This window comes from Amborella trichopoda, chromosome 3, assembly GCF_054954075.1.
Source record: "Amborella trichopoda isolate Santa Cruz 75 chromosome 3, AtrichopodaSantaCruz75HAP2 v2.0, whole genome shotgun sequence".
Lineage (NCBI taxonomy): Eukaryota > Viridiplantae > Streptophyta > Magnoliopsida > Amborellales > Amborellaceae > Amborella > Amborella trichopoda.
Genome location: NC_142338.1, coordinates 55,092,329 through 55,164,417, shown reverse-complemented (window position 1 = coordinate 55,164,417; position 72,089 = coordinate 55,092,329). Strand labels below are relative to the sequence as shown.

Here is a 72,089-nt window from a genome sequence, read left to right as displayed (position 1 = left end):
ATTTCATAATAGGGTTAAAAATATAATTTAAGATCATAAAAATTTTGGCACCTCAAATACATCTTATAATGAGATTTTAGAGTGCACCTTACCGTGATTGTTTAGGGTTGACACCATATACAAACCTTACCCTTAAAACAATATCCTACATTTTATATTTTATTTGTAGGTTTTCTTTTTAAAATTCCAAAGCACCTCACGCTTGACACTCGAAGTGCCAAACAAATTTTTTTTATTTAAGTCAAAACTAGGCTTGGCACTTCAAGCTAGCTCTTAGTTCAAGTGACATTTCACCATCGACCACAACTCAGTTGTTGATCCTTCAACGTATGTTGATTCAGACCTCCACTTAGTTTCATTCAGGCTTTATCTTGTTCATAGATAGATCACTTATGTTCGGGTCCATAAGCAATGACAATTACCTTATGAAGATTCGCTTTCGTGGCTCCAATAATTCCCAAACCCACTACCTATGAGTTGCCGACTCATTCTTCAACAGGCGCAACTTGAGACATGCGATCCATGCGAACCACAATGACAACGGCTATTTTTTAACAAAAATGAATGGATGCTCCCGCAAGAGCATATGGTGCATTTGCTCCTTGAGGACCCTAGAGGAAATTTTGGATACCCATACTTTGTGGATGTATCGTGACTACCAACTTCAAAAAAGAAAACAATTTAATGGACTCCCCGTGAAATGTCAAAAAAATAATGTCCTAAAATTAAACTCGTCCTAAAATTAAACTCAGATAGTCCAAATTTTGGACAAGTATAACTAAGTATAAAAGAAATAAAAAAATATGATATATATATAAAATAACATCATTTAGTGGATCATAAAATTCATATCTAAAAATTCTAGGTTGTGTTCTCACATGAGGGAGCAAATAGGTAGTATGGTCTTGCTAGAGCAATAGTACATTTTTATAACATTTGAAGAAGCGTCGTATGGATTAAACACTTCAAGTGCCGAATCTATATAATACTAATTCGTGTCAGTAAACTACGGATTTGCAATTCGAGTGTTGAACTCATCTTTAATTCAAAACAATGGGTTTGATACTTGAAATGTAGGACCTCTTCTTAAGTTAAAAAAAGGGAATTTCGTTTGGCACTTCAAGCACCAACTGGGGCATTTTGAGAAATATTCCAACAAAAATTGAACTTGGGCATCACAAATATGGGACCATTTTTTGTTTATGAAGAAAATATATTTTTACATTAATTTCTCATTAAAAAGTTTGAAAAATTTTCATAGATAATTGAGTTGAATTATTGTTTTGGATTTTTTTTTTTCTCTTTACAAACCCATTCAAGTTGAACTTTTGTGCAACCACAATTCCTACAAAGGCACACTTGCTTAAATGTGAAAACAAAAATCCAATAAAACACAATGATTAAGGGGTAATTGACTTATTTATTTTATTGAAAATATTTTCTGCATTTTAAATAGGTAAACCCTCACTAAAAGTGTGGATGCTCAAAACTTTAGTTTAATCCGATACTCCAAAGTATTTTGAACCGGACAAACTAACAATCCACAACTCAAATCAAGGATCTAATTTTAATCAAAGGGAGGGTTCGGGAGCTAGCTTCGGGCCTTTTACAAGCGGGAGCTTACTTCTTTCCTTGATCACTTGTCTCACCCCCTTATGTTTAGGTCCTCACCCTCAATGATGGCAATAAACTGTCATCTCCTTCTTGGGGTGAAGCTCTCCGAGATAATTCTTAGCATGCACTCTAGGGTTCTGTTTCGGGCACCGTCCATATCTGATTTGACCCTGTGCGCTTTACACAATGCCGGTCTTAAAAAAGGATGTCGAAGAGTTAGCGATCACTTGCACCAGCTGACTCATAGATCACTTCTCCAAAAAAAAAAAAACAATAGCTTAAGAGTCACTCAAATGGCCAAGGCATAAGGTATTTATAGCCTTGGGGTTGAAGTAAAGGTTTTGGATTTTGGGGGGCAAGTTGGTTGCATATTGTGTATGGAAATATCAAAGTTTAGGCCAACTTGGGGCTCAACTTCCACCATCAGTTTGCCCTTGGGCCAAAATTTGTCTTGGGTTAAAAATCTTATGGCTCAAATTTTTATTAAAAAACTCCTCAACTCCTCTTCCACCAGTCGTTTGACAATTGAGTGTATGATCCAAAACCTTTAATGTTTGATGGAGAGTCCCCTCTTTGCATATATCTTGAGGATTCTCTCAATTCAACCCATCTCTATACCGTTAAAGGGCTTTACTGCCGGTGTTTTCATATGGCTGCAATTAGGCTTGTATCGGATGTTAACTGCCTGTTTGGTTGGTGATTTGGTTTTTGCAGATGGAGGACCACCAATGCTTTATCTTCCCTGTAGTTTTTGCCTCTTGAAGCGTTGTTAGGGAATAGAAGGGCTCTGATGCCTATGCCTAATTGTGCACCTGTTGAAAATATGCCAAAGCATGTAGGCGGTCCTATATAGCCAGGAATGTCCCTCAAGGGTCCAAGCATGGGGTTTATAAAGCCCTAAGAATGACATGACTATTAAGGCCTAAACAGTCATTATTATCCATGACCTAGTGTGTCACAAGCTCAGCCCCACCATCAATGGCATGCCCATGCTCATTGGGGGATGTATTACTAATGTGGTCAGCCCACTCCATGAGTCGTTACCGCACCATGCCCATTCAAACATACATTGGCATTATAAAGTCCTCATTGTCACCCATGCACATTACTTTTCCCATTATCCACTCTCACATGACCTTTGACGATTACGAAAATCAATGTCCAAGACAACTACAATTTAACACATACAGGATCATAGCTAGACAACATACCTGCCAAACGAAGGTCTCTTCAAGCCATCTGCATGAACCATCTTGCACAAAGTCTCTTACCGGGGGTCTTTGCAGCTGGTCAATTTCACTCCATTTAGTGCTCGTCTTAAGGCCTCAAGCACACGAAGACGAGATGTCTTGAGAACAACCAACATCCATCATACTAAAAAAAACTTTTCTGCCTGAAGAGGTTGCTCAATAGCCTAAAACTAACAGGATTTATGGATCATTCCCAATTTGTTTACTAACTACAATAGAAATGTTCACACACCCAACTTGTGTACGACACTAAAAAGGTATCACACAACTTTCAGCTTATTATTTTTGGAATAGACTAAGCACAATGCACAAAATGTTTTCCAGTTCTCTAACTCATGAACATATAGACTCTTTCACAATGTTCAGTTTGATTGAAAGGGCAAAAGAAAGAGACCAGGCCAACTATTGGGGATTTTCCACCAAACAGAGGCAGAAAGCTACCGCAACAACCAACGGAATGAGCGCCTCGCATGGCACGTTAGCCCCAGCAAACTGCAGCTCGAAAGCTGTTTTCTTCGTTGGCTCGAAAGCCTACATACGCACTAGCACACTTTTTTAATTGAATTTATTTATTTATCTTCTTTTTTTTTTTTATCATGTTAATTTCTACTCTAACCTTCTCAAAGATAATCTTCGGGAGATTATGTTGAAATCATTCCATTTCAATTCCGACAGATGGATTCCTCCTAATCCCTTTATTTGATGATTTCATTGAAAATCATATATTATAAGTACACAACCATGGAATACATCCTCAATTTTCAAAAAATATGATTAACATGATGAACCAAGAAGAAAAAAATGGTAGGCATATAGGATAAGTATTTAAATATCAACCAATGTCTTGAAAGGCAAAGCGGTTTGGTGAATCACCCACTTTGAGGAAGCAAATAAAGCTTGATCAACTCATTTCCCCACCCTACTCCTCATGTTATATGAAATTGTTTGATGGAGATAAGGGAGTTGTGTGACAGTATAACGTTCAATATTCGTCAACCCTTGTGTCTCCCTTAATGTCCCATAAGGCCCTCTCTCTCTCTCTCTCTCATCGTTTTCTTTTTTTTTTTTTGGACAAAGGTTCAAATTTTATTGCTAACTATGGAAAGAGATTACATCATTTAAAACAACAAGAGTAGGCAAAGAAGCACCACCATTAGCCAAGGAATCCGCCAAGGAATTAGCTTCCCTATACACATGGACAAATGAAACTGAGAAGGTTTCACCGAAATCCATAACTTGTAACCAAAGGCCACGAAGTTCCCTGGGGACTTTTTGCTCCTTACTACACCGTTTGACCACATTTAAGGAATCCCCTTCAATAAGGCAGGATCTACCAAGATATCTATCAGCCAAAATTTTCACCCCACGCAATAACGCACTTAACTCTATAAAATTGGCTATTTGAACTCCAATCGGACCAGCAAATGAAAAAATGATGTTGGCCGAGGAGTCACGCAGCAACCCACCAATTCCAGCAACACCCGGGTTCTCCAAAAAGCTTCCATCAAAATTTAACTTAAAATATTCACCTAGAGGTGCCATCGAAATACTTCACGGACCAGTGCTAGGCCTTCTAAGCAAAAAAAGACTGCTAAGGTTAGCCATCACATCAACCTTGCTAATATTCCTACCCTCTTTATTAGCATATATCCAAGCCCAAATTGACATTTTGATATTGTTTAACAATACCTCCAAAGGCAGTGACTTCCCCTCAAATATCCTTGTGTTCCTTTCTTTCCAAACTTCTCAAAGAATAACTCCTTTTACCATCTACCAAATCACTTTCCCCATCTTTGGCAAATGAGGAAGAGATAATTGTGATACTATGCTCGCTACAGATGAAGGAAGTACCATAAGAATCCCAACCATTTCAAAAAGCTAGAACCAACTTCTTATTGTGAAGGGACAGTGAATAAACAAATGTGTACTCGTTTCTTCATCCGTTTTACAAAGAAGACATACGTTTGATAAGATTTTTCCCCTTTTGATCAGATTATCGACAGCAAGAACCTTATTCAAAGCTGCCAACCAAATAAAAACCTGAATCTTCTGAGGAACATGCCACTTCCATATCTTAGTAATCTATGGGCAAGATCTTCTCCAACGATCATGAAATAAGAGACTGTAGCATGATTTGACCGAGAAGACCCCATCATGCTCAATCTCCCATATCATCTCATCCACTGCATTAGAAGAAATATATACCCCATTTAATCTCTCCATCAATGCACACCACTGGGAGAAGACTATATCGCGCAATCGACTGTACACAAGTGATACATTCCAAGAAATCAGATTACCCCTACGATCTACGGCCTTGCAAACAGTCCAATCAGGTTGGGCAACTCTTGTAAATAATTCGGGATATGCCAACTTTAAAGGGTAGTCTCCCAACCATTTATGATCCCAAAAAGATATTTTCCTCCCATCACCTAAAATCCATCGAAAGTAGTATGACACTATTGATCTGCAGTTATAAATCGCCTTCCACAAATGCGACACCCCACTACATCTACCACCCCCAATCCACATATTATTTCTCTTTACCCCACATTTGGACACAAGAACTTTATACTACAGATGATCTTTGAGAAGAAGACTACGCCACCACCACTTACACAATAAGGCCTAATTTACCAAACAAATCTTTCTAATACCCAAACCACTTTCTTTCTTCCGAGAATAAACTTTGTCCCATCTTAATAAATGAAACTTTCTTCTCTCAGTAATAGAGCCCCAACGAAAATCACGCATCATTTTCTCCAATTTCTTGGCAACTGAAGCAAGCATTTGAATCAAAGACATTTGGTAAACCAGGAGGTTAGCTAAACAAGTTCTCAGTAAAGTAACCCTTCCTCCTATAAATAAGTATTTGTGTTTCCATAGTGCAAGTTTACCTAGCATTCTTTCAAGCTCAATATCCCAAACAACAATGGTGAGCCTCGAACAAGAAATCGGAAGACCCAAATACGTAATAGGAAAGGATCCAACCTTACAACCCAACAAAATGGCCAGCTCTAATGTCATATCCTCTTCAACATTTATTCCAACTAAAGACGATTTGTGGAAATTAACCTTAAGACCCAAAGTAACTTCACAAATCTCTAAAAATCTAGCAATATTAGACACTTGAGCAGACTCCGCATCGCAAAAAATCAAAAATATCATCCGCATATTGAAGATGGAAAATAACGATTTCAGAGTTAGGAATCATGAAACCCAAAAAATAACTCAGACTTTCCACCCTGCTAAGCATAAGACTGAAGCACTCAATATAGATTGTAAACAGGAAATGGGATAAAGGGTCACCTTGTCGCAAGCCTCTCGACGCACTGAAAAAGCCAATAGGACGACCATTGAATAAAACAGAGAAATGCGCTGAAAACAGACAAATTTTGCCATTTATCGCCAAAGCCCATGGCTCTCAGAATTTCTAGTAAAATAGCCCATTCAACACAATCATAGGCTTTCTCTATATCCAATTTGAGCAACATCCCCGGCTTCTTACTCAAAGCTCTGGAATGAATACATTCTTACGTAACCAACACACTATCCGTAATTTGGGATGCTGAATAAATGCGGACTGAGCACTAGAAATAAGGGATGAGAGTATAGCTTTTAGTCTTTTCGCTAACACGTTGGCAATGATTTTATAAAGACTAGTTAACAAGCTTATTGGTCTGATATCAGAGAGGCAAAAAATGATGTCCTTTTTTGGAATCAAGCCTAAAAAAGTGGAATTATTTCTTTTAAAAATTTGGCCCATGAGCATGAAACTTTTCACAAACTTCAGTAACTCCCCTTTAAACATATTCTAGAAACGATGGAAGAAAACAAGAGGAAAGCTATCAGGTCCCGGAGCCTTATCTCCAAGTAATGCAAAAACTGCCTTGTGTAATTCCTCCATTATAATCTCCCTTTCCAATTGTGCTTTCATCTTCAACGACAAGACTTTGAAGGGTACTCTACTCAAGGAAGATGAAACTGTAACCTCTTTAGCCAAGGCATTTCTAAAATGACTTATCACTGCATCTTCCAATACGATTGCATTATCAGAATCCACCCCATGTATAGAAAGAGCAGAAAGGTCATTCTGTCTTCTACGCGCACTGGCAATTGTATGAAAAATTTTGGTGCTCAAGTCACATTCTTTTAGCCATTTAGATCTAAAACTTACCTCCAATAAATTTCTTCTAATCTTCGTAACTTATCTAGTTCATTACATTTCAGTGTACGCTCAGAAATCACCTGTTCAGAGATAGCTCCATTTTCGTGAATACTAAGAACTATCACTTCAATATCTGACAACACCCTATCAATTTTAGCCTTAAGGTCAAACTGATTCTCCCGCTTCCATGCAATCATTTTATGTTTGATATTAACCAACTTTCTATGCAATTGGAAATCCAACGAACCTTCCACAACAATGTTAACCCAGGTGGTTTTAATTATTTTCAAAACATCCTTCTCCTCCAACCATCCTACTTCAAACCTAAAAGGTTTTGGTCCCCCTTTAGCCAATCAAGTATTAAGCATTATAGGACAATGGTCTTATGACAACTTGGTCAAGGCCCTCAATGTAGAAAGGGAAAAAGATTCCAGCCAATCCATAGAAATAAGAAATCTATCTATTTTAGACATAGACAGATTAATCAAGCTGTTGTTTGACCATGTAAATTTAACACCAGCAATTGGTGGGTCCATCAAGGAATTACCCTCAATAAACCTATTAAATAACCTCATAGAGGTATTAATAGGGATCCCAGCCAAACATTCACTAGACCAACGAATTAAGTTAAAGTCCCCACCAATCACAACAAGAAGAGCAAAAGAGAGAATGACAGAATGTAAATCATATAAGAAAGCTTCTTTCATCGTCAACACAGATGGCCCATACACAATCACAAAGCCCCATTTAAAACCATCTTTTGGTTCCGCTGAACCAAAATAACAAAAAGTGATCTCTTATAATAACTTCAAAATTCTGGAGAACCGTAGGATCCCAAAGGACCCACAATCCTCCAGAAGCACCATTCGCATCGATATCATGAAAAGCAACTGAACCAGAACCCCAAATCTCCCGAACCCCTGAAACATTGGGGCTTGGGAGTTTTGTTTCTTGCAAAGCTAAAACCACAGGTTTAAACTTAGCCACCAAGAACAAAACGTCTCTTTTCCTACTGTGGTGTCCTAAACCCCTAACATTTCGGAAAGCAACCAATAGGTATCCACCTCTTCATGAATTTGGGGGTTACAATTTTTTTGAATTTCAAATTCCCTGCACCATTGTAATTTTTTCGGTTTGAATTCTGGCCAAAATTACCGAAGGAGACATTGTCGATACGTTTTCCAAGCTCCATCATCTCTTGACCAGTATGCTCAGCCTCCTTCTTTGAAATACCAGACGTATTCTCCTTCTCCATCTTGTTACTCCCCATAGGAATAATACTCTCAAATAGTTTCGAAGGCCGCAGACCATCATCATCCGAGATTTAAACTTCAAAAAACTCCTCATTGATACACAACTGAATAGAACCAAGGAGGGATAAACCTGAACACAAACCTACCGTATCTTGAAAAAATTGATAGGTTGGACTAAGAAAAGAATCCCAGTCTATGTCGCTATAGACCCCACATCGTCTTGTAATCTTTTTTATAATAGCTAAGTTCCCTGCCAATAAAGGAATACCCTAGATTTTAACCCAAATAGATTTCAAATGTTTAAAAGGTGCATGATCCGAGGCTTTCTACAAATCCATTGGAAGAAGACTACCTCGAACTCTGCAAAATCTATTCAATAAAGCCCTATCCACTTCCTTCTTCGAAAGAAGCTTAAAAACAATCTTGTTGAAACCAATGATCTTAACATCATGACGATAAGACAGGTTCCAGCCTCTCTGAACCCAGTCCGCCAAGCCAAATAAGTCCTTTACAGGAGGAGAAAAGGAACTTGATACAAAAAACTTCATTTTGATATCAAGTTGTTCCCAATCCATTCGATCAAAATCACAACTAGAGGGGCACAAGAAACAACCCTATCATCTATGTCGTCATCTACTTTCCCTACCAAAACTTCCTTCCACTCCATCCGTCCTTAGATACTTTTTAGCTTGGCTAAAACTCGACCCAACAGGCCAAGTTACTTGAACTCCAGCCGAGTTTATTGACTTGAGCCTCCCTCATCGTTCTCTTTCTCTATTGGAACATCCTGCAAGCCGTGTAAGATAAAGAGCGACTTGGGCCGACAAATCGGTCATGGCCCGAGCAGATTAGTCATACCAAGTCGGACTTACTCGGCCCAATTAGTGTCGAGTTGTGTAATGTTCAAAAAATGGGAGTAAAAAGCACCAAAAAAATTGTAAGAAAATTGTAAAAAACAGTAAAATTTTATATGTATTGTTTATTATATTTTCACATAAAATAAGTAAAATAAAAAATACTACGGGCATAATTGGATTTTGGACTAAATTTTTACGTACATGAGACAATATCTTTTTAATGAACAAGTAATTGAAAGAAATTACATATTACACAATAGTAAAAAAACACTACTAAAAATTAGTAAGATTGGCGATGTTCGGGAATTTTTTAAGTTTTGCAATCAGGGTTGTCTTAGGCAAAATCGTTGTGAAGCCCACTGTTGTCTGTAGGGTAACAGGAATACCTTCTTGTCAAGTAGGAATACTACCCTGTAAAGTATTGGATTTGGTGCTATCCAAAATCACTCACATTATAAAATCTCATATTATGTGGGATTGAGATATTTCTTTATTATATGAGATTGATATTGTTAAGTTTTTTAAAAGAAATATAACTCCAAAAAGGATTAGGACTCTTGGATATATCTCTTTGGTTTGAGATATATATAACATCTATTGGAAGTTTCTTATTTTGTGCGGATTCTTAAACTTATATATATGGGGTGAAAGTGCATAGAATTGTTGTGCCCAATTTGGGTCACCATATGGGAATGGTGGTTACTCTAGAGAGAGAGGGAGGCAAAGCCACATGTGCATAAGATACAATTTTTTTTTAGAGAAGAGAGCTTCATATGAAGAGAAACATTGATAGTGAGTGAGATGTTGGTTTCTTGTAGAGAAGTGGTTCCCATGGAGATTTTGGATTGTTTCTCTTTTAGTTAGAGATAGAGAGAAAATTAGTTTTTCGTTGCTCTCGCGTCTCTATCTGGTGTTGTTGGTAATGGTTGTCGGAAGTAAAGAGAACGAAGGGAGAGTGGTTTAAAAGAGTTTGCTCGATTATATTTTTGTCGAGATTTGTTCCAAAATCTTTGATGTAACTTTCATTTTTATAATAGATTTATGTTTGTTGTGCCTATGGATGTAGCCCTTTTGGGGTAAACCACGTTAATCTTTGTGTTCTTGCTGCATATGTTTCATATTTTATTTCTCATACTTTATTTGTCAAATATTAACCCATACAGTCTAGAGCTTATATGCACAACAAGTGATATCAGAGCACTGATTTGGGGTTTTCGATATGCTAGTAAAAATTTTAAATGCAAAGTTCGAGGTAGAGAAATTTGATGACAAACATTATTTTTCAGCAACAATTAGGAAGAAATTTATTAGGCAAAAGATGAACAATCTATGAAGCTATCCAATGGATGTTGGCATGGTAAGCGGGTGATTTTGATATCAAGGTGGAGATTGTTAGATTTGGTGCTATCCAAAATCACCCACATTAGAAAATCCTATTTTATGTAGGATTGAAATATCCTCATATTATGTGGGATTGTGATATTTTCTTATTATGTGAGATTGATGTTGTTAAGTTTTCTAAAGGAAATACAAATCCAAAAAAGATTAGAACTCTTTGATATATCTCTTTGGTTTGAGATATATGTAACATCTATAAAAAGTTTCCTATTTTATATGGATTCCTAACCTTATATATATGGGATAAAAGTGCAGAGAATTGGTGTGCCCAATTTGGGTCACCATATGGGAATGGTGATTCTTCTAGAGAGAGAGAGGGAGACAGAGTCTCTTATGTATAAGATGTAATTTCCTCTTAGAGAAGAGAGCTTCCTATGAAGAGGAACATTAATGGTGCATTCTGAAGACTCCTACAGAGTGAGAGGTTGGTTTCTTATAGCATGCAAATTTTGAATTGTTTCCCATTTAGTTAGAGACAATTTCTCATTACTCTCGCATCTCTATCTGGTGTTGTGGGTAATAGTTGCCAACAGTAAAGATCATGAAGGGAGAGTGGTTTAAAAGGGTTTGCTCGACTGTGTTTTTGTCGAGATTTGTTTCAAAATCTTTGATGTAACTTTCATTGGTATATTGGATTTATGTTTGCTTTGCCCATAGATGTAGCCTTTTAGGGATGAACCACATAAATTTTTGTGTTCTTATTGTATGTGTTTCATGCTTTTATTTCTCATACTTTATTTACCAAATATTAAGCCATCGAGTTTAGAGCTTCCACACACAACATGAAATTCCTAGGCCATAGTCACGTGGACTTTGAAATTATCCATACTCCTCGCCTCCTTGGCATTTGTTTCGCCCTCTATCGGCATTGTCATTATCCTGAATAATTAGTCTATGGTGCCCGCCACCGGTGCGTCTCTGTCCAGTGGTGTAGCTGCTATACCTAGTTTTCTAGACTTCTTCTTTTTAACATTACTTCTTGAACCAATCTAAGCCCATTTTCTTCACCAGTCGAGGTCTTAGTACCTTGCGACACCTCGCACTCTATGACTATTGACTAATGCCAATCATCTCGTATTACCCCATCATCATTGTCGTCGTCTTTGTTGTTGCCATCATTGAAGTAGTCATCGTCTTCCTCCATGTCCACACCGGCTTCCATCACATTCCCTCGTCGGTAACCAGAGTGTCATCGTTGTCGGTGATGTCTGCAACCAATTCTTCTAGGAAGTCCTGATTTAGCATTGGTACCTTCTGTGATACCCATTCATCAACAAAATCTCTATAGAAAATGTAATACAGGTCAATCAAGGTTTGATGGAGATTCTCTTATCTCTTCCCAGTATTGGTAGGAGAAAAGCCCCAATAATGAAACCCAAAGCACTTGAAAAAAAACTTGTTTGTCTACAAAGTCCATTATTGGACTTGCAAAAAGCTTTCAACAAGTTTTTTGCTTTGTCTATAACATTGCAGAAATCACTCGATTTTTTAATAAATTGCCAATAAGTCCGGCAAATCAGCCGGTTGGTGTATAAATTAGTTGATTTGTTCAACAAATTGGCCAATTAGTGCAGTAGGGGTATCCCCCAAAGGGTGCCCTATGAAATCAGAACTATCCGGGCTTAACTAGTGCCAGAGTCCGAGTTAATCGGCCGACTTGAGAAAGGTCGGCTGACTTTTCCTACACCCCCCACAAGATCCATAAACCTCTCTGTATAAAGTTGAATTTCAGTCGTTGCTCCTGGGTCTATTAAATCTCTCTCTCTCTCTCTCTCTCTCTCGTGTTGCTCCTGTGTCTAGTAAGTCGCTGTCTCTCTATTGTTCCACAAGACCCATAAGTATCCCAACTTAAACTCTTGAATTCCGATTATTGTTCGTATGGGCCAAGTCTTGTAAAACTCTCTCTCTCTCTCTATCCACTTATTGTAGCTATATGTCAAGTAAGGCATCTTCCTCCACTAATTGTTACTATATCAATCTTTCTCCACTTAATGTTGCTATGTCAAGTAAATCTTATATCTGTTTCTCCTCTTTAATGTTCCTACGTCAAGTCTCTCTCTCTCTCTCCACACTTATTGTTCCTATGTCAAACGAGTCTCTCTCTCCCCACTTATAGTTCCTATGTCAAATGACTCACTCTCTCTCTCTTTAATTTAAATTTTATTAGGGTCGTTTCCTTGTAAGTTCCGCTTCCAACCAAAGAGAACAGACAAATGAACCGAGCACGGCCCTAACGTGTCGCCCACTCCTAAAGTCCTGTCACTTGCACACATGAGGGAGACACAGAACAAATAGTGGAACCCAACCTAGCGTCTACTCGTGAATGGTAAACATATGCGTGCAGTGATGTATGCCCATTCTCACAATCATATTCCAAGAATAACACTAAGGTACAATGGCTACATCCTAAAATCTTTTGGAAATATATTCACACCACTCAACACAAATTTTCATGTCCCTTTTCTCTTTTAACCTACTTTTTTATTTTATTTTATTTTATTTATGAACAAGTAAATTCCAAGTCTCCACTAAAGCTCGATATTTACAAGATGCGTATCTATCATTGCTAAAACTTTCAAAATTAGCTATAGAGAGAAAATCCTCTCTCCACAACTCCCGTTTTTTTTTTTTTTTGTTTGTTAGTTTGTTTTTGGAAGCATGTTGTATGAGCTTCTAAGTGGAGGTACACGTTGAAGATGTCTTATCAGCTTTCTTCTTGTGAATTTGGTTGAGTGGTATGGCAATTTTCCCTCTACGGACCTGAAAGAAAGAGAGTCGTAAAAGGGCTGCTTGCTTATTTTTTACGTGCTAACAAACAAACATCCACAATACATTGGGACGCCTTGCAATGTGCCGACTACCAAATGCGTGCAATGGTCCCATTGTCTCTCATCAATTTCACTTAAATAGTTCACACCTCTCACTCTTATATATATATATATATATATATAGGAGAAATGATGAGATTAGCTCACTAACTCATATGAACATATAAGCCTAACGTTTCAGATTGATTCTAGGTCGATCTAATAATCACAGATGTCTAGTAGCGTTTGAATTTTAGTTTTTTTTTCTACAAATCCAAATCACTTGAAATTTTAGGCGTGTTTTCATAAAAACTAGGTGAATCTTTGAAAAATATCAAAAAAATATTTTACATGAAATAAATTGACTAAAATACCCCTGAAATGATTCAAGAGGTATTTTGGTCATTATATTTTCTACGAATAATTTTTTTTATATTTTTATCAAGTGCGCCTTGATGAGAAGAACATACCCATACATATATATGAAAAATCTTGTACGCCCATGTGCATATCGCTACAGTAAATACCTAATGGCCCAGATTGAATCTAGGCCGATCTGACGGTCACAGTTGTCCGAGAGTGTTTTAATTTTAATTTATTTTTCTAGAATTCCGAATGATCTGAAATTTGGAGCGTACGTACATCTTAGTGAGGCGCACCTAATAAAAATATAAAAACAAGAATTTAGAAAAATGACCAAAATACCCTTGAAATTTTTCAGGGGTATTTTGGTCAATTTATTTCAAGTAAACTATTTTTTTTATATTTTACGTAGATTCGTCTATTTTTATGAATACATGCTCCAAATTTCAGATCATTCTGATTTGCAGAAAAAATGAAAGATAAAACACTACCGGACATCTGTGATCGTCAGATCGACCCATATTCGATCTGGGCCGTTTGGCATTTATTGAAGCTTTACATGAATCGATGTACCATAGCATATTATATATATATATATATATATATATATGTTTCTATAAGGTTGCAACCTTAAATAATCCAATTACGGCGCACCTCCAAAGTTTATCATAACATGTAATTTTGGTGTAAATCCTTTTTAGGATTATTTGAAACTCTATTTTTATACCTAATTATAAAATTTTAAACTCAAAAAATGGTTAAAATCAAGTAGATCTATAAACATATGAAAATCTTGAAAATAGACAGCCTAGATAATGTGCTGAAAATCTTGAAAATGGACGGTCTAGATAATGTGCTGAAAATCTTGAAAATGGATGGTCTAGATAATGTGCTGAAAATCTTGAAAATGGACGGTCTAGATAATATGCTGCAAGATGCACTATTTATGGGACTCAAAATCTTTTTTTATTATGCATTCATATATCTAAATGTTGAGATGATCAATTAGAGGGCTTTCTAACACTAAAACAACTTTTCCCGATGGATTTTTTAGGTGCATCTATAATTCTACATTTTAAGGTTACAACCTTATATAAACTTTTTCCATATATATATATATATATATATATATATATATATATATATAAAGTATAAAATGAGACCATTTATCTTTTATACAAGGTGGTCACATTAATCTTGACTATTGGATGTGAAATTAGGTGGCAATTATTCCGTTGACCAAACTCAAATTTCAAAATAAATTTTCTCAAACTCTGTGATACATCCAAGCTATCAATTTCACATCAAATGATTGTAAAGAATTGTAACCACCTTGTATCAAAGGTAAATGGTCTCATTGTATACAATCTCATATACATATATAGTGATCTAAAGCAATAGTTGTATCATAGTATAATGTAACCACACGTCTAGAAAAGCATGTTTGTGATATTTGTATGATCCAAAATTTTGCATACACACTCTCTTCATCTAAAAATCAATCTAAAAATAATAATAATAATTTACACCCTATATACGGTGAAAATGAGTCACCTCCAACAATGAATCTCGACCTTCCATTTGATGAATTTCAAGATCTAGACCTTTCTGAATTCAAAATCATTTTTTTTTTTAATATTGTTAATCTAATGATAATAAAGTTATTTAAAAAAAAATTGAAAAGGAAAAAAAAAAATCTAATGCCTAGATTTAATCATCTCACCAAAATAGACAGCCTACATTAATTGGGCTAAAAAATGCTTTCGAGGATACATTTTCAATTTTTTTTTTATTTATAATTGTTCACTAGAATGAAAAGAGTGTATATTTTAAAATTTGGATCAAACAAATAGCCTAACATGGTTTTTAAAGATTGTTTTATTAAGTAGATACTCATATTATAGAAATATCTATCATACGGCTCCTAATTACAAAAAATGTCTTTACAAAAAAAATTAATTGCAGAACAAAGATATATAAGTGTTAAAAAAATTGATTACATTAAGTAAAGACTCATGAATACCCTAACTTAACCCTATATAGATGTACATTGTATGGTGGTCCCGATAGCATCATTCTATTGAGATTCCGTGTCTCTTTTTCTTTGTCTACTTATAGTAGTCCAATTTCCACCTTCAGTAGTGCCTCTCTCTCTCATTTTGCATATAGAATTTTTCAAACACAATATTTTCCAGCCTGATCATCCAGTTTCCGAGGAATATCTAACTTCTGGTTGTCAAATAAGCACTCAATATCTCTATCTACATTTTATTTTTTCTTAAAAAAAATCTCTCTCTCTCTCCATCTTCACTAGAACTTTATTGAAGGTTCGTCACACTTCTAACTCTCCTATGTCCATAAAGTGGTCCATTATTTAAAATATAGTGGTCGATCATTTAAAAGATGTTGATTTGGTGTGTCTCTAGGAGGATGTATTTGGAATTTAGTTAGAATGACATCTCGTAGGTATGAAGCAGGATGGGCATGATGAATCCACATTCTCGATAGGAATGCATGAGAGGCATAGAAGGTCGCGCACAACATTCGTACCGTGTTTGCCTTTGGTTTAACTTGCTACTAATAAGTTGGTTGATTAAATAAAATAAAACATAGGGGGAGGAAAGGCCATCTATTTATTGTGCCTTCATTTTTTTGTTCCACTCGATTATGCCGCTCAGGGTGGATGCCATAAAAAGAGAGAGAGAGAGAAAGTAGCTGTGATAGCCCTCAGAGAGAGACCTGTCCATATCACGAAATGCCTGCCCTAGAGAGAGAGAGAGAGAGAGAGAGAGAGTGTGTCGTTATTACCCGAAATGTAGGGCTTATGGCCAAATGAACGAGGTCTGGCGTCTGGTCAAAACGTAAGCGTAGGCCTTTAAGAAGCTGTAGAGGCCAACTGTGAGAGAGAGAGAGAGAGAGGTTTCCTTGTAGTTAATTGCCTGAGTGCCAGGGATCCAGCTGAGTGCCTATTTAAACTGCATCCAATAACTCAGAGAGAGAGAGAGAGAGAGAGAGATGGAGAAGAATAGGGTTTTGTGTTGGATGTATAGCCCGAAATGCTTTCGCAACCCCTCTACAAAACCCCACAAAGAAAATGGCGACTTTGAGGAGAAAGAAACCTCTCAGAGAAAGCCTGGAGGATGGAAAACCATGCCGTACATCATAGGTAAAGCCAGAAGCAAAGCCTAGGCTCTTTAATTTTCTAATTTATAATACTTTATACTCAAAGTGACGTGAGATGTCTTGTTAATTATCGTGTGAGTGTGGTGGTGCAGGAAATGAGACGTTTGAGAAGTTAGCAACGCTTGGTTTGCTCGCGAATTTCATCGTATATTTGCAGACCAAGTATCATTTAGACCAGGTGTTTGCCGCAAATATCATCTATATATGGTCCGGAGTCTGTAACTTCCTCCCACTTGCAGGGGCATTTTTGTCCGATGCTTATTTGGGACGTTTCGGAACCTTGGCTTTCACGTCTGTGGCCTCCTTCATGGTAAAACACATACTCTCTCTCTCTCTCTCTCTCTATCATTTTCTCTCTCATGAAGGCAGTGAGAAGTAAGCGTAAAGGCCGTGTGTATAAGCATGGGTGCATGAGAGAGAATGGAAAAAGGCGATAGTGGCTTGAGTGGATGCTCTAAAAAAAATAAAAAAGTGGTGCTCAAAAGGCCCGATGGGCTCTGCAGAGCCGCCTTGTCCCTCCCTGGTGTGGTGTGTGAGCCAGAGAGTGGGGCCGGGCCTGTTTTGTCGCCTTTTCATAATGGAAGTGTTTTTTTACCACTGCCCAGCCTCTCAAAGAGTACTTCTATTCATTATTTGTAAACCAAACGATATTCTCGACTCTTCCTTTACTCCCTCAGGTAAAATCCCCACAAACCATTGGTTTTAAGCACCAAATTTTGAGGATATAACCTATTTTAATAGGTAAACTAACTTCAACAATTTTTTCTTTTCTTAATTGCACCTCTATGTACTTCGAAATGAATTATGGCTCAAGATAGAATAGAAACCACGAAAAAATCTAAATATTTGACAACTCAAATTGAAATTGTTTTTATTATTTTTTTGAGAATAATCATCTAATCATTCTATGAAATCTACCGAACTTTGAGATTAAAAAAAAACAAATTTCTCTCAAGTGGGTCATCTGACCTCTCTTTGAGCGTTTCACTTTTCTTTTCGTTTGGTAAAACTCACTCTAAACTTTTCTCTGTCAAGCATCAAAACCTTCGTCTTTATTTGCTCGACTTCCGTCAGCGTTATTTTGTTGTTTTCATTTATGGGCAAGAAATAGAAATATGTGATGAAATTAGACAAGGCAGTTTTTTTAGCATCACTCCTATAATGCATTCTGGTTGTCAGCTTTTTCCAGTGCTACACACCTTTGTGTTGGGGGCATCCTAAAATTGCCTGGAATGTAAATTAGTAGATAAAAAATTCCCATAAAAGAGAAAAGAGAACACTCAATAAAAAGGAAATAAGAATCCCATTTCGTAACCGGAATAAAGTCGAGCCATTTTTTTTTGCAAGTTCTACAATATGGGTAAGTAATAGTAACTAAAAGGGTTACTTATATCTCGTCAATTATTTACCGTTGTAGCTATTTTTTTTACTATTGAAAGCCATGATTATATGTATTTTTATGAGATTATTAAAGAAATAAAAAAATAAAAAATGTGGTTGCAACAATAAACAATAGCATATCTATCATAAGATGTAATTTTGGTATAAAAAATTCTTAAGATGGCCTGAGAATCCATTTTTATCTCTAATTATAATATTTTAAATTCTAAAAATAGTTCAAATCAAATAGATCTATAAAAACATGAAAATCTTAAAAATGGATAGTCTTGATAATGTGTTGCAAGAAACAATTTGCTTAAGAAAGGAGCTGGGGTTGTTGACACCACCCACTGATACCTTCGAAAAATCAAAACTCCCTAAATCTATATGAAAAAACGGGTAGAGCTTGTCTTCCCCACTTAATTAACCAACAAAAAGATGCATTATTTTTTAGACTAGATATCTTTTTTTTTTTTTTTCATTTACGTACTTGGATGATAAAGTAGTGGGTTTTCCAATGTTAAAACAGTCTTTTCCGAAGGGTTTGCCCTAAATCCTATTTAACAAAGTTGTAAATCTCCTAGCTTACTGTTTCAAACCCAAACACTACCGAGTTACACATTGTGAAAATAAAAACAAGGGAAATGCATAAAGGGAGATTGTTTAATGAATCAGGGGACCCATTTCTACATTTGTGTCCCATAAGGTATGAAGCATCCATCTTAAAGATGGATGTAAATTGGTGGTTCATCTAAACGCAGTTAGAAACTAACGGTCTAAATGTTTTCATCATAAAATTATTATTTTAAAATTTTAAAATTTATTTATTTATTCATATTCATGACCTCCATGTTAGAGTTTATATATCCTTAAAAATTGGGCCCTAAACTCCGTCTCAAAAATAATTTTTTTACGAGGGGACTCATTTCTACATTGACTCGTAAAAATTGTGTCCATATATAAAAATGCACCGAACTTCTAAACAATTCATAAGATTGCTCTTTTTCAGCTAATCCGACTTATGGTCACTAATCCAAGTTATAGTCATTTGTATTTTGAAGGATATTTTAAAATTAAATCAAAAGACTTTGGTAAAATTAAAATATTAAATAGTTGATGTTTTATGTATATTTTGATAAGAGTTCCTTGGAGATAAATCACATGAACACCTCACAGTGCACCACAATTAATACAGCACTGGTTCATTATGAGAAAAGATTGCGCTTCTTCATGGAAACTTCCATAACACCTCGCTCACTGTGTCGGCAGGGAATGGTGGTCATGACCCTAACCGCCGCGCTCCCTGGCCTCCGCCCACGACCTTGCTCCCGCGGAAGCACCTGTGAGCATCCAACAGCAGGGCAATTCTCCGTACTCTACGCTTCTCTCTTTCTCCTCGCAGTCGGGGCCGCCGGCATAAGGCCCTGCAGTCTCCCTTTCGGAGTCGACCAATTCGATCCCTCGACCCCAAAAGGAAGACAAGGAATAAACAGTTTCTTTAACTGGTATTACTTCTCCTTCACCTTCGCCATGATGATTGCCCTCACTCTGGTTGTGTACATACAGAGCAGTGTTAGTTGGGCTCTGGGGCTTGGGATACCTGCTTTTCTTATGTTTGGTGCGGTTGTGATGTTCTTTTTCGGGATGAAGGTTTATGTTTATGTGGAGCCAGAGGGCAGTGTTTTCAGCAGTGTTTGCCGTGTTTTTGTTGCGGCTTTCAGAAAGAGAAAGTTGAAGATGGAGGAAATGGTGGGATGTGTGATGTATGAACCGGAGCCCGTTGGAACCAAGCTGAAGCTTACCGATCAGTTCAGGTGCACTTTCTCTCTCTACAATCTCAGTTTTCTCTCTCTTATTTGGATTTTTGTCTCTCTTTACCCTTTATTTTATATTTAGCTCCCTTTAGCGAAAAGATTTTATACTCCTCAGGTAAAAATCTAATATAGGAGTAATTTTTAAGATCCTGGAGATGTAACCTCCTTGACTCATACACTAGTAAAAAAAAACTTTTTTGAATTCAACTCTTTATGCAATTATAATGTCTCAAGATTGAATGGAGACAGTCCAAGGGAAGATGTCAGAAACCCAAAATAAAATATGAAAAATAATCGTTTAGTGATTTTAGGTGGTTCCACAAAATTCCAGACTGCAAAAATGTTCCAAATAGGCATTTTGGTTGAGGGAGAGGGAGTAAACAGGAGCATAGTATATGTGCTCTTTGGTTTATTTGCTTTGGAAGGACAGACAGTAGGTATGGCAAGGGAAAATGTGTCTTTGGTTGGCAACATATACAGCTTTCCTTAGTATCCGTGGCCGTGGCTTCAACTTGAGGACAATGGCATGAATAGGCTTCGCACATTCTCCCTTTAACTTACCGTGTTGCCTTTCCACAAGTTATGACTCACACCCTTTTTGGCCCTCTTTTTACCCATAAATAGGGTTGACAATAGGCCGGGAGCCCGGCCAAGCTTGGCCCGGCCCTAAAATATGTACGGTATGGGCCACATACTGTGGCCTGAGGGCCGGGCTACGGCCAGTGTCATCTTAACCCTATTCTTTTTCCCCTGTTTTATCTTTAATTTTTTTTATTTTTTTTTTGCATGGCGTGATCCTGTAGGGACAAGGACATAGGGCTGGACCAGGGCAAGGGCCAAGACTGGCCCAGCCTGTTACCACCCTTGCTCATAAATGCATGTTTGTCTTTTGAGATTCATAAATTTCTCTCTTCCCCTCTATATCCTCAAGCTCCATGGCAGCGTGTCATTTTTGGGTTCCGTAAGAAGAATTGAGAAATTTTGGAAATTTTATAGGAAACTTCTATTTTATTTTGGCAAAAATAGTTTTATACATTTTATGTTTTACACTCAAGTTATATATTTTGAAATTCGCCGTCGTCATCATCATCATAGCATTTTTTCAACTAATTGGGTTCGGCTACAAGAATTTTGGTCTGCCATTTTGCTCTATTATGGGTCATACCTTCAGTGAGACCATAAATATAATTAAAATTTAATTTCGAATAAAAAATTATTAAAATACTCCCAAACAAAATGTGAATATGAAGGTTGGTTGTGTATTAGAAAGAAAGAGAGAGTGAGAGAAAGGTCATTTTCTTAAGGGAAAAGTTTATGTAGAGCTAAGCCTCTAAACAATCAAATTTGAGCGTACCTCCAAAATTTCATTAGAGGAGGTTGTTTTGATGCCTAAATATCTTCAAATCGATCATCTCGACATCGAGATGCATGGACATGAGAAAAAAATAGATTTCAAGTTTTAAAATAGTATATTTTGTAACACATTTTTGGGCTATCAATCTTTAAGATTTTCAAATTTTTATTGATATGTCGATCTACACTATTTTTGAAGCTTTAAATTTTATAAATAAATATAAAAATATATTTTAAGGCTATTATAAAGATTTTCAATATTGAAACCATATTTCTCGACGCTATTTGAAGGTAGGATCTAATTTGATTGTTTAGAGCCTAGGATCTATACAAACCAGACCCTTTTCTTAATGATATGGTGATTATTTTTTTGGGAAAAGTTTATATAGAGCCGAAGGCTCTAAACAATCAAATTTGAGCCTACCTCAAAAATTTTACTAGAAAAAGCTGTTTTGATGCCCAAATATCTTCAAATTGGTCATCTCAACATCAAGATGCATGGACATAGAAAAAAAAATAGATTTCAAGTTTTGAAAATAGTGTATTTGGTAACGCATTTTTCGACCATTGATCAAGAGAGTCACTCACCGTTTGATCTTAAATCTGACGTCTCAAAGTATTTTATTTTTAGTTTTTTTATACAAATTGTATGAATATGAAATTTGGTATGTGCCAGCTTCTCATTGGGGCACACCTAAAAAAAATATTAAAAATAAATTTTTGATAAAATATAATAATCAAAATACCTTTTAAAACTTTTAAAGGTATTTTTGTCATTCTATTTTATTGTAAATATTGTTTTTATATTTTTCACTAGTGCAAGTTCAATAGAGGATTGGACGTACAAAATTTGGTATCAAAATAATTTAAAAAAAAAATTAAAAATAAAATGATATAGAGATGTGACATTGTAATTGGGGTAATCTTAACCTTCTATTTAGAATGGACGGTTGGTTAAGGGGAAGTATATAAGTTATATGTTGTGGGAAAAACGTAGAAAGCTTGTCCTTCGATGATTGAATTCAAGTTTGATAGCTCGTTGAATTTTGTCGTTTTGAACTTTAGCAGTTGATCATTGAATTGAAGTTTGATGGTTTGTTGATTTTTGTCTTTTTGAACCCTAGCAGTTGAGGCCTTGAAAAATTAGCGACCAATCAAAGTGACCAAAAGTCTCTCTAAACATTTTTGTCCCGTTGCTAGACAAGACATATTAATTGTTTATTTGATATTGCAGGAAGAGATTTCCAGAGGACCGTTGACCTAGCGTTATAATCGGTCGATATTTTGGAACCTAGTATCTTTATATTCTATCTTTTTGAGATCTTTCTAATGCATTCACTATGTTTCAAAAGTTTAAATTTTGAATAGCTCAAAATATTAAAAAATTGATAAATTTTGGTGAAAGGCTAACTTACAAACTGCCCAATGGTTAATTGTTTTTATTTTTTTAATAATTTTTGTTTGTCGTAATCTAGAAATTGAATTTTCGAATTGTCGAAATACAATAACTTTTATGTGTTTTGGTCAGTTTGAAAGTCAGACTTTCAAATTGTCTGAATATATTACTTTTTTATTTCTTTTGTATTTTGGGATGACAACTTTCAAAAGCCCAGTTAAAACATGAAATAGCAAAGAGAATTTTATCACAATACATATGAGAGATTAACTATTTAACATTTTATCCATATAGTTTAACTAATTTAAAATACCTATCAAGATATAAATTACTATAAGTTAGAAATATACGAAATAATAAAATGGGATTGACTCTTATGAGACCATTTATCTTTATTAGAAGGTAAGCCACAATTACTCATAGTCATTAGAAGTCAGATTGGATGGTTTGGGGTATGCCGTGAAATTCAAATAAATTTTTTTTTGGAGTTTAAGTCTGGTCAAAAGGGGTTGTTACTTGGTATGACGGTAAAAGACTCGGGTAACCAGCACAAGAGTGCGCGTTCGAGTCCTGAGAGTGGCCACTTTGAGCATAAAAAGCGTAAGCTTAGGACCGTCTCCATCTCACCCCTCCCAGGACCCTGTGTATGTGGGACCAGCACCGGATTACGATCCTTTACTTTAAGTCTAATCAAAGTGATTGTGACATCATTATACAAAAGTAAATAGGTTTTTTATATCATTATCATCAGAGCCTTTTCCCAACTATTTGGGATCGGTTACACAAATCCTAGTCTGTCATTCTGCTCTATCAAGGTCCCAATATCTTTTCTCACTACTTCCAACTATATCCTTTTGAGTCTACACCTTGCCGTTTTTTAGGTTTCTTATTGAACCAACTCGCATCTCCTAATAATTGTTGCGTTAGGTCTATACTGCACATGTCTAACCCACCTAAGTCTACATTATCATATCTCATCACTTATGTCGTCCGCAAACAACATACACCATGGTACCTCATCTTGTAGTTGCATAGCTAAGTTGTCTATAACTAAAACAAAAAGGTATAGACTCATTGCTGACCCCTGATGGAGACCTATTGTCACTGAAAACTCATCCGTCTATCCATTACTTCTTCGCACACTGGTTAGTGCTCTGTGGTACATATCTCTCACCAAGTCGTTATCGTATCTAGAGACTTCTTTATTTTCCAATACCCACGATATTAAATATCGAGGTACTCTATTATAGGCTTTTTTAGGTCATGTGGAATTCTTTTCTTTTTACCCTCAATTTCTCAATTAATTGCCTAAGTAAGAAGGGTGCAGTTGGCATACGGAAGCATCAGTAACTATAGAGGTAAGGTGCACCTTCAAATTTTATCATGATATATAATTTTGATGTAAAATGTTCTTAGGATTATATCAAAATCTATTTTTATATCTAATTATAAAATTTTAAATTTCAAAAATAGTTAAAATCAAGTAGATCTATAAACATATGGAATATTGAAAATGGACGGTGTAGATAATATGTTGTAAAATGCACTATTTTTGAGCCGTAATTTTTTTTTTTTTTTTTCATGGTCATACATCTCGATGTCGAGATGATCAATCAAAGCGTTTTTCAACATTAAAACTACCTTTTCCGATGGATTATTGAGGTGCATCCGTAGTTCTACATTATGAAGTTGCATCCTCATATGAACTATTTCCAAGTAAGAAATAGCGTCAATTGTTGACCTCCCTTGCATAAAACTAAATTGGTTTTTTTATATGCTCGTTTCATGCCTTAGTCATTACTCAATTACTCTCTCTCATAACTTCATATCATAGCTCATAAGTTTGATCCATTGATAGTTCGCACATTTTTGTGTGTCTCTTTTATTCTTGTAAATAGCTACCACAATATTTTTTCTCCATTCATCGGGAATTTTCTTTGTTATCAGCACCTTGTTAAATAGCTTGGTCAGCCAAGCCCAAGTAAGCAGGGTGAAGACCTTAAACTTTTTCTTAACTCGTCCCATGCGTGGGTAATGGAAAAGGGTTGTGTTAGATAGGAAGCCAACATAAAATTTTGCCAAAACTTTCTAAACTACATCTTTGTATACTTTTTCATAATAAACTGCCCACCTTTCATAAGTAGTTTGAAAAAAATAAAAATAAAAAAGTAAAATCTCAATCTTATATGTCTCAAAATATAGACCATAACATAATATTACATTTTTCTTGGCACGAAAATTTCTTGACTTCATGGTCAATGGATAAAATACAATAAGATTGCAAAATCCATGCTGCCGTTTGAACATTAGGCCACATTGAATTCTAAGCTAATATACAAAATTTGTATAAATCCACATAATTTTTTGTTATCTTTGGTAGTGATCAATTGAAGTGTTCCCGCTAAATTGATATAAAATAAATTCAAGTTTAACAACCCTATAAATTAAAATTGAAATAAAAATGTTGTCATTTGAATATCAATAACCCAATTACAGTATCCCCCAATTCTAATTAACTTTTGGTTTTGGGAGCCAAATTTGTTATTAGATTTTCATCGAATCCTCATTTTCTGTCACTTTTATATGAAGTTCTAGTTGCATAACTGGTTTTCTTGCATTTGTCTAGATTCCTCTCGAAGGCCGCAATAATTACAGATGCCGATGAACTGAACCCGGACGGCTCACCTGTCGATCCATGGCGCCTCTGTCCGGTTCAACAAGTAGAGGAGGCCAAGTGCTTACTGCGAGTTGCCCCTGTATGGGCCTCTGGTGTAATATGCTTCACTGCAGTGGTCCAAATGGGCACTTTCTCAATCAACCAGGCAACGAAGATGGACCGGCACATTGGTCCCAATTTTAAAATTCCACCCGGTTCACTTACTGTGTTTGCTATGCTGACCCTCACCTTCTGGATCCCGATTTATGACAGAGTAATTGTTCCCGCCCTCCGGCCCATCACAATGAAAGAAACCGGCATTACTCTTCTCCAGCGTATGGGAATTGGCCTCTTCATATCAATCATATCTATGCTGGCAGCTGCTATTGTTGAGTCTCATCGCCGTAGCTCGGCCTTGACACATCCCTTGCCTGACGGACTTGCTGCCATGTCGGCTCTGTGGCTCGTGCCTCAGTTTGTTCTGAGTGGCCTTGCAGAGGCCTTCAATGCGATCGGTCAGATAGAGTTCTACTACAGGGAGTTTCCTGAGAACATGAGGAGCTTAGCAGGTTCCCTGTTCTTTTGCACCATGGCTTTTGCCAACTTCTTGAGCAGTTTTATAGTGAACATTATTCACAGGTACACAGGAAAGAATGGCCATCCGAACTGGTTGGAAAACAACCTAAACCTCGGTAGGCTCGACCTCTTCTACTATTTTATCGCGGGAATGGGTGTGGTGAACTTGGTGTATTTCATGGTATGCGCGAAGTGGTACCGGTACAAAGATACGGTCACGAATTGGGACGAGGAGGTGAAATCAAAGGCTGATATTGAATCCAAACCATATCAGCTTGAAGCACTCGACTCCAAGGCTTAGTTTGGTGAAAGTCTAGATTTCACCATACCTAATCACAGCAAATTTGAAAAGGAGGTGGATCCTCACCTATCTACCCTTGGGGTATAGTAGATAAAAGGATTTTGAACGGTGTTTCAAGGCAAATATAAATTAGTGTAAGATAATTGGAAGGCTTTCTTCAGTAATTCATGTGCCTACGTAAGAACATCTTTTTCTCACCATAATGACAAACACAAGAAAAGAAGTAAGAAAAATGCACAATAACCAACAAAGACCATTTACTTTTCGTTGAACTAGAACAAAATTATTTCTATTATTCGAAGAGAAATCGGCCGATGAAGATCCGCCATTGATGGGCTCAGTGGCCAAATAAAAATTCGTGAACTATATGGCACACCCCACTGTTAGATTTCACAACTAACCAATAGAGTTACCAAAAGTAAATGGTCCAATCTAGTATCTTATTGTGCATTAATTATTCCAGTTGAGCACAAATTAGTGGAGGAAACTTAAAAGACCTGATTAATTACTTTGAGTCTCTTCACATAGCTTGTGAAAACAAGTGAAAGAGCATTGAACTTGAGTTGGGCTCCATCTGCGGGTCTCAGACGATGAAAGCACATACCTGAATGATAGTCTCTATGTAATGTCATCTGCAAGCTCTTCTTTAAGAAAATGCATTTCAATTCTCTTGACCACGTAGCATATGCGGCCACCGGGTTCATCAAGATCCACCAAAACATCAGACGCCTTGAACGGTGAAATCTCATTATTTGTATGGTGATAACCATATACGTGAGGAATTATATATGCCTCTTTTCCTTATGGAAGGCTTTATATATGTCCTCCATAGGAACATCATGTAGGGCTCTCTTTCTAGTTGTTTGATCTTGATAGATAATTAGGATAGGTTTAATGTCGCGCCTGACATTGTTTTATTTTTACTCTTACATACCATCTTTGAAATGAAATTTTGGGCATGCCTATTCCTTACAAAGTTACACCTAACGAAAAAGTTCATAAATAAATGGACCAAAATAGCCTAACAAGTTAAAAAGGCATTTTGGTCATTTTATTTTATAATGATGTACTCTTGCCCCAAATTTCATGTGAAGCTGATTTATAATAATACAAAGAATAAAATACTCAAAGTCATCCGATTATGATCAGACGGTCAGAAATTGAAGCTAATCCCATTCATGCATTAGATCAAATAGTTAGGAGAGGAAGGGTATCTATAATCTTTCTAGAGGCAGAGGCACATAGGAAGCTTTCCCTCTAAACAATCAAAGTAATGCACACGTCTGATAATGTAATGCACTATTTCCAAGGCCTAAAATATTTTTTCTTTGTATTCATAGGTCTCAAGGTTGAGATTATCAATTGAAGAGTTTCCAACATCATAAATAACTTTTTTTAGTAGATTTTCAGAGTGTGCATCACAAGAGTCTATGGAGCATACAACATCAACTACCAGTCTACGACTTAGGATGCGAGGCCGAGTGGATAAGCATCAAGACATGAGGTCCTATGGAAATTGGCTAGAGTCGTGGTGGTAGCACCCCACACCTTAGTTGCCACATTGTGTTTCTATTCTCACCCCTAACACCACCCCACTAATACCTTAAAAAAAATTAACTCCTAATCTACTTGAAAAACCAGATAGGGACTTATCTTCCCTACTGAATTACCCAAAAAATTTAAAAAAAGACATGAGATCCTATAAAAACATGTTAAATGGCACAGAACTTGAGTTGGGCTCCATCGTCGGTTCTTGGATGTGGCATGTAGCTTATCTTAGCGTTTGGATTGACGAGCTCCCACCTAAATCATAAAAAAAAACCTCCATTAGAAACGATAAGAAAACCCTTCATTAGAAAAGATAAGAAAACAAAAAAAAACCTGCAGAGGGAAATATATACTATGGTCAAATGCATTAAAAATGATTCCCCCCCCTCTCTCTCTCTCTCTCTCATATTGTCCGTGTTATCTCCTCTCTCCAGAAAATTTTCATACTCCACGAAATATGTAAAGGTTAACGTTCTTGTCTGAATTCTTTTTGTAAATGTTTCTACTCAATTCCTGGTTAGATGAAAAAAAAAAGAAAAAATAAAAACGAACATAATGCATCATTAAAAGTGCTCTTCTGAATCGAGAATTAAGTAAAAAATTTATAACTAAATAGTAACACCATTGATCTCTAGCACAAGGTTACAATCACCATAGTTGTCAGATATAAGAATATATAAAAAACTTTAAAAAAAAAAATTTAAAACTCTAAACCCAATCAATGACATACAATTAAGACCTCGGTTTTATATATTTTTTTTAGAGATATAAGTACGGATTTTAAAATTTTAGATACAATACGAAATACTCCATTTACATGTAGAAATTACAAAGAAGGTCGGTCGGTCAACACGTTTTCTTAAAAAAAATTCCAAAACTGCCCCTAGGTGAACCATAATTTTGATTTTGATTTTTTTTTAGTTTTTTCATTAGTAAGGCAGTGTCTTAAAGCTTGGGGAACAACCCCATTAACAAAAAAAACTAAAAAAAAAATCAAAATTCAAGTTGATTTAGGGCCAATTTTGAAAAAATAAAAAAAATGTTGGTTGGTCGATGTTTTTTATAATTTCGAGCTATAATACTTAAAATTTTAGGATCCGTACATAAATCATCGTTTTATTTTTGATAATAAAGTTCCCGGTTTCACATCTAATGACTATAGGTGACAGCAGCCTTTGGTGGGTAAAGGCTTTTGCTCTAGATGTATAGGAAGCACGAAAACTTACTTGTAGCTAAGACATAAATGGTGAAGGAATAGTGAGAGCTGTGTCCTGGCCAACATATTCCCAGCACATGTCCTCGCACCCATGCCAAACACCTGGCACGTGTATGGCTTCATAGGTCTCTGTGTGAGGGAAATCAGTTAATGCGGTCAACAGTTAAATGCAAATTCATATTGAAAATTTACAGAAAGCCAAAATACATATTGTAATCCTCACTAGTACGCAGGAAATGTGGTCATGATGATCATCACCATTCACTGGAGATTGCAGGGTGCTAAAAAAAAAAAAAAAGAAGTGGTACTCCTCAGAAGCCTTACATGACTTGATGGCGGGTCCCATTCTTTCTTTCACTGTACATTGATGGTACTAATGACCACTTAAACCATGAGATCACAACATGAGGACCTTTCTTTTTATTTGAAGGAAATGATCATGGGCTCTAGGCACATGTTAGTTTTTAGCCGTTCTTGATTCATCTAGACCCTTCAATACTGTAGAGCGTCCAATCGAGAAAATGGGTCCCAAGTCCCAATCACTACTTAGTTGTCTGTTGCGTATTTCAAGAGTATATATATCTATATATATATATATATATATATATATATATATAGCAATAATTTCATGCAATAGTTGTATCATAGTATAATGCAACTGTACTTCTAAAAAACTATGTTTTTGGCATTTGTATGACTCTAAATTTTACACACACATTCTCTTCATCTTCATAATCAATCTTATGGGAAAAAAAATAAATCAATTTGCACCCTACATATGGTAAAAATTAGTACAGTCCAACAATGACCACTCGATGAATTTCAAGATCTAGGCCTTGACAAATTCAAAATCACGTTTTTCTTCTTTAGCATTGTTAATCTAATGATGATAATACTATTTAAAAATTTTGAGAATAAAAAAATCCTTTTGAGGCCTATATCTAATCTTCTCACTAAAAGGGACGGCTCATATTAATTGGGCTAGAAAAACACCTTTTAAGGCGCCTTTTCTAAATTTTATTTTTTGTGATTATTCTTTAGAATGAAAAGAGTATATATCTGAAAATTTGAGTCAAAAAAATGTCTCTAACATAGTTTTTAATGTGGTTGCATTATATTATGATACAACCGTTGCATAAAATCATTGCTTATATATATATATATATATATATATATATATATATATATATATATATATATATATATATATATATATATATATATATTGCATGAGTTACAGGGTATTGTTATATACTAAAATTGTATAGAAACTGTATTTACACATTTAGCAATTGTTACCTATATATTGAATCTTTGTATAAAGTAGACCATTGTAACATTTTTTTGTATCAATGAAGAGAACATTGTTTCTTCACACAACTCACACATATTTTGCTCTCTCTCGGGTTTGGATTTTAGAACTTACATCCCATCGATCCGGGTTGAAGACTGAGAGCTGGCAACGTGCTGAGTGTGGGCCGATCCAGCCTTGGCCCAACCTCTGCTCTAGTCCCTAAAAGGTGGCCCGGAAGAAGACATTTCGGGTGCCAGGCCAAATACAATAGAAAAGGAAATAAAAAGGCTGGGTAGGCAGTTTGGCTCACCCTGGCACTAGCCAAGCCCTCGTACCACCTTTCTGTGGCTTGGCCTTGGTTTTTTAGGGTCGGGTCACATGTCCCATTGCCACTTTACATTATACTCTTTAGGGAGCACAGTTTATGCTCCCAAACAAAAATACATACGTTGGCGTTGCCCTTCGTTGTAGTTATACGCATGACACTGCATTTACCTTTGAAATCTACATCTTGGCGGGCAACTCTGAAAACCATGGGTGCAATGTTCGCAAGCCTTATTGTTTCCTCCACAACCTGCACCTCATGAGAGTAGAAGCGATGTATCATGAATAAATGAGACATAGAGCTCAAAAACCTTGAAATCATGTAATGCCAAAAGCCCTCAATAGAAGGAAAGAAAACAAATACTTTTGATGTATATTTCATGATCCTCATGTCTTCTATAGTGATGAAATCCCCTTTCCTCTTCATGAGAAATCCCCTTTCCTCTTCTTGCTTATGTCGATGTGCTCTTCCTGCAAATAAATAACCATCAAGATAAATTACATAACAGAGCATATCTCCCGGGACAACCAACGAAAAGTTTATGATCTAAGAGAGATGATTCTCAAACCTAATCTTTGAATCTTACCCGGGAATGGGTCAGATAGACCTGCTTGATAGGGGTAGCAATGGGCTGGGTGGCCTGGCCATACCCTAAAAAACAAGCCCAGTTTGGCCCTGCCGGGGCCTTGTTTTCTTAGCTTTTTCCTTCAGTTTTTTTATGTGATTTTATTTGGCCCCGCCCACATAGGGCTAGAGCCAGGGTTGGCCAAGGCCCTGCCCGTTGCTAGAGCTACTGCTCTGGTGTGGATCATGACTACCCGCCTTCTAGACCAGGCGGTTCATGTCCATGTCCATGTCATGTGGGCCCAGTATCCCCCTAAAACTTATTATCCAAGAGGAAAAAAATAATAAAAAATATCAAGTACATACCCTAAGACGTTGCAAGCAGTGAGAAAATTTGGAGAGATAATAGAGGGCCCACATGATTGAGATGGAGGTGGACTCGTAGCCCGCAAGGAGGAGACTGTAAATATTGTCTATCACCTCTTCCTCTTGCAAATGCTTCCCATCTTCATCAACTCATTTAAGAGGTCTTCACTCTCTCTCCCATTCTTTTTCCTCATCTCTAACCCTTTGGCAAATGCCACTGATACTTTCTTCTTGCACTCCATGCACCCAAGTGAGAAACCATGTTAATAACGTGAGCTAATCATCTTTCTTTTGAATAAAGGGTTGAGTATTTTTTGCTTCAAAAATAATTGTTAGTATTTCATAGTAATATATTTCAAAAATTATGTTTCTTAAATTTTTACACGGAGACAAAGGTGTAGATTTTTAGTCCCACGTTGAAAAATAAAGTATGGAAAGAGTGATATTTATATAGAAATACTTCCAAGCATTTTGTTCATAGATTGAAGAAGCAACAACACACTTTGCATCGCTTGCATTGGTACGTATTTCACCGTCGCAAACTCCAGTTAAGTGTGTCATTAAAGTAAGGAAAAAGTTTGTATAGAGCCCACGCGCTAAATGATCAAATTAGATCCCACCTCAAAAATGTGAAAAAGTTTATATAGAGCTGAGGCTCTAAACAATCAAATCAGATCCCACCTCAAAACTTGTTTTGATGTCCAAAAATCTTTAAATTGATCATCTCGACATCATGATGCATGAACATGAGAAAAAATAGATTTCAAATTTTGGAAATAGTGCATCTTCTAACGCATTTTTTGACCGTCAATTTTCAAGATTTTCAAGTTTTCATAGATCTGAGTGATCTACACTATTTTTTAAGCTCTAGATTTTTATAATTAAATATTAAAATATATTTTAAAGATGTCACAAAGATTTCTAGTATTGAAACCACATTTCTCGACACTATTTAAAGGTGTGCTTTACTTTGATTGTTTAGAACCTCGGCTCTATACATACCGCACCCTTAAAGTAATAACTCACGCATATCGAAAGTCCAAAGTAATAACTTACGCTATCCAAAGTTTAAAACATTATTGGCCTAAACTTACGCATAACCAAAGTGTAAGAAGAATTGGTCTACATTCAATTTGTATATAGACATTGTTAGGAATGGGCTCAAGGATAGGTGGTCATGCAGTAGGTCGCCACAAGATGATATTTTGAGTTTCAATCTTACCATAGATAGGCGACCCTATCTGCATGAACTGCCGCAAATATATATGTAAGAAAAAAAACTAAACAACATATGACAGTTATAATGAATAGTAATATAGGTATAATCCCAGCTGTGAGATGTTCATCGAGTGGTTCACATAACATATTACTATATGAATTTTAATTTTTTTCTAATTATCAAATCGTGATGAAATTTTGGGTATGTGTACTAAAAAAATAGGGTGTACAAGAAAAATTATGAAACAAATATTTTCCAAAATATAAAATTATCAAAATATCCCTGAAGATCAATGGGGGTAATTTTGTGATTTAAAATTATTAAAAATATTTTTTTTATATTTTTATATGGTGCTCAATACTGTCAAGTATATACGTGCAAATTTTTATCTTAATTTGAATTATAGAACAAAGATTAAAATTAAAATAGTGATATGTATTTTCGACCTCCCGATGAATATCTGAAGGATACCCCTCTCTCTCTCTCTCTTTATATATATATATATATATATATATATATATATATATATATATATATATATATATATATATATATATATATATATATATACACGGTTTGTATAGAGCCGAGGCTCTAAACAATCAAAGTAAAGCGCACTTTCAAATAGTGTCGAGAAATGTGGTTTCAATACTGAAAATCTTTATGATGGCCTTAAAATATATTCTAAAATTATAAATTTTAAAGCTTCAAAAATAGTATAAATTGAGCAGATCTATGAAAACTTGACAATCTTGAAAATTGAAGGTCTGAAAATAGGTTACATGATGCATTTGTTTCCAAAACTTGAAATCCATTTTTTTCTTATGTCCATGCATCTCGATGTCGAGAGATCAATTTGAAGATGTTTGGGCATCAAAACAACCTCTTCTAGTGAAAGTTTTGAGGTGGGCTCTAATTTGATTGTTTAGAGCCTCGATTATATATATATATATATATATATATATATATATATATATATATATATATATGGGAAATGATCTAATGCAATGGTTGTATAGTAGTATAATGCAACCATACCTCTAGAAAACCATATTTTTGGCATTTGTATGACCCCAAATTTTGCACACACATTCTCTTCATCCTCATAATCAATCCTATAAAAAATAATTTTAATTTGCACCCTAGATATGGTCAAAATTAGTACCTATCCAACAATGAATCTCAACCATCCATTTGGTGAATTGCAAGATCTAGGCCTTAACAAATTCAAAATCACTTTTTTATTTTTTTAGCATTATTAAACTAATGATGATAACACTATATAAAAATTTTGGGAGTAAAAAAATCCTTCTAAGGCCTATATCTTACCATCCCAATAAAATGGACGGCTTATATTAATTGGGTTAGAATGAAAACTTTCTATAACATTTTTTCAAAATTTCCTTTCTTTGTGATTGTTCTTCGAAATGAAAAGAGTGTACTTTTAAAAATTCGTGTCAAACAAATGTCTCTAACATGGTTTTTGAAGATGGTTGCATTATACTACTATACAACTGTTGCATGTCAGAATGAGTTAATTGAAAAGTCATTATTTTAATTTAAAAACTAATTTTAATAGGCAACTTAATCATTAATTAAGAGAAAATTAAAAAATTTTAGAAAATTACAATGATATTTTAGAAGTTAGTATCTTGAAATTTTATTTGTTAAGTACCTTTATCATTTACTGAGCATTTCAACTTTAACCCTTATGAAAATGACAAAAGTACCTAGTATCTTTTAGTGATATTTACACAAACACCGTCACTTGATGAGTAAGATAATAACTTTTATTAAAAAAAGGCATCTCATATTTAATAAATTAACCATTCACAACTCACTCTAATATTAACCATTTTGATCTTTCTTGTATTTAAAAATGACCACCTTTTTTCATTCCATCATAGGCTCTTAACTAACTCTCCACCAACACTTAGTTCGAAGGGCATCATTCATGTGCTTCAATATGTGAATGCCCAGACCCATCCTCTTTAGGGCGGCATATCATGCCCCATCTAACCAAGCAATACTTCTAGGTGTTAACAAAACCACTCTACAAAAAATTCCTCATCAAGGCCTCTAGTTTTGTTAGAACTGAGATAGGTGCTCAAAACAAAGAGAGAAAATAGACAGGGTGCTGGCCATAGAAGAATTTTTTCTTCCTCCAAACGATACGATAGGTATCTTCCTTTCCGACCATCTTAACTTATACTCGAAGGTTTGAACACACAACCTCATGGTTGCTATTGGCCTTTGGCCTTATATAAAGATGATGTTGAATCAACTTGTTAAAGCCCCATATGGATGCTGGGTAACTTTATTCTTGATTGAGTATAATTCATGAGTAGGGCAAAACTACCTCTTTCTTGTTTTTTGTTATTTTCAAGTAGGTAGACGGCAAAAGTTATCCATTTCTTAAGCGGGGAAGAGAAACATAACTCATGAATAAATGGATAGCACCAAACATTGCTTTTCACTATTCATGAATATGCCATTGTAAAAAATGGGACTTACTTAATGTCTAAAACTGTCCCATAGTCTGTAAAGTACATGTGCTACAAAAGTAAGCTTAATACAATAATAGATGCATAACTTGTTTTAGGTATGCTTAGTGCAATAATTTATGCATAAAAATAACGCACATTAAGGGCATGATGATATGCCGTCCCAGGAATATTGGTAGGTTGTGATCTTATCCCTGCAACCAGCCCCATATACGACCTCTTCAAATCTTCCAAAAAAGAGCCGGGTTCAAAACTTGCAAACATGTGACATATGTTCTCGAACGTTACCTGTAACAGTTGAGCAATATTACCCAAACTACAAGTGCAAAACAAATGTGGCAGGGGGACTTTTTAGAGAAAGGGTTTTTACACTATGGTAGCATGGGTTTCAAACAAAGGGTAAATATCCCTTCAAGGGGTTTCAACCCTTTGGAGAATCATTAAAACGGTCAAATGATTCCAATTCGTTGCTTTTTTAAATTTATTTAACTCAAAATAAATTTTTAAATATTTTTAGATTGTCCTTATTTAGAGTTGGGAAGCTTGAATAATCAAAGACATTTTGGTAATTTAACCCCCAAGAAGACAATTGAATGACAAAAATATATTTCGTTCCTTAGGGTTACAAATAAGAAACATACTTTTTCATATTTCAGAGTTCCAAATAAGGAACAAGGGATATTTATGTCATTTGACACATAGAAAACATTTGGGTGGCAGATGATAAAAATACACGTAGATGTTGGGTATTTTCATGTTGGGGCCTTTTGGGGGTCAATTAATAAAATTCGTTTAGGCTTTCCAATTTTGAACGGGGGTAATTTGGCAAAAAAATTTCAGATTCGGAGGTCATCATAATGAGGAGTTATCCATGCAAAATGAAAATGAAAAACAAAATCTGAGTTATCTATGCGACATGAAAATAAAAAACAAAATCTTCAAACGCAGATGATTTGACCACTTTTAATAATTTTGTAAAAAAATTCTACATCTTAAATAATATTTTCCCTTCAAACAATACGTCATTAAATCCTCAACCATCTGCAGTTGAATTGGATGGTCGAGTAGTTGCTAGCGTGTGGTATTGAACTCGAACTCGAATGCTAGCATAGTGTACTCTTCCTCGAAAACTGATTTTGTTGACATTTTATAAACTCTCTCCCAAGGATTGGAATGGCAAACCTCTTTATGTCACAGAGGTTGGGTGTGGATAGGTATGTCTTACTGTCTTTGTCTTTGCTTCGTGATCGGCTTCAATGATTCCCTTCGAAGCCCAAAGTCGAAGGGCATTGAGAATTCGCGGTTGAACCTTGAGAATGACTTGCCTTAGGGACTGAGGTTGACTGATGGCATCAATGACACAGCGCCTCAGACGTTTGTGGAGCTTACCCTCCACACTTACTAGCGAATTGAGGCCCACTAGCTCTCGATGTGGCCAACGTATTTGAAAGAGATGATCAGATTGAAGAACAAACTTGTTTGTTGTTGGATCAGACACTATGATTATAGGGGAACCGAATAAATGGCACCTATACATCCCAACTTGTGAACCATACCTCTACAATAGATATAAATAGGTACATTTAGTAATGACCAATTTCGTTCTTGGGAAGTTCTCAGTATGGTGAATTTGAAACATGGAAGCAACAATAGTAATAAGAAACAAGGTGACAAACATGAGCAACAAATTAAAGCTGAATGAAACTACCAAATTGGTAAGGGTTTTGGTCTAGTTGAAATTGGTTTGACAACCGGTTAAGCTGGTTGGATTGAGTTTTAGTCGGATAGAAAAGTAAATAATAACTTAAAAATAAAATATAATGATAAAGTTGTCAAACTTTATTTGATCGATCCAAAATGTCAATATGGGTTGATCAGATTGGGCAACTCATACTTTTACCTGTTTTTAACCAAATCCAATTTTCACTGACAAATACACAATCTGACCAACCAATTCAGTCCAGTCTTTATAACTATGACTAAAATTCTAAAATAGTAGGCCGCACATGGCGCACCTCTTTTTTCTTGAGTTGATGAACTCATCCGGCCTTCTTATGATTTTGAAATACCAGAGGAATTTAGGCATCTCTCCGAAAAAGGGCAGCCCTAGGTGCCCAGGGGGTAAGTTAGCACCATCTCTCAACAAGGGCATCATAAGCCACGCCTCATTCCATTGCCATAAAACAAAAGCGAGCAACGCTAATATGACACAAAACAAACCCATGGCTATGAGCTCCATCGCACCACACACATGGCTTGTCCACCCTTTGCCTGCCCTTTAAACCATGGTGCGAGCCCCCTATTAGCCCTTGCAAATGTGCGGAACTCCTTTTGTGTCCAAAGGTCTATAATGCAATCAAAGATGACTGACTGGTGGGCGTGATTGTGTAAACATAATGAAATCAAGTATGATTAGTACGGGCGGTTTTCGGTAAATAGAGCTATCACTTTATTTAATGCAAATACGATTATCACGTTATTCTGGAGAGAAGAATACTGGTGTTTGACTGGTGAAGAAAGATATAATTCCGACGAATAATGAATTTGATGATCATTGATTCATAAGCATGTATTTGTCTGAGTTTTGCGTACCCACGTTCTATCCAACTGAACTAAATTAGTTTTCTCGAGACAGTAACAAAAGAGACGGCAAAAATTCGGATGGATGGCTATGGCACGTTTGGTTTGTGTGAAATTGTTTTTTAGAAAATATTTTTACAGGAAAAAATTATCTCATGTGATCTAGTATAGGAATATTTTCATGCATATTGCTCTTAATGCATTTTTTCTACCAATTAGCTACTAATTGGTGTAAAATATATGAGAATATTTTCATATGAAAATATTTTTTGGAAAATAATTTCATACGAATGAAACATGCAGTGCATGTTATATGAGAATGTTTTGTACAACAATTCTCCTACGGGATATAACATGCTTCTGTAGGAGCATCTTGTAAACTTATTGAGCAAACAGCTATTTGAGAAACTCATCTAAAAAGCACCAGATTACTATTTTTCAAAAAAAAAAAAAAAAAAAAGGAATTTGGGTTCTCAATACCTTGTTGTTGCCCTCTAAAAACTGGATACTCTATGTTCAATCTTGGAGTGTTGATTTTTTAGTCATATTGTGAGCCATTTCATTTTTTTTTTTTTTTTTTTGAGATTGGTTACTAGATTTAGGGGGTCACATGCGTCCTGAAAATACTCCAAGGCTGCGTTTTGTTCAAGGGAGAAAATGAATAGTTTGCTCCAGTGGAGCATGAAATCTTCGTAATGTTAGTGTTCGTATGGGTGGTATTGGGTCATTAATAAAAATCTTGGGGGTAGTCATAGAACAACGTTCCATCGATACCTCACACTAGATGCCCTTATTCGATGGAAGGCAAATGGACAAAAACTTGTTTTTTCCCCTACTTCTTTTGGCGTAATTACAACAGGCTGGTCATCTCCCAACTGTGTCTTTTAGTTTTGGTATATGCCGACGTTGTTTTTTTTAACAAATTGGTGGGGAAACCTGGAGTCATGCCTTGTCTACGAGTGTGCCTCCATGCAAAACAAGTCAAAACTCCCAAAATATAATAAATATATTTCGTTTTTATTTATATTTTCTATTGTTTTGACAAAGATTGGAAAATATTTTGACCATAAATACTTATTGGAAGAAGATTATTTAGAGCCGAAGCTCTAAACAATCAAATTAGAGCACACCTCAAAACTTTTTTTAGAAGAGGTTGTTTTGATGCCCAAATATCCTCAAATTGATCATCTCGACGTCAAGATGCATGAACATGAGAAAAAAATGGATTTCAAGTTTTGAAAATAGTGCATCTTGTAATGCATTTTTGGATGGTCAATTTTCAATATTTTCAAGTTTTTATAGATCTGCTTGATCTACACTGTTTTTTTAAGCTTGAAATTTTGTAATTGGCAATGAGAATATATTTTAAGGCTATCACAAAGGTTTACAGTATTGAAACCGTATTTCTCGACGCTATTTGAAAGTACGCTTTACTTTGATTGTTTAGAGCCTCGGCTCTTTACAAAACACACCCATATTTATTTTTATATTTTTCCATTTTTTTGGAAAATTTTGAAAATATTCCTGAACACAAACTCATATTTTAAAATCTATTTTGACTTTTTTAATCACAATTAGTTGTGTTTTGTTGAATTTTACTTTGAATATATTTTTCCTATTTTTTGTGCTTTTTTTGTTATTTTTTATTTTTTTTAATGATTTCCAGGTGCTACCGTCCTCGGCCGCACTCAGGCCGAGTTACTTAGACTTGGGCGAGTACTCAGCTGGGGGGCTTGGGCCGAGTAGTGAACCCGAATCGGCTTTTCCAACACTAGTTTCATCAAACAATGGAGATGCAGCATTGACTGGGCTCATGGTCCAAATAAAAATTATTGAACAATGTGACACTCTCCACGTTGAGATTTCACAATTAACAATTAGAATGTAACAAAAGTAAATGGTCTTTTGGCATAAAATCTCACACCCTATTGCACATTCATCATTCATGTTGAGCATGAATTGGTGGAGTAAAACTTAATAGACCTAATTAATTACTTTGAGGCTCTTCATATTGCTCGTGAAAATATGTGAAAGAGCATTACGGGCTCCATCTACGACGATGAAAGCACACACCCCAATGATAGCTTTTATTTAAGAGAAATTGTTTTATGCGGGGCTGGACTACATTTCTACATATGCGGTCTAGAAAGTGTAACTATTTTAAAGATGGATACAATTAGGTGTTCCATCTAAAAACAATGGAAACTAACGGTTCAAATGTTTTTTTACTAAACTTATTATTATTGGTTTTAAAAGTTTATTTATTTATTCATACTCATGACCTCCATGTTAGAGATTAAATGTATTTAAAAATTCAGTCTTAAAATCCATCTCAAAAATGGATTTATTAAGAGGCCTGCATTTATATATATGAGGGCTTGGCCGCATAGAAACCAGGTCCTTTATTTAATGCCACACCGTTCAGTTGGACAATCCCTCCTTCACTCGTTCACTTTATGTCTTTCCATCAAAAGCACGATGGGCAGACGTAGCATCACCTCGAAGGGACAATCAGGTTGACAGCACATAGTGAGGTACCAATCTAACCAATGAACCCACAACGACTCTTTCATCACCATGAGCTCAAAGAGAAGATCAGCCTCACCCAAACCCAAATTACTCCTTTTCACAGTCAGAAAGAACCAGGCTTTTACTTCAGGTAAGGAGGAACGCCCTTACAACCCCCAGAGTGTAACAGTTGATTATCTGGTCTGCATAGCCCAATCAGAAAAAAAAAAAAAAAAGGAAAAAAAAAGAAAGAAGGAAGCAGATATACACCACTGGGAGAAAGCATTACAAGTCAATGCCGCCACCAACACTTATTGGGAGTGTAGGGGCACCATAAACTCGATAACCTACACCGTGCAGTCGAAAAGTCAAAACTTTAAGGGCCTAAACAAATTAATCAGAGCACACACGGGCCGCCACCACCACCACCAAATTCACCAAAGCAGCGACCATCCGAGCGAAAAATGGAGAAACATCTACCCTCTTCCTTAAGAAAATGCATTTCAATTCTCATGACCACGTAGCATATGTGGCTGCGGGGTTAAATAAGCTCCACCAAAACATCAGACGACTTGAAGGGTGAAATCTCATTAGTTGTATGGTGATAACCATCATGACCACATGTCCCATGAGGAATTATAGATGCGTTATACATGTCTCTTTTCCTTTAGGAAAAGGAAAAGCTTTATGTATGTCCTTTGCTAGTTAAATTATATATGGCTTCCTCTCCAACTGTCTCATATGAATGGATATCTGAGATAACTTTAGTATTAATGTTATGCTAGACATTGTTTTATATTAACTCTTTTTTATAGGGCATCTTGAAATAAAACTTAGGGCATGCCCACTCCTTGCATAGGCACACCGAACAAAAAAAAAATTGGATAAATAAAATGAGCAAAGTAACCTAGCAAGTTGCAAGTGTATATTGATCATTATGATCACATAGATGAGGTCGAAGAAGAACTTTCATTCAAATAATATGCAAATGGAGTGCACAAAGGTATCACACTTGATACACACGATAACCACTATTTTCCACCACACACATCTTTTTGAAATAGAGGTTCTTACAACTAAAATTACTACAATAACTACCTTTTTACAGCAATAATTACCTATTTACAAAAAAACCATCAACCACTTATTAATTCCATAACTTCCCAATACACACGATTATAAATACAACCTTACTACACCGCTCTAAATACAATAAAATAAAAGATAACATAATTTCTAAAAAATATACTTTAACAATGTTAATAACAGCAATATTAGGTACCACACATGAGATTGAGATAACATGTTAAATGGCGCTAAACTTGAGTTGGCCTCTATCGACGAGTGTTGGATATGGCAAGTAGCTTATCCTGGCGTTTGGATTGACGAGTTCCTACCTAAATCATAAATAAGCCCCTTTGTCATAAGGAAATATATACTCTTGTCAGATTCATGAAGGGTGATTTCCACATGAATTTCATTAGATCTCTCCCTCTCATATTGTCAGTGTTATCTCCTCTGTTTCCAAAATTTTCTCATACCCCACAAGATATGTAAAGGTTAACATTATTCTCCCAAATCTTTATTAAACGTTTCTTCGTTCCTGATTACACAAAACGGAAAAGATTATATAAGGTCGCAACTTTAGAATGTATGTTGGAAAACCCTCAAATTGATCATGTCGATATCGAGATGTATAATTATGTAAAAAAATAAAAATTTCGAGTCCTAAAAATAGTGCATCTAATAACACATTATCTAGACCGTCTATTTTCAAAATTTTCAGGTGTTTATAGATATATTTGATTTGAATCACTTTTAGAGTTCAAAAAAATATAATTAGACATATAAATGTTTATAAGTACATCGTGAGAATTTTTGTGTAAGGAGGTCACAATCATTCTTGTCTTTTAGATTTCAAAATGGGTGGTTGTAAGAGTGTCATTGATTATACACAAAATGCCACTATGTAACTCATCCCAAGCCATCCAATTTGACGACTAATGAATAGAAACGATTGGGACCTCCATATACAAAGGATAAATGGTCTCTTTATAGACCTTCCCGTAAGGAGACCAACACAAAAACTTACTTGTAGCCAAGACATAAATGGTAAAGGAATACATACCTTGGCACCCATACCAAACACCTGGTACGTGTATGGCTTCATAGGTCTTGCGTGAGAGAAATATGTTAATGCAGTCACTTGTAAACTCAAGGCAAATTCATATTGAAAGTTTACAAGAACGGCAAAATACATATTGTAACCCTCACGGCCACCTAGGAAATGTGGTCACGATGATCAACACCATTCAATCAATGTTGCACTGTGCAAAAAAAAATGAAAAAAGGAGTGGTCTCTGATATGATCCTGACATGACTTAATGGTATGGGTTTTAGGAAAAAACCCGATCCGTAAAAGTATTTTCCTTTTTTATATAAAATAGGTGAAGAGATAAAGTACATTTAGAGAGAGAAAACTAGTTGTTAAACACATGGATAATTAAAAAAGAAGGGGCCAGAAGACTTGGATTTGCTTCTGAATCACAGTAACGGTAGTATTACCGAACCCCATAATTAAATCTCTAATTTCATTCTCACCAAAGGGTAGGGCCCAAATCCCCACTGACTTATTACTTTTTCAGGAAATGAACTAGATCAAAGTGGTAGCACCCCGTACCTAGTTACCACGTTATGGTTTCCAATCTTGCTAACACCACACTGACACCTTTTAAAAAAAGTAACTCCTTAATCTATTTGAAAAAAACCAGGTAGGGGCCCATCTTTTCCACTGAATTACCCAAAAAAAAACTCCAATGATATTGCAAGTCCCTATTTTTAAGCCTAAATAGTTAAGCGTTCCATCTCCAAAACTCTCTCTCTCTCCTGAAAAAAATCACTGTTTGAGTTTTTATTGAGATGTAGCTAAAAAAAGAAAACAAAAACCTTAAGTCATAAAAATACTGGTCAAAGAAATTATGGAAAATAAGACTGTTATAGAAAACAAATAATATTATTAAATACACTAAAAAAAAGAAAGAGAGAGAACATGAAGTAAACGGTGGTCATAAAGCCTTTGTTGCCGTACTCCAACATTGATGGGTCCAACTCTTTCCTTCATTGTATGTTGATGATCCTCATGACCGCATAAACCATGAGACCATAAGAGCTACAACATGAGGACCTTTCTTTTTAAAGGAAATGATCATGTGCTCGAGACACATGATGTTTAGTTGTTATTGGTTCATCTAGACCCTTCAATACCATAGAGGTTCCAAGCCAGCAAAGTGGATCACAAGACTCACAACCACTACATCTACTTTGACCCCATATATTCCATTGTCCAAGACATACCCCAATTACTACTTTTCGCTCCTCTCCACAAAATAAACTCATTAAAACTAAGTACTTAACATCTCTTCGTTCACTACCATCTTCAATGGCCAATTCCATGAAACCCACCATTTGTTCTCACCAACCATACTAAAAAACTCTGTACACAAACCCCCTCAATGTCTTGAAGCATAAAGCCTCCTTAATGGCCGAAACCTTGGCCTTCACCTTTGTTGAAACTCCACAATTTCAGGCAAAGTAAACACAGTTCTATCCATTAATAGAAGTCTTACAAAGAAGAAAATTCAAGCTGAGAGATCAAAAAGTTGCCCTATAATGTTGCAAACAAAGTGGGTTGGGCACTTGGGAAGCAAGGGTTTTGAAGCCATCTTCTCTTCAGGTTTGTATGAAATTGAATGAACATGAATCAAGATTTGGGCAATTTAGGGAATGGTTGCCTCCACTTATTGTGTTTTGATTTCTTTTGTTCTGAATAGGAGGGGCATGGACGACATGATCGCAAGCGAGCCATTGTTCTTCGTAGAAGGTGAAATGGTCGCTCTGAGTTTATCATAGCTCAAAACTTTGCAGGAATTATTTCTACTGATGAGGGTTTTCTAGGAACTGTAACAACTAATCTCATGGGATCAATATATCACATATAGGATCAAGTCAGATTGAAAAATCTCTTTTGCATTTTCAAAATTACAAAATTGAAGGCTCTTTGGATGAACAAAGCAAAATGTTGGGCACTTGATAAATTGAATATACCTTGAACCTTAATTTTTCAAATTATTGGTTATTCTTGGCAGAGTAAAAGAGGATTGAGTGGTAAAATCATGTCAAGGTGCTTTAGGGGAACCCTCTCAATTTGTAAAGGAAACAATTGAAACAACTTCTGCCAGTTATTGGGCATGTCAAGTTATCTTTTCAGTTCTTAATCTTCCCTTTCTATAAAAATAATGTTTCCTATAAATTCTCTCAATACAATCTTCATGCCTTATTTGTCAGATTCATCCCAACGATGTCAACCTTGATGAGAAGCTTTACAAGCATGCGTGCATGGATCCCAAAACATTAATAAGTGCTGTTAAAGAACACAACTCAGGTGGATTTCTTTTCTCTCCATCTTTATTTTGAATCGATTCATTTAGAATTCTTTGAAACTCATTCTTCTTTTGGTCATTCAAAATCAGCATATTGAAGGACTTCCCAAGGATTGGGAGAAGAAACCTTGTGAGTTTTTTACTCCTATCCTAAAGATGGACGTTGGTGAGTCCGTGGGTACGGGCTCTTGCACCTCCTGATGCCCACTACCCACTGACTCGTGAAGGACTTTTCCTAATCTCTTATACATTCATTTTTCATCATAAATAAGGCAAGTGGGTGAGTTGATTAGACAAGTTCTCCCAAGTAGTAAATGAGTTTTTAGTCTTTTAATTCATTTTTAAGTTCATATCTTTATGTTTTTTGTAGATTAACATAAATGCAATTTTATTTATCTCTAGTATTTAAAAAGTAAAGGCATACAATGAAATGTTGGTTTTAGTATAAGAAAGTCACAATCATTATCGATCATTAAATATAAAATTAAGTATTAAATGTAAAATCAGATGGTTAGGAGTGTGTCATTGGCATAAAGTCCAAAATTAAATTCTTTGAACTTATATGATATACTTTAAGTTGTCAAGTTTCACATATGATCTAAGGATGGTTGTGACTTTCTTGTCCCAAAAGTAGATAGTTTTATAGTATAAAATCCTATTTAAAAAATATTTCTGATTTTTCAATATTGCATGCATTTTCCTTTTGTTCCTTTTCTTTATTCAAAATGCCCTCAGTTTAGAATACCAAATTTTGAGCGATTATGTACCCTTATTTGGCTCAGTTATCATATTGAAACTTTGTGTTCTAAACTTTCTTTTGAAAAAAACAAAAAAAAAAAAGTGATTCACAACTTGGAGTTCTGAAGAACAAGTTTTTCATTATTTGGGTGTCAAGTTCTGAAACAGTCACTTTTTTAAACATGGAAAATTGTTTCATGCAGGCTTAACCACATTTCTACATATACGGTTCAGAAAATATACAACATCCATCTATAAATAGGTGTTCCACCTAAAAACAATAGAAACTAACGGTCCCAATGTTTTCTTACTAGAATTATTATTTCTCGTTTTAACAATTTATTTATATTCATGATATCCATGTTAGAGATTACATGTCCTTAAAAGGTAAGTCTTAAAATCCATCTCAAAAATAGATTTGGAAAAATTTCGTATAGAACCCTAATTCCTCATATTATTTCATTATAGATCCTCCTTCCGTTTTTCTTTCAAGTGGTATAAGAGAACCCCTAAAGATTTCACAATACCCCATCATCTCTTATCACTTTCTTTTATAGACTTTTGATCATAAAAATTAACCTTAAAAAATATTTTTATACCATTTCAACCCAACAACTTTTTTAATGGGTGAAAGGGAAAAAGATGGTTAAAAAAGTTTTTAGGTCGAAAAGGTATAAAAGGAATTGTTGGGGCTAATTTTTATAGTCAAAAGTCAATAAAAGAGAGAGATAAGATATGCAGGGATGCGTGAAATCTTTATGGGTTTCTTTATGCCGATGGAAAGAAAAACGAAATGAGAGTCTACCATGAAATAATATGATGAATTAAGGTTCCATATGAAATTTTTATTTATTTATTTATATTCATGATCTCCATGTTGGAGATTACATGTCCTTAAAATATAAGTCTTAAAATCCATTTCAAAAATAGATTTATTAAGATGCCTAAATTTCTACATACGGAGGCTTGACCCTATAGAAAGCGGGTCCTTTAAAGATATGTTTTGTACTCGTTCTAAATTATTTTTTATATATTTTAGTAATAGACCCGCTTGAAACTTCAAGTACGGGATCCAATAATCAATGTTTAACGCATGGCATTTTTTTGGCATGACAAAACGTAAAGGCTTTTGAAGAGATGTATGGCATTTTTTTGGCATGACAAAACGTAAAGGCTTTTGAAGAGATGTAGTATGGTGTGCAACTTACAAAAAAAAATCGAAGTTTGTCTTAAATTAAAGAATGAGGTTTCTACAAGGCCTAGGCTTTAGGAAAACAAAATAAAGCCCCACCTCAAATCCTTGTTTGAAAAGTACTTTTGGCAACGGAAATTTTCATGGTGGCTCTATAATCAATTTTCAACATCTATAATACAATTTGAAACTCAAAAAATGGTACAGATCTTGCGGATATTTGAACACTTATTTTTAGGGTGAAATGGACGATCTAGATAATTTGTTACATCATACACTACTTTTAGAGCTTGAAATCCTAAGTTTTTTTCACAACCATGATGTTCAAGTCGAGATGATCAATGTAAAGGTTTTTCATTGCTTGAATTGTAATTTTGTATGAGTTATGAGGTGAGGCTTTACTTACTTTGATGGGGCTACAGCCCATCAAACTATTTTCCTGATAGATTTTAAAGTGCATTTCAAAATAAATAAATAAATAAATATAAATATAAATATAAATATATATATATATATATATATATATAACTCTTCTCAATTATTATAGACGAAAATAAAAACTTCTCAATTACTATAGACGAAAATAAAAAGTGATTTCGTTTAATAGATAAAAAAATACACCATACGCCTATAGAAGCAAAGACAAAAGGAAAAAGTCAAACTAAAATGGAAAGGAATAAACGGAAAAAGCAACCAATTGCTTAGATGTCCTTTACGAAAGGCTTTGGAGCCTACAACATCAATCACCACTCATGATAAGCATTAACGTATGTGATTTTATACGTTGAGTAAACCTATGTCAAATAGCACTAAACTTGAGTTGAGCTCCATCAACGGGTCTCGGATGTGGCAGGTAGCTTATCTTGGCATTTGGATTGACGAGCTCCCACCTAAATCATACATGGGAAATTTATCAAATGATGCAGTTTTTATAAAGCCTAGGCTTTCATGAAAACAAAGTAAAGCCTCACTTCAAATCCTCGTCTAGAAAGCACTTGGAGCATCAAACATCTTCATAATGGTTTTAAAATCAATATTTAATACAACTATGAAATTTGAAACTCAAAAAATACTATAAATCTTGTGGATCGGTAAGCACTTATTTTTTAGGAGCGACATGGATGGTCTAGATGATGTGTTATAATATAAACTATTTTTAAGGCTTGAAATCTTAATATTTTTTTCATAGTCATAATAGTCAAGGCCAAGATGATCGATCTGAAGGCGTTTCAACAACAGGATTACAATTTTCGAAGAGTTCTAAGGTACGGTTTTTCTTATTTTGACAGGGCTACAGTCCTATCAAAATATAGATAATTTATTTAACATATTATATGTATCTTTGGTTTTAAGTCAAAATACCCATCAAAATATACATCACCATGAGTTGAATTGTTGAAATAGTTGAAAAATGATAAACCATTAAATTGTTGAAATATTTCATATATTTGGATAAATTTACCATAAATACATAACCCTTTATAAGAAGGAAATATATACTATCCCCATATGCATAACAAGGTAGCTCCCATATACAAATTTACCGAGACTTTCTCTCTCTCTGTCATCTACCTTCCTCGGAGGAACTTCTTACAGATTAAGAAATAAAAAGGTTGACATTATTGCACCAGTTCTTTTGTAAAATCTCTAAACTCCCAATTTAGACAAAAAAAAAAAAAAAAAAAAGCAGGGAGGGAAACCAAATGTTAGACGAGCATTTATCTCTAGTACAAAGTTCCAATCACCTCTAGTTGTTAACGCAAAATCATACAATTAAGGGTGTATTAGAAACAAAATTTGACTTCCTTGATGGAGAGATGATTGTGAGCAATTTTGTGCCAAACATAAATGCTCCTAATCTATTCTTTCCCAAAATATTATAGGGATTACAGTGACTTACTTGTAGCCAAGACATAAATGGTGAAGGAATACTGAGAGTTGTGTCCTGGCCAACATGTTTCCGGGGCATATCCTCGCACCCAAACCAAACACCTGGTATGTGTAAGGCTTCATGGATGTCTGTGTACAAGAATTACGTTAATACATTCATTAGGGCCTAGTTGGATGTACACATTATCAATGCTAATTCACTATTTTAGTAAAGGTAATCTTGATAATAGGTTATCCATTGTTTCGTTGTGTCCATCATAAAATTACCTGACATAAACTTATAGGCAGTCTTACATATAAGTTTTATCATTTTGAAAAATTATTTTTACTTTATTCGAAATAATATGTTGAACATTGTTTGTTCTTAGCTAGATATAGCTAAAAATAGCTAGAAATTACCAAAAAAAACAAATATTTAAATATTATTCTACAGAACACAAGGTACATGACGAATAGATAACAAAATGTATATTAATTTCAGATAAGATAAAATATACTCCACATAATTAATTTTATCACCCTTAAGGCAAATACATATTGGAAACTCACAACAACAAAAAAGGCAAATTATATGTTGTAATCCTCATAAGACATGCGGTGGTGATGATCAACACCATCCAGTATCGTGCAAAAACAAAAAAAACAAAAAGAGTGGTATTCAACAGAAGCCTTACTTGACTTGAGGGCCCACACTTCCCGTGCATTGATGATCCTCATGGCCACATAAACAATGAGATCATGAGGATTACAACAAAGGACCATTCTATGCGAGGCATTTTTTATTAGGGTTGAATTGCTAACGCATGTTGTGGATGCTTACAAGGTGCTCAAGCACCTTTAATTGCTTAGATTGAACCAACGTCATCCAAAGGTCCAAATTGAATTTTATTTTTTATTTTATTTAAAAATGATACTAATATGAAATTTGGGCTTTACCTTCTTTTTATAATTATAATTTAATAAAAAATAAAAAATAGTTTGAATAAAAAATATTGATCAAAATAAATAAAAGGTATTTTGGGTATTTTTCTATTTAAAATATTTTTATAATTTTTATTTAATTATGTTCATAAAAATACACCTACATCCTAAAATTTAGATAATATATTATTTTAAAAAATAAAAAATAAAATATAAGACTAATTTTTGGCCAATGGATATGGCCTTGTGTAATCTCAACCGAAAGGGTGCTTGTGCACCCGTCCACATTATCTGGACGATCATTTTCTTTTTATTTAAGGAAATGATCATGTGCTCTAGGCACAAGATGGTTTAGTTGTTCTTCGTTCGTCTAGACCTTTCAAATCCTATAGAAGGTTCAATCGAGCAAAGCGGGTCACAACCATTACTTAGTTGTGGCCATCACGCCACATATTCCATGGTCTAAAGCACATCCATTTTGCTTTCTCTCTCTCTCTCTCTCTCTGGTTTGGATTTTAGAACTTACATCCCATCGATCAGGGTTGAAGTTTAGCGGATCGTCGAAGTTGTTAGGATCCACATGCAGTGTTCGGAGCCACACCGAAACCTTCCATCCTTTGGGTATTCTATAACCTGCAAATGCTCATTCTTTCACATTCCCATTTCTAGATAAAGATTCAGGTCCCTTTTGGGTACACCCAAACATAGACAGGCGCAGTTAGCATTCTGGATGACTGCGTGTTCATGTTTGGAGGGGTTTTCATGTAATAACTCAAGTAGGTCTAGGCCCACTCACAAAATGCATGTAACCAATTTTGTAGGTGCACCGCCCACATGCTGATCAATTCCAAACACAAATTGGTGCCCATTATGAGTGACATTATTTTGAAATTTGACCATAGTCCACCTTGTTGAAAAAAAAGGGAAAGAAAAAGAAGTTTGAAAATATAGTGTGCTCCATGGGGAGCATTCTATAGCATGACCCCAGCCACATTCTTCACCCTCCCTTTCATCACAGATGGGGCGGAGGAGATTGGATTGAGGAGGAGACAACAGGACTTGAGAGCATGGAAAGGGTGGAGAAAGAAGGTGGAGCGCAGTTACATTATGCACCCTAGGGAGCACAGTTTATGCTCCCACAGAAAATATACATTTTGGTATTGCCCTTCACTGTGTTTGTTCGCATGGCACCGCATTTACCTTTGAAATCCACGTCTTGGCGTGCAATTCTGAAAACCACTGATGAAACGTTCCCAAGCCTTATTGTTTCCTCCACCACCTGCACTTCACAAGAGTATTAGCAATGCATCATTCCTTAACAAAAAAGCACCTGAGAATTGAGACTTAAAAGCTCTAAAACCATGAAATTATATGGGGTAATTATGGATGTTAGACCCTAGTGACCATATGGTAAAACCAAGAAACCTTGATGATTTAAGAATTATAAGACCCTTAAAAAAACATAATTTTTGGGCACGTTTCGTTAGGGTGAAAACATTTTCATATGAAAAAATTTTCTCTTTAAGAAGAGTGTGGGAATATTTTCACACCAATTGTTCTTAATGCATCTTTTCATATTAATTTTTAACTAATTGGTGTAAAAATATTCCCACACTTAACCACATGAGAAAATTTTTTCATATAAAAATGTTTTCTAAAAAACATTGCGAACCTAACGTGCCCTAGAAGAACCATGGTTTTTGAGACCTATCATCTCAAATGGTGAAATTAACACATTGCCAAGAACGAGCTCATGAGAAACCAAAAAGCAGAAAGAAAAAGGAGGACGAAAGGAATACTTTTGATGTATATTTCATGAGCCTGATGTCTTCTATTGTGATATAATCCCCATTCTTCTTCTTGCTTATCTCAATGTGCTCCTCCTGCAAATAACCATTAGCATAAATTATTTAAGGAACAAAGAATATCACTCCTGGGACATCAGCAAGGTTACCATCTAAAGTGCTGAAGGTAAGATTCGTAGACCTAATCTTTGATTATTACCCCCTTTTGCTTCTTTGTTAACCGTGTTAACATGGTTGGACAGCCTTTCTATATTCTCTAGAAAAGTAGGGGCGACAAACGGGTCGGGTCGACCTGGGTCCAAGTTTGGACCCACTTGCTAGACCTAGGGCTAGGTCCAGGTCAAGTGGACCCAAAAGTTGTTAGAACCATATCTCTCTAAAACTTCAAAATGGTCAAGTTGTTGCCATGTTCAATAACATGAATGAAAAGAATCATTTTAATTTCACTGTTGAAGAAAGAATGGACTCTTGGCATGGGTGGTCAGAATGAGAGAGCCACAATGCGACTCCTACCCCTTAGCACGTCAAGAAAAAGATAAAAAAAGATGTCAAGCGGTAAGCGGGTACCCTGAGACGTTGCAAGCAATGTGGGGATTTGGAGAGGTAATACAAGGCCCACATGATAGAGATGGCGGTAGACTCATAAGCCCCAAGGAGAAGAGAGAAAATGTTGTCTAACACCTCTTTCTCTTGCAAATGGTTTCCATCTTCATCACACGAATTCATCAAGGCATCTAAGAAGTCTTCACTCTTACTCCCATTCTTTTTCCTTTTCTCTAACTCTATGGCAAATGCCTTTGATAGTTTCTTCTTGCACTGCATGCGCCAAAGTCACAAAACCATGTTAATAAGCTGACTTATACTGATCTTCGAGCTAATAATCTTAGTTTCAACAGGAATCAAGCTCGGGCTAGGCTCAAGTGGTTAGCAGGTCCTCTAGCTCACGTACTACCACTAAACTACCTATAAAAACAAAAAGGAAAATTCCTGATTTTGAATAAATGGGGAATGCTTTTAAGAATAATACTTGTTGAAAAAATTTTATATAAGTGCAAGGCTCTAAATAATCAAATTAAAGAATACCTCAAAAATTTCACTAGAAGAGGTTTTTTTGATGCCTAAATATCATCAAATTGATCATCTCGACCTCAAGATGCATGGAAATGAAAAAAAATGCATTTTAAGTTTTGGAATTAGTGCATCTTGTAATGCATTTTTAGACCGTCAATTTTCAAGATTCTCAAGCTCTTATATATCTGCTCGATCTACACTATTTTTGAAGCTTTAGCTTTTATAATCATAGATGAAAATATAGTTTAAGGCTTTCACAATGATTTTCAGTATTGAAACCAAACTTCTCAACACTATTTGAAGTTGCGCTTTACTTTGATTGTTTTCGGCTTTATACAAATCGCAGCCTTTTAAAAATGGGAGTTACTCGTGAGTGATTGCCATGTCCAAACGATCCCACAGTTTGTAGAATACATGTACTATAAAAATAAAATAAAATAAAGTATTAAAGTAAGTTTAATACAATAATAGATGCATAATTTATTTTAGGTAAGCTTAGTCCATTGATAGATGCATAAAAATAACTCACATTAAAGGCATGTTGATATGCTGACCCAGGAATATTGCTTGGTTGTGATCTTATCCCTGCAACCACCCCACTATAGCACCTCTCCAACTCTTCTAGAAAAGGGCCTGGTTCAAAACTTGCAAACATGTGACATATGTTCTCAAATGTTACCTGTAATACAAAGCAAACATGTGACATATGTTCTCAAATGTTACCTGTAAGGCAACCATTAACATGCATATAATACAAGCAATGACTATGGTGAAAAGAAATATTTGAGTAATATTACAGAAGCAATTAACAAACAACCTGTATGAACCAATAGCAGAGGGACTATTATTAGATAAAAGGCTTTGTACAGCATGATAGAATTTGTGTTTCATATAATATGCTGTTAAATCCGCAACTATCTATTGTTCAATTAGATTGGACAGTTGAGGAGTTGCTAGCATGCCGTTGTAAACTGAGCATAGTATATACTTCTCAAATCCTAATTCTATTGAGATACATAAACTCTCCCTCAGACCAGAATGGTGCGCGTGTGAGTATGAGAGAAAGAGAGAGAGAGATCTTACTCTCCTTGCTTCGTGTTCAGCTTTGATGATTCCCTTTGAAGCCCAATGTCGAAGGGCATCGACAATTCGAGGTTGAACCTTGAGAATGACATGCCTTAGAGACCGAGGTTGATTGAGGGCATCAATGACAAACTTCCTTAGGCGTTTGTGGAGCTTACCCTCCGCCATTACAAGGGCGTTGGCTCCCACTAGCTCTGGATGTGGCCAATGTTTTTCAAAGAGGTCATCGGATTGAAGCACAAACTTGTTAGCTGTTGGGTCAGACACTATGATTGTAGGGGACCCGAATAAATGGCTCCTATACATTCCAACTTGTGCACCATATCTGTACAATGACAAACTCGGTACACTAAGTAATAATGACCAATTTCATTCTAGAGAAATTCTCAGTATGATAGTTTTTTGTCGTTCGAAAAATCATGGGAATAAAAAGAAAATTTTATAAAATTTAACGAGTAAAAGGTGAAAAAGGAAGCATTACATTATATTCATTATGAGAACAGTAGCAACAACAACAACAACAAAAAACGAGATAATAAAGAAGAACAACAAATATGAGATTGAATAAAGTAGTGTTATCATGATCAAATTGGTCACCGAATAGGTGACTGGTCTAGTCCAGTGAGAATTGGTATGAGTGCGGCTCAAACAAGTTGGACCAAATTTAAAAAATAAAGAAATAAATTTAAAATTTAAAATATATTATAAATTGTCCAACTTTGTTTGGCAGCTCTAACCGGTCAAATATTGATACTAACTGATTTTCAACCAAACTCAATTTTTACTTCGCACTCATCTAACCATGACTAATATGAGAACTAAAGTACTTTAGTTTGCACATGACATATAGGTACCTCTTTTTTCTTGAGTAGATGAACTCATCAGGCCTCCTTATGATTTTGAAGTACCAAAGGAAATTGAGCATCTCTCCAAAGAAGGGCAACCCCAAATGCCCTGGAGGTAGGTTAACCCCATCTCTCAGCAAGGGCTTCACAAGCCACACCTCATTCCATTGCCACAAAACCCAAGCTAGCAACCCTAATATGACACAAAACAAACCCATGCCTACCAGCTCCATCTCACCACATACATGAGCCATCCACACCTTTGGTGTCCTTTAAATCATGGTTGCCAATCCTAGTGGCCCACAAGGACGTACCCTTGTAAATTTCAAGAAGTCCTTTTGTGTCCAGACGTCAAGTATGATTGGCGGGGGTAATTTATTGTAAATATAATCAAACCAAATATGATTGGCAGTGGTAATTTTCAGTTAATACAACTAATACTCATTCTACTGTAAGTATTGACCCTTGTAAGACTTCATTAATTAAGAAAAAGCTACGATGATGATGATGAATCTTTCTAATATAAATGTGGCTATTAGTTGACATGTCAAAATATATATATATATATAATCATTCTAGAGAGAAGGAAACCGGTTTTTTATTTGTAAAGATATCGAATCTTATTTAGAGAAGAAGATATAATTCTTCGAGGAAACAAGAATTTCATGGTTATTGATTGATAAGCATGTGCTTGGACTGGCACAAAATCGGATTGACTGGTAGAACTTAGAATCTCTTTTCTCCATAGAGAGAGATCTATTAGCTTTAATGACTTAGGATGAGGTCCTGGAAACCCTACAAAAATGGTTACACAATGAAAACCCGGACTCTTCATGCAATTTACATGAAAATTTTTCATATTTATTTTCTAGAGCATGCAGCATGATATAGCACATAAAAAAAAAATTATTGAGTTATTCACTGCTAAGATTTTGACATCCAAAAGATGGACAATCTTTGTTCAATGTTGGAATGTTATTTTTCAAGAGTGAACTATTTGAATTCCTTTTCTTTTTTTATGTTAGTCAAGATCTCCCAAAATTAGATGTTCTATGTTCGATCTTGGAATGAAATTTGTTTTAGACATGTTAAGTGTGCTATTTGACTTTTACTTTTTTTATTTTTTTTCACATCAGTCACTACATTTAAGAGGTTAGATACCCAAAATTTGGGACGGTAAAAATACTCCATAACTTTTTGCGCAAGGGAGCAAGTGAGCAGTATTATGCTCCAACGGGATCAGAAATAATTCTCAGTTAGAATGTCTCTTAGTCATTCACAAAATTCGTGGGGATACATATAGAACTTCACTCTATTGATACCTCAAGCTAGATACTCTTATTCAATCAACGCAAATGGACATAAAACCATGTTCTTGTTACGAATCTCTTGTGCAAATCGACAAAACGTTGCTCTTGTCTTCTTCTAAAAAATCGGTGGTGCAAGCCAAGAATCATGAGTGTCTTCCATGCATGTTATTTATGAATTAACCAATGCTTAAATCTCTGCAATATTTTTGGCCCGAAGATGAAGGATCTAACCGTATTTATACTTTTATTGTTTCATCACAGTGTGGTACATCCTATGGTTGAACCTGAGGTAGATCTTCAACACATCAATCATGATTTTGTCATGAATATCACCTAGAACTTCGATTCATGAAGTTAAAATAAAAGTAAAAAAAGAAAATACATATATATATATATATAATGAGACTATTTATTTTTGGTACAAAGTGGTCACAAACTCACAATTAATTTTGACCATTGGATGTGAAATTAGATGACTACATTTATTCCATTAACTAAGCTTGAACTTTAAAAAAAAAATTCTCGAATTTTATGACACATCCAAGCTTTCAGATTTCACATCGGATGGTTATACATAATTGTTACCACCTTATATAAAAAACAAATGCTCTCATTGTAAACAATCCCTAAAAAAATAAAAAAGTGAGATGCACCTATGGGCTTCACAGAAAGTGATATATCAACTCATCAAGATTTACAAAAGGGAATATCGGAGGATGGACCTCCCCAGCTACAAAGCATCAGGTTAAATATAATATGATGAATATGGCCAATGGTAACAACCAGGAATGTTGTTGTCCGCAAGAACTCTAAAAACACAACGAGTTGATTTTTGACAAATAAAGAGTGATAAAAATAAGACCGGCAACAAGCTAACAACAAGGAAGAAAAATAAAACATGAAAGAAAGAAATAATGCAAAAAGAATACTAAAATTTACGTGATTTGTCATATATATGATTACAAATATGGGTTTACAACAGTATTGTCAGATTCGCTTCGCTCCGGCTGAATAGGTTGAAAGCCTTTGGATTTTAGGCCTAGGCAGAAGCGAAGCGAGGCATGGTGTTACCGCTTCAGTTAGCTTAGGGCCGCTTCGGGCTGCTTCGGTCAGATTTGGGTATGCTCCAGGTTGATTCAGCCGAAACTATGGCCTCTTCAACATAAGCAAAGAAATATCTATATAAAAATATTTTTTTATTTTTTTGAAATTTTTAATTTTAATTTTTCAGTAATTTTATATATTTTATATATAAATATTAACTTTTTTCTATTAAATTTTAAAAAAAATACAAAAGTCTCCTCGCAAATCAGCCGAAACATGAAATTGTTTTATTTTTCTCACCAAACTGAATAAGACTCTGAAGCGAATATGATATTATTGATATGAATGAAAACAAAATTGTTTCTCGACTCAATTTCTATAAGGCCTAGGCCTTATGGAAATAAAAAATAAAAAAGTAAGGCCTCACCTTTAAACTATATTCAAAAAACACTTCAGGAATGAGAAATCTCTCATGAAATGGTCAAATTGCTTCTGTTGGACCTTCAAGATCTGCAGTTTAACTTTTGAATAAAAGTTAACAAATTTCGGACCTAGAAGGTTTAAAGGTTAACGTTTCCAAAGTATTTTCTTTTTTGAACTGATCCAGAAAAATTAAACTCCGGACTCTGAAGGAATAACTTTTTCAAAGTTTTTTTTGGATTAATACAGAAACCTAAACATGGGTCTTTCAACGGCTTAAGATCTTTCCTTTAATTTTAAGTTTTGAAGGTCTAAAGTACATTTTAAACTATTGTAATAAAGTTAAAGTTTGAATCTTGAAGCTCGCAAGTTTGTTTTTAACTCTCCACACAAAAAGTTAAACTACATTTTGGAGCGTCTTTCTTTCCATGAAACGAGCGCAAACAGCCCGGTTCATAGTTGTATTTAAACGCCTCAGCTAACCAAATCCTACAGTAACAAAGTGCCTAAAATATTATCCATTGGAAAATTGTTTCACGGGGTTGGACCACATTTCTACATATGCGATCCGGAAAGGGTAGAGCATCGATATTAAAGAAGGATACAAGTAAGTGTTTTATCTGAAAACAATAGAAACAAACCGTCTAAATGTTTTCCTATTAGAATTGTTATTTCTAATTTTTAAAATATATTCGTTTTTTTTATATTCATGATCTCCATAGATTATATGTCCTTAAAAATTAAGTCCTAAAATCCATCTCAAAACTAAATTTATTAAGAAGCTCGCATTTCTACATAAAATGCAAAGATGTAGAAATGTCTAATTTACATCTTACACGTTTGCAAGTTTTGGGCTTTGATGGTTAATTTGCAAAGTTTGTTGGCTATTTTGTAATAAAATCAATTTATTCCTGTAAAATACTAAATATGGGAGCACCTATATGTATGCTCCAAGGGAATAAACTGTGTATCTACTCCTTCAGTAAGTCTTGAGAAGATTTTTCAATCTGGAAAATTTTAGGGCTGCCTAAACATCTAAATGAGAAAAAAAATTTGAACTTTGCTTCTTCTTTTTTTTCTTTGACTCTTTGATATCACCCTATCAATATTTATCTTTTTCAAGTGTATGGAGGGTGCAATTTGGAATTTTTATCTTATTGAGTTTAATCTAGATTAAAGTGGCTATATCTAGGAGTGGCAATGGATTGTGTCCGATTGGACCCGGACCCAGACCCGAAAGTATTTGGGCCTAAGCCTGATTTGTCAGGTCTAAAAATTGGACCCATACCCGTACCCATCGGGTCCCGAGTCTATTCCATCAGGTCTCAAGTCCATTGCCACCCTCCCTATCAACTTTTTTTGTGTTTTTTGCTTTTTTGTTATCATCCAATACTCATATTATTGACAATAAGGTTATAATCACCCGTCATTACATTTCAAACTGTCTAATTTGTCATGTAATAGTTAAAGATGACTACGAATTTTATTGTATACAATCCTTAATATGTCCAAACAAATATGACTAAAAGTATTTTATCTACAACCATTTACGGTATGGGTGGGGTCCAATCACACCCTGACCCAAACTCGAATAGTATTCGAGTTCAAGTTTTGGACCCGAACTTGACCTGCCGGGTCCACATGTTGGACCCATACCTAGACCCGTGTTGGGCATACCCAAAAAGTTTAGAACGGGTCTAGGTCCTTGCCACCCCTATCTACATCCTAAATTTGAGGTCGTAAAATTCCTCTGGTAGTGGATTTTGCGTGAGGAACTATAGGAAGGTTTACTCCATCAGCAGTATAATATCTTTTGATAAATGAGCTTTTTCTAATAACTTATTAAAATTTTCCATTATTAAATGGCTTGAGGTATTTTCACTCGGTTCAAAATTCAAAAAGAAAATTCTGACACAACTCAAGTTGTCCAATATGAAATCGGATGGCTTGGGGTATTGGTGTATAGTATGCAATCCCTTATTAAAAAATAAATACTAAAACTGCCGCCTCTTTAGAGCGGAGTACAAGCTGTGATATAATTTTGCAGCGGTCAATAGATAATTTTTAAGAACCACTCCCCATTTTCCCCTTCTGTCATCCACTCTTTGTGAGAAAGTTAATTCCTCTTCAGCTTCGAAATCCTGTTTTTCTCTCTCCATGGAGCCACCTCCCATCGCTTCTTTATTTCTCAGTCCCCTAGCAAAGGTTGGCTTCTCTTCTCCATCTCTCGGTCCCCAAGTGAAGGTCGCCTCTCTCTCTCTCTCTCTCTCTCTCTCTCTCTCTCTCTCTCTCTCTCTCTCTCTCTCTCTCTCTCTCTCTCTCTCTCTCTCTCTCTGTAATTTTATTTTATGAATCCTTGATGCAGAAAGCTCACTTTACCTTTAAACCGCATATGGCTCTAAAATTTGTTTGGAAAAACCACATGCCTCCTTTTTCTTTTTGGTTAAGTTAGAATTTGTTGCAGCAATTGAGAAAAATGAGGAAGGCTAATATGGTTGTTTTCTATAGCAATGCCTCATTACCATTTGTGCATGCACCATTAACACACTTATCTTCAGGTCATACTTGTTAATCTTGCCTCTTCTCTTGTGCTGCATCTATTTCATTGCTCCTCATCATAAATTTTATTTTTTGTTGTTAATTTTTGTATTGTGAAGTTCTTTTTGCTTCTTCTAATTGTGCCATATATCTCATTTACTGAGAATTTTCAGTCAGGCAAATGTAATTGGCAACCACAACCAGTGGCTTTCTGGTAAATGTGAGTGTTACAAAATTTGGTTGTAATGACTAGAAAATACCAATGCTCGAAAAGTTTTGTATTACAAAGCAAGGGTACTGAATGTAGAGTACATTAAACTCCATGTGTAGGAGCACCCTCACAAAACCCTTCTTTTTTTTAATGGACATTGGGAAATATTATTCATTCTTTGCTATGTGTCACAACTTTTCCCTAATATTAGGGGATTTTTAGCCAAGAATTGTGAGGAGTTGCTTGTTTAAACTTTAGGAAATTTACGTAAATATCCTATATATTTTTAATAATTAAAATATGTCTAAAACTTTCATATTCTACATGATGGTCTTTTTCGCCTTCAGTTTTTCCCTGCCAAAATAACCTTGGTTCTGCACTTCAAGTGTTGATTTTTTTTTTTTTTTTTAACTCACATCTGGGTCCTCTTTTTCTTCCACTTCCAGAAGCTGAAGTGTAGAGCTAACTTTTGGGTTCTCTTTTCTTGTGCCTAACCGTGAGTTCTGAGTTCTTCTTTTCGCCATAATTCTTTTGGGTCCGTTTTTTTGCTAGAAGTTGGTTCGGCACTTCAAGTTCGGAACCAATTTCTGGGTTTTCCTTTTTGCCATAAGTCAGTTTAATACTTGCCAAATCAATTCTGGATTCTCTATTTTCGATAGAATCAGTATGGTACTCATTTGTTACGTGTGAAAGTACTTCTCAAGAAGTATTTTCACATAAAAAAAATTCCCTCATGTGATTAAATGTGAGAGTATTTTCACACCAATTGGTCCCAGTACATTTTGTCATACCAATTGGTAGCCAATTAGTGTGAAAGTACTCTCACACCTAATCATATAAGGGAGTTTTGTCATGTAAAAGTACTCCCCGGGAAATATTTTTGCGCGTACCAAAAGTTTCCTTGTAACGCAAGACCGAAGCATGAGTTAAACAAAAATGTGCTGTTGGGCACTTCAAATGCAGAAAAGTGCAAGACCGTGGGGTATTTCAGGGAAAAAAATCTGACTGAAATAGGGACATCAGCATAAAATACGAAAAATTTGTGACTATTTTTTAGTTCTGAAAATATGTAAGATATTTACGTAAATTTCCCTTTAGCTTTTAACACTTTTTCTTTGTCATTGACATTAAGACTAAACACTCCTTGCATGTGTTAGGACTACTGGGAGGGGTACTTTCCAATTTGCCTCTTGCCAGATGAGGTATATTTTTACAAAATCATTTTTGACAATATATCCTTGTTTGAAATACGAGTATTATTTTTCTTTTACGTTCTAGAAGAAGGAAAAATCCCATTAAGATATATTTGTTTGTGATACCAATTTCTCATGGGTTTTAGAATAGGAATTAGAAATCTGGTTTTCTACAAAATTGGAAAAGATAAGGATGTAGTGTAAACTCACCATCTCCTAATAACATGATATGAATAATATGATAGTGGGAGAGGTATAGCATCTGCATCATGTGAACTCTTGAATGTTGCACAAGCACTGTCCCAACTTAATAGACGACTGCAATTGAATTTAATGTTTTAATTTTATTCTTTTTACAAATTGGATTGACTTGAAACTTTGGACCTTCACACTTCTCAATTAGGCGTAGCTAAAAACTATCATCATCATCATCCGAGCCTTATCTCAACTATTTAGGATCTTGTACATGAATTTTGTTCTGCCATTCTGCTCTATTCAGGGCCATACCTTCAGCCAGACCATGATTCACCATATCTCTTCTCACCACTTCTATCCATGTTCTTGTGTTTACACTGCATATGGCTAACCCACTTAAGTCTACTTTCCCTCATATTATTGCTCATTGGGGTTACTTTTTCCCTTGAATGTATTTATTATTAATTCTATCCTTTCTTGTCTTGCCATGCATCCATCTCAACATCTTCATCTTAGCTACACTCATCCTATAGATGTATTGTTTATTGACCGCTCAACATTCTGTCCCATAAAGCATGACTGATCTTACAGCCATACTATAAAACTTCCCATCCAGTTTCATTAGTATGTGGTGGTCACATAAAATTCCAAATGCATATCTCCACTTCGCCCACCTAGTTCTAATTCTATGCACAACATCTTCCTCAAACTCTCCATTCTTTTGGATTATCAACACAAAATATCGAAAATAATATCTCTTAGGTATTTCTTGGCCATCAATCTTAACTACTTCTTAATTTCTACTGCTATTATTACTAAATTTGCATTCTATATATTTTAACTTAGTTCATCAAATTTTAGAATCTTTAAAATCCCTCTAAAGTTTTAAATTTGTATTGATGTCACCACTAGTCTCATCAGTCAAAACTATAGCATTTATGAACAACATATACCAGGGTTCCTCATCTTGATAGATGCCTAGTTAACTTGTCCATAACCAAAACAAAGAGATATGAGCTTAATGCTGACCTCTGATGTAGACCTACTATCACTGAAAACTCACTTGTCTCTCTACTAGTATCACAATAGTTAACGCTCTCTCGTACATATCTCTTACCATGTCAATATGTCTTTTAGTGACTCCTTTCTTTTCTAATGCCCTCCCAATTAAGTCTTTTGGTGTACTATCATATGCTTTCTCTAAATCAATAAAGACTATGTGGAAGTCTCTTTCCTTCTCCCTAAACATCTCAATTGGTTGCCTAAGTAGGAAAATGGCTTCAATTATTGACCGCCTTGGCATAAACTGAACTGATTTTCTGATGGGTTTGTATACAATGAGACCACTTACCTTTGGTACAAGGTGGTCACAATTCCTTACAACCATTTGATGTGAATTTGATAGCTAGGATGTGTCACGAAGTTCAAGAAAAATTCTTTTGAAGTTTGAGCTTGGTCAATGGAATAATTGTAGCCACTCAATTTTACATCCAATGGTCATGATTATAGTAATCACCTTGTATCAAAGGTAAATGGTCGCATTTTATACTTTCCCTAACTCTTTTAATGTCGTAGTTGTTGCTCAATCACTCTATCCCACAGCTTTGGTTTTGTCGATAGGTGTACATAGGTACCACAATAGTTTTTCTCCGTTCATCTGGTATTTTCTTTGTTCTCAACATCTTGTTGAACAACTTAGTCTACTAGAATATGCCAATCTCTCCCATGCACTTCAAACCTATAGCGGATTATCATATGATCCTAAAGCCTTTCCTATCGTCATATTTCTCAAAGATTCTTTTATTTCGGATATCTTAATCTTGCGAATGTATCTATGATCTACGACCTCATTTATATTGAAGGTTCCTCCTAACGTTGTGCTCCCATTGTGTTCATCATTTAGCAATTTTTGAACAAAATTTGCCACCTTTCTTTGACCTCGTCATCCTTCACCAAGACTCTCTGATCCTCACTCGTAATGTACTTAATATGATCTACATCCTTACACTTCATTTCTCTAATTTTTACTAGTTTGAATACATCTTTGTCACTTCTCTTGTCCCCAGTTTATTAAATTAATCATTACATACCTTAGTTTTAGCTTTACTATTTTCTTAGTGTTTTTCTTAGCATTTTTATGTTTTCTAGTTTTGATCATTTCTATTATATTGACAAACTTTATTACATGATTTGTTTTCTCAAATAGCCTTTTGAACCTCATTACTCCACTAGCGAGGTTCCTTATCGGAATTTCTTTTCTCTTTAGATTCCCCTAGAACTTCTTTTGCCACTTCCTTAATACAATCAACCATCTTGTTCTTCATAATGTTAACTTTTTTCCTTCTTTTACCAATTTATTCCCAGATAAGTCTATTTTCTCCCTTTTTAAATTCCACCACCTAGTTCTTGGACACCTATTAGTTTCATCATTTCTCTTCCATTTCTTTAAGCAACATAATTTGTGAAAAATAAAATGGCCAAAATACCCTTAAAATATTCAGGGGTATTTTGGCCAATTTGGGTTTTTTGAATTAATTCACATTGTTTAGGTGGGCCTAGATGTGGCGCGCACACCTGCAAACTTTCATGTTAATTCATTATGTAAAAAAACTAAAATTAGATTTCTAAATATAATTGTGTTCGTCCATTTCCTACCCTTTCAATGTGAATGTTGAAGCATCCACATGATGTGGACATTATACCATTTGTGTATGCACCACCTCGAACAACTTACTGCCTTCTCCTGTGTGAGGGCCACTGGAACCGGAGGGTCCCTGAGAGGAGCTACCTCCCTAGGAATTAGTGGGTAAGAAGGTAGACAACAACTAGGAAGAGTGAGGTTTTTGAGAATTGGACTGAAAGGATAAAGTGGGGTTCCTCCAACGTGTTGAGTTACCCTATCCCAACACCATGATGGTGATTGTAATTCGTTTAGAAAAACACATACAGAGTAATACGAGATAAAATGTTTTTGTCTAGCTACGTGGTAAAGAGAAGGGAGAGTAACAAGGTTAGATCAGACTGACAGACTGGAATGTGCCATCATAGAGGGTAACCGGTATGGAGGGAGTATCCCTGAAGTAGGAATGCAGGCAAACCGATACCAGTCAAAGTGAAGAATAGTTGAATGGATGAGGGATCTCGATGGATCAAGGACCTTACGAAGTTACAGGCTCCTTAGGGGGCTGCACCCACCTGATAGATTTGACTGAAGACATTCCCATAGAGGGAAAACTGTACTGTTCGCACAAAGCCCACTGAACTTGTTGCGTCGCTCGGTCCTTCTCAAAAATTGGAAGACAGTTTTGACTGCAGATTGGGAGACCATACTCCTACTTGAGAGCTATCGATACAACCTCTGTGGCCTCCGCAGGTTACCAAAGAGTGAGGCTAGCTGGGAGTGGGATGCGACTCTTTGGCAATTCGAAGACAAAGTCCAGGAGTACTTGCGCGGCAGCTTGACGAGGGCGTTGAGTTCTTCAGGCCTCCTAATACCAACTTCTTCTTCAAAATTATGATTGCCCCCCAATGGCCCAAGTGGGTCGATAAATCAAGGTGGATAAATTGAGGTGGCTGCATGGGTCGTACATTTGCTGCACATGCAGTCGACACTCAATAGCATGTGGTCATGCCTTAACCACAAAGCCACGTGGCCTTGCAGCCAGGGCCTCACCTCTTGCGTTCAAGCCTCGGCCAAATGCGGCTGTGTGCCATCTCCTTGCCGCAAGTGGTGTACAACCATGAGCAGTTATACATCATTGACAATGGGCTGTACACTGGCCACACACAATTGGTTGTCTTCCATTCCATCATGCTGCCAGATAGTCTGATTTTCCCGTATTTTTTGGGCAATCTTCTTGGATCCATTTTTGGTCTGATTTTCAGACGTTGGGTCTGTCTTTGCCAGGGAATTGTCAGTATCGATGCAGGTATGAATTGTAATAATGACACAGTGCCCCTATGATTATTGGTAATCATCTAGGGGTTTGTGAGGTTCCTGTATGTGGTTTGGGAGGAGGAACGTTCTCCCAACTGATTAGGAATACAAGTCAAGACTCAGGTGTCCACATTTGCCCATTTTTTATGTTTATCCAGGGCACAAGGCTGGATGAACATCGAAGGAGTTGACATTTGATGGTGGAGAGAATGAATTGCAAGAATCCTCTTGGCAGCAATTACCTCTCCAATGGATTGGAACAAAGTCCAAGTGGCAAGAGTCATGCCACTGATAGGACAAAACAAGTCCTGATGGCATGAATAATACTATTCATCACTACAAGACTGGGCCTGTGTAGCAGGATTGATGCTACCACTTAGACATTGATTCCTCATAACTGGGTCTGTGGTAGGATCAATGCTTACCACTCAGACAGTGATTCCTTTGAGAAATGCAAGAAATGTTGTGGGGAGTTTCGAGGGAAGAGAATCGATGCTATCAAAGACAACAGACAAATGCATCTTCCTAGAGTAAACAGGCTTAGAAAAGCTTGGGTAGGCTTAAGAAAAATAGAATACAATCCACATGGACATTGTTACAACATTGACCATGTGGCTTATTGACGTCCGATCAAAGGGGTTGGATTGTGATGGAGAAATCAACTTCATGGGCTTGCATTTTGGGGTTGAGTTGTTCTTGATTTCTTTGCACAAATGGAGTATGAATTGTTGATCTATTGCACATTTTCGCATCTATTGCCCCTCTCCCTATTGTAAGGTGGACTTAAAGTGTTATGCCGTTTATGCATCTATTTATATTTGACTAACATCATAATCGAAAGTTTGATATTTGTACTTTGTACTGAAAGTATAACCCTAGGGGATGCTTATATAGTTAACAATACTGTATAATATTTTGGTAAGGCTGCAGCCTCCTACACCATCCATGAATTTTGGGTAACCCCGACACTCAACCCTATGGCTGCTGTCCCACTTTGGCACCTGGGAACATTTTGGTAGGTTAAAAATATTGAGTTATATGGGAAGTTCGAACTCAGGTACTACTAGACAAATGAGGTGCGTTTGACCACCTTTCCAACTACGTACTCAATTCGTTCCAGGGTAGGGGCCCTCCCCCATCTGACTCTCCCAAAAAAACAAAAGTTGGTCACCATCAGTGTTTAATAAATTACTGATTTCAGGAAAAGAGCTGGGGCTTAATTGGTTAGAACTTAACGATTTGCATCGCTATGTCCTAGGCTCAAGTCCTACAAAGGGTAGGGGCCCTCTCCCCACTGACTCACCCAAAAAATAAACTATCTCACATGTGAAGTAATGGAAATTATTATATAAATAGCAGTAAACATAATATTTTATGAATATAAACGATTGTATAGTTGTATCGAGCCATATCAGGTTTTTATGCCGACATATTAAACACCGGCAACACTCATAAGCACTCGAGCCAGTGTCCATTAACACTGCTGTCACCTATGTTCAAAAAGTGAAACCAGGGCCCAGGAAGCCCATCGCCTTGCCTTTCTTTTCCATTAATACTCTCTTTAACCCGTGGGTCTAACCTCCCTCTCTTTAACTTTCTCTCTATATCCAACCTCCCTCTCACTAACCTCACCGAGATATCTCAGAAAACTATGATTATTAGTAAACCAAATTCATTTGGGTTGGTTAGCATCTATTCCATCACATAATCTCTACTATAATGTTCACCACTGCTGTCATCTCCCCACCATTAATGTTTTCCCTCTATTGCTCGGTATCCACAGGTGAACATTGCGTAGTTATGAGCTATGATCTAAACTACACAATTAGTCCTAGTCCTCTTGTTAATTGAAACCTCCTTTCCCTCCAAATTCAAGGCCAATCTGTCTTCGTCAATAATGGGAACTCCATTAACTTTTTGGGCTCAATTCCAATCTAGAATAAGCTTGTAAAGCTGTGGTAAAGTCTACCTCTGTATCGAAGCCAAATTTGCAGTCACTGTAGAGCTTAGTTGCAGAGGTGGGAGGGGGGGGGGGAATCAAAGGGACTGGTTTTTGAGAGTTTGGAAAGTAGGATTTTTTAGAGATAGAAGTGGGTGATATTAGGTTAAGAGGAAGAGCCTAATCCTGAAAGTTCTGAGCACAGAGTCAGAACTCCAATTTTTGTTTTAGAGATGTGGCTTGAGGAGGCCGGAGTAGGGCAGGAGGCCGGAGTAGGGCAAGAGGCCCTAGATGACGTGATTTTTAGTTTTTTCCTTGTGTTTGTGTGTGTGTGTTTGGTTGTGTTTTGGGGTTTGGTGATGGAGGAAGTCATGGGGTTTGGGAGTAGAAAGAGAGAGAGAGAGAGAGGTTCTTTGTGTGCTAGAGAGAGAAGAGACAAGTTTGGGGACAAGCCCAATTATTGCATACTTAAAGTGGGAAACTGGGGAACCTGGAGCCCAGGCTTGCCTCTCTAATTGGTGCTAATATTTTCCATCCAAATAAAAAGGATCGTGCAGATGGCTGCAGCCCTTCTTATTGTGAATGTGCCGCTAAAATTGCTTCAATTAATATATTTGCTTGGGTTTAATTTTAAATGCCTTTGGATTGGACACATCCTTTCAAACTTTGATTATGCAATCTCTTAGATATCGTTGCTAACAGCCCTCAAATCCATGGTTTTACAATGTGGTGCAGTAAGAATTGGGGCGTATGAAGTAGTCGACCCGAAGACTTACAACACGCCCACCTATAACATGGTTAGGGATACTTTTCTCATCTGGAACATTTACAATATCTTATCATCCCCAAGATCAATTTATATAAGGAAAATGTTTGGAACTCAGAAAATGCTTCAAATCATCACTTGAAGATTCACTTGGAACTGCAGGTTTGAAGGACAATAAATCAGGGAATTGAAGAGCTTAAAAAGATTTTAAATTTTTATTTGAATTATTCAAAAGGTGAATCAGCTATGATCGGAAGATTTTCGTATAAGAAAATCCCTCCTGACCATCTTTTTGGGGTTGAACCACCTAAATAGGTTATCGGGCTAGACCATATAATCCTTTTCCATAGAAATTGTGCACTCATAAATAGGGATTGAAGTGGCAAACGAGAACTCTTCAACTATTTGATTTCCATACTAGACTTTTTGGGCTGGAGAAGAAAGTGTTAGGCAGTGACCATGTTTGTTTTTCTTTTGGAAACTGAACCTGCCATGAGAATCTTGAAATTGATCATAAGTATAGGACTTGATCATAGTTTTGAAAACTGAACCTTCTCATGTGTTATCAATATCATGTATTCATATACCTTAATCTCATTTGGAACTTACTCATAGATGATTTTTATTTGGAAATTTCTATTTTAATATCAGGCATTGTGGTTTCATGTGCAGGCATTCACAACCCCTACTGAAACAGTTCCATTAGTCTGCAAATATGATGGTGAGTTTGTGGAGGAGTCAGACAAGATTATTTGGAAAGGGGGCTTGGCTCGTTCAATCTGTGTTAGTCGTTCAATTGGTTATTCCGACTTTATTTTGAAAATGCAAGAAGTTAGCATGTCTAACTCATCACATAATGAGATACACATTAGGTATAAACATCCTGACCCAGATTTCGGGTTTCTTGATGTTATCAATGGGGAAGATATCCCCATGATGTTGGGTGTTTTTCCAAGACTTTGCAATGCCATTACAGTCTACATCATGAAATGCGAAAGAAGACCTGAGCGGGAACCAACTGTCAGGTACGAGAAGGTGAAGGATAATACACACATCCTATGCATAGTATATAATTCACCTAATGGCAACCACAGTTTGTTCTCAAAATGGATGGTGGAGATGAACTATAGATCATCATCAGAACTATGGTTATCTCCACCATCCATCGTGGATGCCATGGACGTGCCTTGTGTACACCCATCACAGGATATATTTGGTTGGTATACTTCCCAATGAAGGAGTTAGACTGTTAGACATATATGTTAATATACTCTACATTTCCATAGAATCTGTCAGTATTTCTCATATGTCAATATGGCAGAGAAGATATCCCAAGTGATTCAAGGCTAAGGAATAGAAGAACTTTATATGGTAGGAAGAACATGAGCTCAACACGCACCACTCATGGTGCATCGATTCCCAATAGACGTCAACCTCAATCTGGAGTGAAGGTACACAGGAGAAACAAGGTGATAGAAAGATCGATTCCTCATTGTACTGCTTGCAAACGTCGAGGACACAACAGGAGGACCTGTGTGTTCAATTCATCTGGGTGATTCAGGTAAGTCGTAATCGTCAGTACTTTTATGCATAGGTGTTCGAGCAACATTTAGTTGTGTTATTTCATGTTGGTACTTCTTTTCATACTCCTGCAACATGGGGCTTGTGTTTGTTTTCCTTACTGCATTCATTTGCAATTAGATTTATATTATTTTTCTAGAGCATATTGCAATTAGAATTTTACTCTCACGATCAATCATTTTAAATGAATATCTTAATATTGAATATGTGAATGAGAGTTTTCGAAATACTTCTCTGTCTCTGTAAACTGAATTTTTCACCTAAGAGTTTACACATATGATGATGCTCTTGCATGTGTTGAGTCTGGTCTAGCAAAAGAACGATCTAAATTTAGTTCAGGATGAGTATTGGCATGAAAATAGAGAGTATCCATTAATCAACATGGCACCTCAGGAAGCCCAATAAAACAATGGAATGTTGTTTAGAGAAATAACAATGGAATGTTATTTTTCTTGAGCATATTGCAATTTGAATTTTACTCTCACTATCAATCATTTTAAATGAATATCTTAATATTGAATATGTGAATGAGAGTTTTCGAAATACTTCTGTCTCTGTAAACTGAATTTTTCATCTAAGAGTTTACGCATATGATGATGCTCTTGCATGTGTTGAGTCTGGTCTAGCAGAAGAACGATCTAAATTTAGTTCTGGATAAGTATTGGCATGAAAATAGAGAGTACCCATTAATCAACATCCACCTCAGGAAGCCCAATAAAACAATGGACTGTTGTTTAGAGAAATATAGGATGCTGACTTTCCAATAAAAGAAAAAGGGAGATTAACAAAAAAATCCTGTTTTATTTTCAAAATTTAAAAATAGTCCCATATTTTTTATATTTTACTCTTAAGTCCCACAAATATTGTATTTTAATTTTAATCTTTTCTTCTATCTATCCGATGTAAGCTCAAATTTTGGGCTTTTGTAAATTTCATCATAACGCACTTGTAATAAATATTTAAAATTAAATTAAATAGAAATAACCATAATACCTCTACAAAGTTCAAAATTTTAGGGGTATACACTATGCACATAAAAAAGTAGACTTTTTTGTTTAAGTGAAAAAAAAGTGAGTAGGACTTGAGCATAAAATATAAAATATGTACAGGACTATTTTTTTATTTTGATAATAAAATTCGAATTTTTTGTTGTTTTCCCAAAAATATGGGGTGCTCTTCTCTATCAGCCGCCTTTGAATTTTCTGAATTGCATCTTTTATGTAATTCTGACTGAAAAACCTCTTCTAGAAGCAATCGTATCCCTATGTATATAATGGGTCGTTCCTGGATTCAAAATTGGGTGCAGTTGGCATACGGATATATCCGTAGCTGTAGAGGTAAGGTGCAACTTCAAATTTTATCATGGTATATAATTTTGATGTAAAATGCTCTTAGGATTATCTCAAAATCTATTTTTATATCTAATTATAAAATTTTGAATTTTAAAAATGGTTAAAATCAAGTAGATCTATAAACATATGAAAATCTTGAAAATGGACGGTGTGATAATATGTTGGAAAATGTACTATTTTTGAGACTTAAAATCTTTTTATTTTTCATGGTCATACATCTCGGTGTCGAGATGATCAATCAAAGGGTTTTTCAACATTAAAACTACCTTTTCCGATGGATTTTTGAGGTGCATCCGGAGTTGTACATTATAAGGTTGCATCCTTATATAAACTTTTTCCTTCAAAATTATTTATATTTTGGGTTAAATAGAAGAAGGCTAGTGTGAATATTTATTGCCGGGTGGTTCTCTTTTACTGAGAAGTGGTTAGTATTTTTTCAATTATTATTTATCATGCATTGTCATGCTTGTGTGTATGCGTATGTGCACACGTACATGTGTGCGTGTTTTCTAGTTATATATCAAGTCGTTATAGGATTGAACTGATCATTGTTGCTTCTTTTGCAGAAGTTCAGGTGAAGATTATGGAGATTTTCACGAGACTGAATTTGTTACAGTTGTTTTGTTGTGATAGGTATGTTTGTTTTCAGGGTCTTTTGTATGCTATTAGTTGATGAGATGAACTACTTGTTTTCAAGTACTGTTTGCATCCCAATTTTGGTACCAAGTGTTGAAGCATGTGATGTTTTAGAAATGATGGTGTTTTAGCTGAATCTCATTACCAACAACGTTTCATCACTTTTTTTAACCACGAATGAAGATATTTTCGAAATATGGAAATGCAAACTCAAAACTATTTCAAACATGAGCCTATGAATTTCATTCCGGTCGTCTATGAGAGAGAGAGAGAGGCGTGTGTGTATATATATGTTCGAGGTAGAGAGGTGTGTGAGAGAGAGAGGTGAATAGAGAGAGAGCTCATTTAAATTGGGAAAAAGTTTATATAAAGCCAAGGTTCTAAATAATCAAATTAGAGCCCACCTCAAAAATTTCACTAAAAGAGGTTGTTTAGATGCTCAAATATCATCTCGACATCAAGATACATGAATAAGAGAAAAAATAAAAAT

The 72,089-nt window shown here is 35.6% G+C and overlaps 3 protein-coding genes and 1 pseudogene across 4 annotated transcripts; 2 read left to right on the top strand and 2 right to left on the bottom strand.

Moving 5' to 3' along the window:
* The first annotated feature begins 16,618 nt into the window (after positions 1-16,618).
* Positions 16,619-26,533, top strand: LOC18429438 (protein NRT1/ PTR FAMILY 2.13). Its single transcript, XM_006838724.4, has 4 exons — positions 16,619-16,876; positions 16,986-17,203; positions 19,543-20,087; positions 25,463-26,533. Exons 1-4 carry the CDS (start codon positions 16,726-16,728, stop codon positions 26,367-26,369), a joined length of 1,821 nt encoding a protein of 606 aa, XP_006838787.2. The 5' UTR covers positions 16,619-16,725; the 3' UTR covers positions 26,370-26,533.
* Positions 26,534-27,920: 1,387 nt separating this feature from the next.
* On the bottom strand, positions 27,921-37,644 carry LOC110006840 (ent-kaurenoic acid oxidase 2-like; annotated as a pseudogene). Its single transcript, XR_016051000.1, has 10 exons — positions 37,421-37,644; positions 36,601-36,961; positions 36,395-36,413; positions 35,540-35,752; positions 31,683-31,831; positions 31,116-31,222; positions 30,876-31,001; positions 30,560-30,646; positions 29,144-29,262; positions 27,921-28,172 (listed from the first exon to the last, which is right to left on the bottom strand). The product of XR_016051000.1 is annotated as an ent-kaurenoic acid oxidase 2-like (transcript).
* Positions 37,645-47,408: 9,764 nt separating this feature from the next.
* LOC18429436 (ent-kaurenoic acid oxidase 1) lies at positions 47,409-54,729 on the bottom strand. Its single transcript, XM_011623425.3, has 9 exons — positions 54,487-54,729; positions 53,633-53,957; positions 53,079-53,228; positions 52,046-52,294; positions 51,473-51,556; positions 50,874-50,952; positions 50,200-50,306; positions 48,763-48,881; positions 47,409-47,752 (listed from the first exon to the last, which is right to left on the bottom strand). Exons 1-9 carry the CDS (start codon positions 54,708-54,710, stop codon positions 47,662-47,664), a joined length of 1,428 nt encoding a protein of 475 aa, XP_011621727.3. The 5' UTR covers positions 54,711-54,729; the 3' UTR covers positions 47,409-47,661.
* Positions 54,730-59,727: 4,998 nt separating this feature from the next.
* On the top strand, positions 59,728-71,716 carry LOC18429435 (uncharacterized). The gene is made up of 5 exons (XM_020664125.2): positions 59,728-59,809; positions 68,000-68,061; positions 68,703-69,055; positions 69,352-69,591; positions 71,530-71,716. Exons 1-4 carry the CDS (start codon positions 59,728-59,730, stop codon positions 69,584-69,586), a joined length of 732 nt encoding a protein of 243 aa, XP_020519784.1. The 3' UTR covers positions 69,587-69,591; positions 71,530-71,716.
* Positions 71,717-72,089: the final 373 nt, after the last annotated feature.

Bases quoted from the DNA above. Each gene is read 5' to 3' on its own strand.
- LOC18429436 (XM_011623425.3), bottom strand. From the start codon at position 54,710: ATGGAGCTGGTAGGCATGGGTTTGTTTTGTGTCATATTAGGGTTGCTA. The intron at 50,307-50,873 runs GTAAATGCGGTG...GAGCATTTGCAG, and splicing joins CCAAGACGTGGATTTCAAAG to GTTATAGAATACCCAAAGGA. The intron at 48,882-50,199 runs GTAAGTTCTAAA...TCTTGTACACAG, and splicing joins TCAACCCTGATCGATGGGAT to ACATCCATGAAGCCTTACAC.
- LOC18429435 (XM_020664125.2), top strand. From the start codon at position 59,728: ATGAGGAAGGCTAATATGGTTGTTTTCTATAGCAATGCCTCATTACCA. The intron at 68,062-68,702 runs GTTAGGGATACT...TTTCATGTGCAG, and splicing joins ACACGCCCACCTATAACATG to GCATTCACAACCCCTACTGA. The intron at 69,056-69,351 runs GTACGAGAAGGT...TCAATATGGCAG, and splicing joins GAGCGGGAACCAACTGTCAG to AGAAGATATCCCAAGTGATT.
- LOC18429438 (XM_006838724.4), top strand. From the start codon at position 16,726: ATGGAGAAGAATAGGGTTTTGTGTTGGATGTATAGCCCGAAATGCTTT. The intron at 17,204-19,542 runs GTAAAACACATA...CTGTGTCGGCAG, and splicing joins CGTCTGTGGCCTCCTTCATG to GGAATGGTGGTCATGACCCT. The intron at 20,088-25,462 runs GTGCACTTTCTC...GCATTTGTCTAG, and splicing joins AAGCTTACCGATCAGTTCAG to ATTCCTCTCGAAGGCCGCAA.